Raw genomic sequence first — 72,089 nt, 5'->3', positions numbered from 1 at the left:
GGGGACTAGCAGGAGAGAGCATATCTCACCCATATTGGCCTCTCTTCATTGGCTTCCTGTTAATTCTAGAATAGAATTTAAAATTCTTCTTCTTACTTATAAGGTTTTGAATAATCATGTCCCATCTTATCTTAGGGACCTCATAGTACCATATCACCCCAATAGAGCGCTTCGCTCTCAGACTGCAGGCTTACTTGTAGTTCCTAGGGTTTGTAAGAGTAGAATGGGAGGCAGAGCCTTCAGCTTTCAGGCTCCTCTCCTGTGGAACCAGCTCCCAATTCAGATCAGGGAGACAGGCACCCTCTCTACTTTTAAGATTAGGCTTAATACTTTCCTTTTTGCTAAAGCTTATAGTTAGGACTGGATCAGGTGACCCTGAACCATCCCTTAGTTATGCTGCTATAGACTTAGACTGCTGGGGGGTTCCCATGATGCACTGAGTGTTTCTTTATCTTTTTGCTCTGTATGCACCACTCTGCATTTAATCATTAGTGATTGATCTCTGCTCCCCTCCACAGCATGTCTTTTCCTGGTTCTCTCCCTCAGCCCCAACCAGTCCCAGCAGAAGACTGCCCCTCCCTGAGCCTGGTTCTGCTGGAGGTTTCTTCCTGTTAAAAGGGAGTTTTTCCTTCCCACTGTCGCCAAGTGCTTGCTCACAGGGGGTCGTTTTGACCATTGGGGTTTTTACGTAATTATTGTATGGCCTTGCCTTACAATATAAAGCACCTTGGAGCAACTGTTTGTTGTGATTTGGCGCTATATAAATAAAATTGATTGATTGATTGATTGACATTCACGCCAAAGAGTTCAATCTTTGTCTCATCAGACCAGAGAATTTTGTTTCTCATGGTCTGAGAGTCCTTCAGGTGCCTTTTGGGAATCTCCAGGTGGGCTGCCATGTGCATTTTACTAAGAAGAGGCTTCCATCTGGCCTCTCTACCATACAGGACAGGCCTGATTGGTGGATTGCTGCAGAGATGGTTGTCCTTCTGGAAGGTTCTCCTCTCTCCACAGAGGAATGGTGGAGCTCTGACAGAGTGACCATCGGGCTCTTGGTCACCTCCTTGACTAAGACCCTTCTCCCTTGATCACTCAGTTTAGACAGGCATCCAGTTCTAGGAAGAGTCCTGGTGGATCCAAACTTCTTCCATTTATGGGTGATGGAGGCCACTGTGCTCATTGGGACCTTCAAAGTAGCAGAAACGTTTCTGTACTCTTCCTCAAATATGTGTCTCGAGACAATCCTGTCTGAAAGACAGACAATTTGACTTGATGCTTGGTTTGTGCTCTGACATGCACTGTCAACCGTGGGACCTTATATGTAGACAGGTGTGGGCCTTCCCAAATTATGTCCAATCAACTGAATTTACCCCAGGTGGACTCTTATTAAGCTATAGAAACATCTTAAGGATGATCAGTGGAAACAGGATACACCTGAGCTTCATTTTGCCCTTCATGGCAAAGGCTGTGAATATGTACATGTGATTTCTGAGTTTGTAATTTTTAATATATTTGCAAAAAATCTAAAAACAAAAAACAACAAAAAAAAAAACTTTTTTTTTACATTGTCATTATGGGGTCTTGTGTGTAGAATTTTGAGGAAAGAAAGTAATTAAATCCATTTTAGAATAACGCTGTAACTTAACAAAATGTGGAAAAAGGGAAGCGCTGTGAATACTTTGTGGATGCACTATATATTATTGGGGACCTACTCATGATGGAGCAGAGTGGAAGTTAATGGGTGCAGGGGATCTGGAAACATGCAATTGCACTGCCCATTGTTGCATCAACCACACTACAGAACCACCTTAGGCCCTGGATAGCAACCACTCAGACAGACAACCAATCCCTTCTCACTTCTCAAAAGTCACCATCTGTCTCCTGCAGCCTCATGAAACGTATGGATCCCCTTGGCCTTTTCCAGCTTCTGGGGTCCTCAGCACTGAGATCATGCTCAGAGAAATGCACCATATAGCCAAAATGTTACAGCTGACGCTTCCTTTCAAGGCAAGTGATACTCCTCATCTTAGTCTCCCTAAGTAACCGTTCATTTTACACAAAGTCATTCCAGTGGCACTCAAGGATTCTCTGAAGAGACATCTTGTCTAAGGTGTGATGATTGTAAGAAGTGGTGTCAAAGGGGAGACAGAAAATTACAGTTCAATATCAAACTGGGGAGGAATTTAGTGCCCTTTGCATAGTTTATCAAAGCTGTCAGAAAAACAGAGGATGCTTCCTTCTCTTGTCCAGACAGCAGGCCTCCATTAACACCAGGAGGATAACCAATACTGTGGGCTCTACTCCCGAGCTTCCATAAACGTAAGTATAACATCTGGATTGTTCTCTCAACATTTGGTTTTAATTTGGCGGAAGAGGTGGGATTTGACAAAGAAGTCCAGTGTCAGCACAACCCACTACAAAGACAAAGAGGGGACAAGGACTGGCTGAACCTTTAGATCTTAAATTACAGACTTGTTAGAACAGAAATAGCCTCAAAGGGATGTGACTGCTGGAAAAGAGGGTCTCATTGTGGTAACTGGTGTGTGCTGCTGTGGTGTTGATCCACATCCTCTGACTCCCCCCCTACCCACCCACCCACTGTCTGTCCATGACGGGACAGTGTGACCTGTGGATGGACCACCGCTTAGCTCTTCTGCCTTTTTTTTCTTATCTTCCGATTGATGCTTCCCAAACATGTCCACTGGGTAACTCCCTCAGTTTTCCATTCATCACTTTGGTTATGAATTTTAACTGGCAGCAGTGAATCAGTTAGTTATTTCAGTTGAGAGACAAAGAGAATGAGGGAAATATGTGCGGAAATAGAGAGAAAAAAACCCTCATCATTTGGCCATCAGTGTGTGTGGGGGTCAAAGGTGGTGCACTGCTGTCTGTGTGACATCCTAATGTGCTGGTGAATCACTGCTTCAGGAGCATCCTCAGTGACCGAGGTCAGTGCTGTGAATAATTCACTGGAACTTTCACTTTTACACAACACGGGTTTACTGGTACCAATAAGTGGTCAAAGTAATTTCTCCTGGAGAACAATTAGTTTACTGCAACATACAAACTGGAAAATCCCTAAAAATGACACACTCATGAAACAACAGGAGAGTTTTTTTTATTATTTACTTCTTCAGGTCAAAGACTCCTCAGAGTCTGACTCAGTAACATGGGTCAGGTCAGGTCAGGTCAGGTCTGCTTCATACCATGTGTCACTGCATCCACCACAAAATGGAACCACCTTGGATCCTGGATGACAACCACCCACGCTGACAACCAGTCTGTTTCCACTTCCAGTAATTCGCCATCTATCTGTCACAGTCGGGTGATAAGTTGGTGTCCCCTTGTCCTTTTCCAGTAGCTGGGGTCCTCAAGCCCATAATGTCTTATTTGAGATTTTACTAGTTGGTTCCACTTGGTACTAGGCTATTTTGGAGGATCCTTCAACACCAAAGACATCCAGTCATTGCTTTAGCTCAGGGGCTAGTGTCCAAGTCTCACCACCACACAAAAGGTATCAGGACTCTGAATATTTGGAACTTTGTTCTCTTACAAAGGTATCTGTTTCTCCAAACACCTCCATCCAGAGACCTCATGAGACCATGAGCTGTTCTCACATGTCTCTCCATCTCAAAGGCTCAGGACTCAGTGACATGAACGTCATTACTGAGATGATTAAAAAAATAATCAGTTTTGAAAGTTCAGCACATGTTATCCTAGAAAAAAACATAGATTATTTCTGCTGGATAACTGTTTGTCCTTCTGTGTTTCGTTTCCAGTCTGCCATCACCAATGAAGCAGTTTATGTTCTTCATGTGGGGAAAAACTGGATCCTAACGGTTGTCTTGTCTGCTGTCCTGTATTTTCTCACTGAAGAAACCTTCAGAAAAAGATGAGAAAAGTTTATTTTAATGTTGCACCAGAAGAAATATTGGAAAAGGTCTTTTAACTCCTACTTTTTTATTTTTGCTGTTAAAAAAATTGTTAAAAGTAATGCAAACCAGTGACCTGCCTCACTGAACAATAAGTTCTTTCGGCTTCTCCCTTTTCACTTGGGGTTACCACAGCAGATTCGATGTGCTTGTACAAGTTTTACGCTGGATGCCCTTCATGACCCAACTCCACATTACATGGAGAATGGTCACGGGTGACCTTGACCACCTGGGATCCTTCTGTTTTTGGAAGCAAGTACACTGACCACTTGTCCACCATGCTGCCCAACCTGCCTCAATGAATATACAGTGGAAAAGGCTGTTGTGTCGTCTTCTGTCACTAATAGGATTAGAGCGTGAAAATGGATTAGAGGATGGGCATAAACAACAAAATGGACAATACGGTCCTTTCATATAATTTACATGTGTGTTTGCCATCCTTGTCACCACATCTTTTGAAAGTTAGAAGCAAATATATATTTTTAAATTATTGTTTTGGGGACCTCAGAGAAAACTGCAGAGTAGGTGGCTCTGTGGATTAGGAGTTGGACTCCCAAAATATAGACCGGGGATTTGATTCCTGATCTGTGCTTCTGGCTACCTGTCTGTATCTTTGTACAAAACACATAATCTGCATTGTCCCAGTCCATCCAGCTGTCATGGGTACTGGCCTCGGTTGGGAATGTAACCTGCCATGAACTGGTGCTTCCCCCCCAACCTGACCCTGCCTAAGTAAAGGAGCAGCAGTACTACAGGGGTCCTAACAGATGTCAGAACTCCTTACTTTGTCCTTAAAAAAACCTGATTGCAATAAATATCAGAAGGAAAGTCATTCTGCAGTCTCATTGTCTGTGGTGATTTTCCAGAAGTTGTAAGCAAGGGTGAAGATAAGAACTCTCCTGGCAGACAGGTGGCACCAGGTTACATGAGGTACGTCAAGAAATGGGATATACGAGGTCTTTTAGAAAAGTATCCGACATGCCCACCTCTTCCACAATTTCTCGGATACTCACTCGACTGAAAAGCCACCGAAAACCGTCTGAATCTTCCGAATGGTGGAAGAGGTGGGCATGTCACAGCATGTCCTGTGAGACTTCAACACGGAGTTGCTTTTGGTCCACGCCATTAGCGGCTTCGTCCCGAAGGGAGAATTTCTCCGCACATCTTTTCATGGCAAAATCTCCTGTAACAGTGGAATGTGCCGAAAAAGTGCTGATGTCCACCTCTTCTGCAATTTCTCGGATAGTCACATGACGGTCCCACATCAACACAGCGTTCACTTTGGAAATGATCTGGTCATTTCAGCATGTCGATGGCTGCTCGGAGCGCGGCGCGCTCTCCGCCATTGTGCACCGTCTTTAAACCGGTTGTAACGTTCCTTAATCTGTGTGATGCCCATAGGATCATCACCGAAAGCCGTCTGAATCTTCCGAATGGTTTCCATCTGGCTGTCTCGCACAGTTTCTGGAAAAATTTGATGCAGCAAAGCTCCAGTCGTTCAGACATTTTCCTTGCAATGAAAATCCGCCGAGCGGACAGCACATGTCCTTACACAAAGGCTGCTTACCAGGAAATGACGCAACCGACAGGCGTGAAAAAACTGACGCATGCGCACGAAGGTTCAAGCTTGGCTCATGCATGGATTTGAATCACACGTGATTCAAATCATCAGGTTTTTGCAATAAAATAAAAAGGTCGGATACTTTTCTAACAGACCTCGTATATGGTAATCTCTCCTGTTTATTCTGGGTCTGCTACTCAGAGGACCGTGGAAAAGATATTGTTTGAATGCAACACGTTACACTAAAATCTCAATATACTTTTCAGCATTAATGCTGTAATCACAGAAGTGAAAATTACCTTTGCCAAGTAAAGGGCCCTAACACAACCCATGACCAAGACAGACCCTAACTTTTGAATCTGTTACTGATAACAGTCTGAATGGTCCTTGGTTTTTTGGTCATTCTGGAAAAAAAAGATATGGAACTGATTCATCTGGTCACAACGCATGTTTCTGCTGTGTGATGGTCCAACCGAGATGCATCAAACTAAGCTTTTAAGTGGCATTTATTGTAGTGCTTGACAAAGGTTTCTCAAAGTAATCCCTTGACTATGTGATTATATCAGCTTTTGACGAATGACAGTTATCGATGCAGTGCCGTCTGAGGGACTGGACATCACAGGGGTTCAGCAGGTGAATACGTTGTCCTTCCCCTTTATGTCCTGAAATTCCTCCAGATTCCTTGACTTGTTTAATAATATTCAACATTGTTGAGGGAGAAATACACAAATTCCTTACAATCTTCCTTTGAGGAACATTGTTTTTAAACATTTTAACAATTTTCTCATGCATACTGTTTTTGTACCAAATCATGAATGTTTTTTATTTTTTATTTTTCTTCATTACTAGCCCTAAATTCATATTTTTTTGGATTGTGTTGCAGGTCTTAAATGCAGAAATGGATGCATATTAACAAAATGACGAGATAAAATATTAAATATTTTTGGTTCATATGGTCTGCAATGAAATCAATGAAGTCAAAGTAAATCTTAGAATTGCTGTTTTGTGTTTTGTTGGGGTTTTGTTTTGTAATTTTTGCATTTTCTGTACCTTTTTTCTGATTTGGGGTCAGTTTAAATGATAGATTAAAGTTAATAATTCCTACGGTGAACAATGGCTTTCATTCAAAATGCTCTTGACTTGATATCATTTAATCACAATCAGAAAATAGTGATGAAGATATTTTTTTATTTTACTATCAACTCTCTATCAGTAAAGTACAGAGAGAGACAGCATGTCTTATTCTCTCAAACAACCCTTCTTAAAAGAATCAGAGGAATTTAAGAGAGGAAGGTCAAGAGGTTAAAAAAGTGATTTCAGGTCTTGTGCAAAACAAATGTGTCACAACCAGTTTGTGTGCGCAAAATTACACAATACTGAAAACACTGTAATATTGCTCATAGTAAGAAAAACATTCAGATTTCCTTACTGGTGAATGAATGATGGCGCACTGAGCGTGTGGCACGTCACTGGATAATATATCAGTGAATCATGAGTCTGGTCCGTGAATATGGACACGAGACCATCTTTAAATGCAGATGGTGATAACTTCTCATATCTTGTGTTTTTTGGCTCAGTCACATTGTGACAAAAAGCAGTGACACACTCTCTCTTTTTGCATGATGCAGGTTAATGGCCTGTTCAGGCCTGTAGGTCTGTATGCTGTCAGATCCAAAGAATAAATGCAGGAACACTGAAAGAATATGCAGCAGCTATGGAAGATTCCATGAAAGTAGTTTCTACCCTTAAGAGGACATATGTTCATCATACATCATATTTCATCCAAAAACTTTTAATAAAACAGACATGGTTAAATACAACAAAGCACAACAAGTCGTTTCAGTGCTGCTGTGGATTTTAAACATAAATGCCTTATATATTTTACGCAAAATGTTGGTCAGTAGGTTTTTTTGTTTTTGTTTTTTTAATTTAAATGAAATTTATATATATGTCATGGACATGAAGGAGCAAAGCTTTTCAGCATCTCACCATTTCATTTAGGTCCTTCAGACTTTTTTCAGTAAATGCTTCTGGAGGGCATTAGCATGGCTATAAACCTTCAGCGAAGCCCCCCAGACCCCCCCAACTACAGCCGTCTTAACCCCCTGCCAATTGAAGCATTGTTTTTTAAATGTAGATGTAAATGAATATTCTAACTTTTCAGCTAGTTGACAGTAGGGCCGTACAATATGGCCAAATTATCATATCTAAATATATATATATACGAGGTCTATTAGAAAAGTATCCGACCTTATTATTTTTTTCAAAAACCATATGGATTTGAATCACGTGTGATTACATCAGACATGCTTGAACCCTCGTGGGCATGCGAGAGTTTTTTCACGCCTGTCGGTGACGTCATTCACCTGTGGGCAGTCTTTGAGTGAGGAGTCGTCCACCCGCTCGTCGTTTTTTCATTGTTTAGGAATGGCTCAGAGACTGTTGCTTTGTTTGATAAAAATTTTTTCAAAACTGTAAGGCACAACTGAGTGGACACCATTCAATAAATTCAGCTGGTTTTCGGTAAAAATTTTAACGGCTGATGAGAGATTTTGGTCTGGTAGTGTCGCTTTAAGGACGGTCCACGGCGCCTGACGGCGATCTGCGCTTCGAGGCGGCAGCGTCTCGCCGTTTCAAGTTGAAAACTTCCACATTTCAGGCTCTGTTGACGCAGTAAGTCGTCAGAGAACAGAGAACTTTCAGAAGAAGTCGGCATGAGGAGTTTATTCGGACATTCCATTGTTAACGGTCATTTTGTAATGAAAGAACGTGCGGGCAGAGTCGCACGTCGGGCTGGACCCGACCGCGGGGGGTCGCGGCAGGAAAAACACCTCCGTTGGAAATCTTAACGGGCAAGTTGGAACATGCCCAAGCTGTTAAACAATTTCTCAGTTACTCACTTGTTGAAAGCCATTAAAAGCCGCCTGAATTCTACAAATGGTTTTCAACACGGAGGTGTTTTTCCTGTCGCGGCGCACACAGATTTGCCGAGTCGTCACGGAAACGACTCGGCGAATTTGCGCGTACGTCTTTCATTAAAAAAATGTCCTTAAACAGTGGAATGTCCGCATAAATTCCTCATGCCGGCCTCTTCTGAATCTTCTCTGTTCTCTCACGATGTCCTGGGTGAATTAAGCCTTAAATTAGGATGTTTTCAGCTCGAAACAGGCCGACGACAGCGCCTGGAAGCGCTGCAGGACGTCCCGCTCCGTGGGAAGTCCTTACACCGACAGAAACACCCCATAATCTCTCATCAGCCATTAAACTTTTCACAGAAAACCAGCTTAATTTCTCGAATAGTGTCCACTCGGATATTCCTCACAGGTCCAGAAAAAATTTTGATAAAGCAACGCGTGCCGTCTCGAGCAGCGTGTGAAACAAAGGAATTCAGCCGAGAGGGCGGGACCACATCTCACTCAAGGCCTGCCCACAGGGAAATGACGTCACCGACACGCGTGAAAAAACTCACGCATGCGCACGAGGGTTCAAGCATGATTGGTGTAATCGCATGTCATTCAAATCCATATAGTTAAAAAAAAAAAATAAAAGGGTCGGTTTATTATCTAAGAGACCTCGTATATATATATATATATATATATATATATATATATATATATATATATATATATATATATATATATATATATATATATATATATATATATATCCATCCATCCATCCATCCATCCATTTTCTACCGCTTTATTCGGAGGCGGGTCGCGGGGGCAGCAGCAGCTCAAGCAAAGCCGCCCAGACCTCCCGATCCACACACACCTCCCCCAGCTCCTCCGGGGGAACCCCAAGGCGTTCCCAAGCCAGCCGAGAGACATAGTCCCTCCAGCGTGTCCTGGGTCTTCCCCGGGGCCTCCTCCCGATGGGACGTGCCCGGAACACCTCTCCAGCGAGGTGTCCAGGGGGCATCCAGAAAAGATGCCCGAGCCACCTCAACTGGCTCCTTTTGATGTGGAGGAGCAGCGGCTCGACTCTGAGCTCCTCCCGAGTGACTGAGCTCCTCACCCTATCTCTAAGGGAGCGCCCAGCCACCCTGCTGAGGAAACTCATCTCTGCCGCTTGTACTCGCAATCTCGTGCTTTCGGTCATGAGCCAAATCTCATGACCATAGGTGAGGATTGGAACATAGATCAATTGGTAAATCGAGAGCTTTGCCCCCCTACTCAGCTCTCTCTTCACCATGACGGTCCGATACAGTGACCGCATCACTGCAGATGCTGCACCGATCCGTCTATCGATCTCACGCTCCATCCGTCCCTCACTCATGAACAAGACCCTGAGGTACTTAAACTCCTCCACTTGAGGCAAGGACACTCCACCGAACTGTAGAGGGCAAACACCTTTTTCCAGTTGAGAACCATGGCCTCGGATTTGGAGGTGCTGACTTTCATCCCGGACGCTTCACACTCGGCTGCAAACCGCCCCAGTGCTCGCTGAAGGTCCTGATTTGACGAAGCCAACAGAACCACATCATCGGCAAACAGCAGAGACGAGATTCTGTGGTTCTCAAACCAGACCCCCTCTACACCCTGGCTGCGCCTAGAAATTCTGTCCATAAAGATGATGAACAGAACCGGTGACAAAGGGCAGCCCTGGCGGAGGCCAACGTGCACTGGAAACAGGTTTGACTTACTACCGGCAACGCGAACCAAGCTCCTGCTGCAGTCGTACAGGGACCGGATAGCCCTTAGCAAAGGACCCCGGACCCCGTACTCCCATAGCACCCCCCACAGGGTGCCTTGAGGGACACGGTCGAACGCCTTCTCCAGATCCACAAAGCACGTGTGGACTGGTTGGGCGAACTCCCACGAACCCTCGAGCACCCGATGGAGCATGTAGAGCTGGTCCAGTGTGCCACGACCAGGACAAAAACCACACTGCTCCTCCTGAATCCGAGGTTTGACTGTCGGTCGAATTCTCCTCTCCAGTACTCTGGAATAGACCTTACCGGGGAGGCTGAGGAGTGTGATCCCCCTGTAGTTGGAACACATCCTCTGGTCCCCCTTCTTAACACTGGGAGGTCAAAGCTTTTCTCTTCTACCTGTAAAGCCCACGAAGAGTCAAATGACCCCAAGATCCTCCGTGGAGAGCTACTTCTGTTATGTACTGTTCTGTACTTCTGTTATGTAAACAAGGAAATCTCAGAACACCTCACTCAGACGCCCAGACTTGGCTAGCCACATTCTTGTGTTTGCATATTTGCTGTCTGTGTGCCTGCTTAGCAGAAAGTGCTGCTGATTTGTGCTTAGGTGGATAAATAACTTTACCCTGGGGGAGAGATGAAATTTTGTTTTCTGAATTGTATTGAAATGCAACAAGTATACTTGTGGCAAATGCAGAAAAGACCTTCCATGGCAGTGTGGGGACTGTTAGTCATTGTGAGTGACTGTAACCTGTACCTATTGTATATATTTTGGTTTTCTGGTGTGTTTTTTGGTACATTTTGGTACATTTCAATAAAATCCAGAAAACAAAGTTTTCTTTTGGTGTGTTTTTTGGTCCATTTCAGCCGCCCTTTCAGCTAAGCAGGCACACAGACAGCAAATATGCAAACACAAGAATGTGGCTAGCCAAGTCAGCCCCTCCCCTGAGGTGTTCTGAGACTTCCTTGTTTACATAACAGAAGTAGCTCTCCACAGGGGATCTTGGAGTCATTTGACTCTCCTGTGGGCCTTAGAGGTAGATTGGTCATTTGACCAGTCCTTGGCCTTGTGTGTGTTAAACAGAGGGACCACCACCCCGGTCTGCCAATCCAGAGGCACTGTCACCGACCGCCACGTGATGTTGCAGAGGCGTGTCAGCCAAGACAGTCCCACAACATCCAGAGACTTAAGGTACTCAGGACGGATTTCATCCACCCCAGGAGCCTTGCCACCAAGGAGCTTTCTAACCACCTCGGTGACTTCGGCCTAGGTAATGGATGAGCCTGCCTCTGAGTCCCCAGTCTCTGCTTCCTCTTTGGAAGACGTGACGATGGGATTGAGGAGATCCTCGAAGTAGTCCTTCCACCGCCCGACAACATCCCCAGTCAGGGTCAACAGCTCCCCACCCGCACCGTAGACAGTGCTGGTGGAGAGCTGCTTCCGCCTCCTGAGGCGTCGGACGGTTTGCCAGAATTTCTTCGAGGCCGATCAATAGTCCTCCTCCATGCTCTCTCCAAACTCCTCCCATACCCAAGTTTTTGCCTCTGTGACCGCACAGGCTGCAGCACACTTGGCCTGCCGGTACCTGTCAGCTGCCTCCGGGGTCCCACCTACAAGGACAAGTAGGACTCCTTCTTCAGCTTGACGGCATCCCTTACTTCCGGCGTCCACCACCGGGTTCGGGGATTGCTGCCGCGACAGGCACCAGAGACCTTGTGACCACAGCTATGAGCGGCCACATCGACAATGGAGGTGGAGAACATGGTCCACTCGGACTCCATGTCTCCAACCTCCCCCGGGATCTGCGAGAAGCTCTCCCGGAGGTGGGAGTTGAAGACCTCGCTGACAGAGGGTTCCGCCAGTCATTCCCAGCAGACCCTCACGATACGTTTGGGCCTGCCAGGTCTGACCGGCTTCCTCCCTTCCCAGCGGATCCAACTCACCACCAGGTGGTGATCGGTCGACAGCTCAGCCCCTCTCTTCACTCGAGTGTCCAAGACAAGTGGCCGAAGGTCAGATGATACAACTACAAAGACGTCATCGACCTCCGGCTCAGGGTGTCCTGGTGCCACGTGCACTTATGGACACCCTTGTGCTCGAACATGGTATTCGTGATGGACAAACTGTGACTAGCACAGAAGTCCAACAACTGAACACCACTCGGGTTCAAATCGGGGAGGCCATGCTTCCCGATCACCCCCCTCCAGGTCTCACTGTCGTTGCCCACGAGGGCATTGAAATCCCCCAGGAAAACTATATATATATATATATATATATATATATATATATATATATATATATATATATATATATAAAAACACATATAACCTGAACTCTATGGGCCAACACATAGAATGCAAATGAACTCACACCCACAGAGGCCTACAACTCCAGAGTTGTGTCTTGGTGGCTTCTCTCACTAGTGTCCTTCCAGTATGATCACTCAGTTTTTGAGAACTGCTGACTTGACACAGATTTACCAGACTGTTTGTATATCTTAACAACTGACTGAAAATGTTCATCTATCCATCCACTGGCATGTTTCAAGAAAACTGGCTGTAAAATTGACGATTTAATCCTTATATTTAGAATAAATTACAGAATTCCAACTTTGTTTTCTTTTTGGAGTGTGTTGCAGGCCTTAAATGCAGGAATGTATGTAAAATAAAATATAACACAATGTGAAAATTCCATCAGCCGTATGAACATTTTCTTCTTCTATTTCTTTGTTTGCAGTTGTTTAATTGATATCCCATGGCAATAAATAAATAAATATATATATATATAAATATATATATATATATATATATATATATATATATATATATATATATATATATATATATATATATATATATATATATATATATATATATATATATATATATATATATATATTAAGTGTGTGTGGTCCATCCAGCTTGAAAATGTAAGGAAGAAGATGAGGAAAAACCACACTGCCTGGAAGCCACAACTGACATGATCCTGACTTGCTCTTTGTCATCTTTATGACAAGGACCAGTAGCCCTGGTGGCTACCAAACCTTAGCTGTGAAAAGAAGGAAATTTTCATTCCATTTTTATTTCAAGTTACGTGTATCTTCACATGATCAGAATTCCATAATGTATGTGATGATGACATTATTCCCACGCACTGGAAAAGCCTCAGGTAAATGGATTGCATTATATAGCATTTTTTACATCTGCATCAGATGCTCAAAGTGCTTTACAATTATGCCTCACATTCACCCATTCACACACACACACACACACACACACACACACACACACACACACACACACACACACACACACACACACACACACACACACACACACACACACACACACACACACACACACACACCTATAGGGTGCTGCCATGCAAGGTCCTCACTACACACCAGAAGCAACTTGGGGATTAAGGACCTTGCCCAAGGGCCCTTAGTGAAGAATACAAGACATTTTTGATCGCTGGATTCTGCAAGAAGGCATGGTGGTTTAAGCCTGGTTCACACAACAGGATTTTAAAATTATCTTTAGGTTTCCAAAACCTGAGAGACCACACACGTGAAGATAAAAAATCATGGATCTGACAGGTTTGGTCGTACAGTGTGTGGTGTTCAGTCACACGGTAATAACAACACCACACACGAACAGATTTCACACACGAACATTTATTTACAGTTCAGACAGGAAATCTCGCAAAATCTCTCGATATTAAAAGTGACTTCAGAGTAAACAAACAGAGATACTTTGTGGACTATTTAAAACAGGGAAAAAACAATACAAAAAGAAAAAGAAAAGGCGTTCTTTAAAGGAGTGGAGACAGCACGACCACTGGACTCTCTGGTAAGTCAGAACAGCTGTTTTGATTTTATTTTCTGCTCCGTACGTCACCTCGCTTTCTGATTGGCTGCACCTCACATTCAGCAGGCTGTGTGCTCGTTTGTGGTCGGAGGACACAACACACGCTGCGATATCGGGCCAAAAACATCCAACATGATGAATATCCCCGATTTGCGATCGGAGTGCTCCTGACGCCCTTCTGAGCAGATCAGAGCACTTTTAACACACCACACATGGCAGGATAAGATTATCTTTAGCATCATCACGATTGTCGGTGCGTCCTTAAGATTGTCAGAAGGGGAAGATCGGGTCCGATATCGGCCTAATTATCCTGCCATGTGAACCTGGCCTTAGTGGTTAGCACTGCTGCCTTAGAGCAAAAAGGTTATGGGATCAGTTCCCTCCCTTTCTGTGTGGAGTTTGCATGCTCTCCCCGTGTTCGCGTAGGTTCCCTCTGGTTTCTTTACCACGTCCAAAGACCTGCAGCTTAGATGAATTAGAAAATTTAAGTTAACTGTAGGAGTGCGTGTGTCTATACAGTGAGGAAAATAATTATTTGATCCACTTGTGACCGCAGAACCTTTGTGGCCGGGACGGCAGTCGGATCAAACCCGGACGGCTCGCACTAAAGACCATTCCTCTACCAGGTCAGCCAAAGGGGACTTCCCCGTTAGCCAAGCTAGCGGGAACGTCTTTTCAATCAGGACCCGGGACCTTCATCCTGCTACACACTGTTGATTTTGCAAGTTATCCCACTTGCAAAGAATGGAGAGGTCTGTAATTTTTATCGTAGGGACACTTCAACTGTGTTCTAAAAAAAAAAAAAAAAAAAAAAAAATCTGAAAATCACATTGTAGGATTTTTAATTAATTAATTAATTAAGTATTTGCTCACCTACAAACCAACAAGAATTCTGGCTGGTGTTGTTAGGTAATATCCATAGTCCTACTTTCCCTTTTGGCAGCATCCATCCTTGCCCAAAAATACATAAGCATACCAAACGGTAAATGTCCGCTCCCCACAGTTTCTCTGTGATCGAAGCGACAAACACACACACATACACACACACACAGCATTTTGTCTTTCCCACATTGTGCCACAAGCAAATGCTTCTAATCTTATACAGGCAGAAACAGACACTGTTGCCAACTCCTCAGCAAGAAAAGTAGCAGTAGTAGAAAATTTAACCCTCTAGGGTCAGAGGGCATTTTTTTGGACAGTTCACTCGCCTAGCATCAATGGTTTATTATTACTGTTAACAGCTCTCCCTGCATCCCACAATCAAGTTTTATGTCTCTTTTTTCAGGACAACCTGTGCTTTCAAAATATATATGGTTTTGTTGTGTTTTATAAGTGTAATAAAGGTTTACAATCAGAAATAAGAAAGGAAAAAGTAAAGCGGAAATAATTTTCCACACATATTTATTCAAAACACACAGCAAACTATAATAAACAACTGTTTTGACACTTTATAAAGGTAATTTGAGGTCTTGTGTGAAAGACTGTACAACAAAAAGGTTCAGACAATAAACACAAATGCACATTTTGAACAATATATACAAAATGGTCTATGCATTTTGTTTGTCTTCATCTCAAAGCAATTTCTGTCTGCTATTACACAAAGGTTACATCACAAACTTCTACTGTTCTGTGCTGCTCTTAAAGCAGCTTTCATTCACACTTTGGCCCACTTTGACTCCTTACAGTCTGAGGAGTGGCCCTCCCCCTCACTCCATTGATATGGTAAACAGTGCTTTATGCCGAGAAAGCAACAGAGTTATCCAGTAACATTCACATGCAAACTAGTGGAGCAATCCTGATAGTTACACACTCTTTGTTTGAGCATGTGAGATTGTCATTAGAGGCTCTCCATCTGCTCTGTCTTAGTATCTTTGGCTTTTCACGTGAGGTAAATCTACCCTACGATTGGATTTTGGAAAACCATGTGAGGGTGAACCAATTCCGATTGGACATTCACATTGCACACATCATCACACAGCTTCTATGAGGAGTACAAAGATGGCCAATGGCTGGCTCGAAAGTCTGCGGAGTTAACTTTTCAGCAAAAAAAAAAGTTTCTATCTCATATCATTAAAGAGTTATTTATAATTTAGTAAAGCTTGGTCTTAGCCTTCGTATATGATGGCGTCGGCCCCAAAGGGTTAACTCACTCATGGTAACGGCAACATGAGACGTACCTAAACTGACTAATCCGATTCAACTACAAAAACACAATGAGTTTTTCTCCCCTCGCCTATGCTCTGCTGCACCTGTTTGTGTCCTTTGTTTTGGATGCGTCCTTGTCTGTATGTATGTTTCTTGTTGCCACGCCCCCATGCAGTTTTCTGTGTGTTTCATTCTCCTATCATTCATGTGTTGTCTGTGCACCCCGAGGCTGTGCCTGTCTGGTGTGTGTGTGTGTGTATGTGAGATCATGTGTCTGCCGTCCTGTTTGTGTGAGTCCCGTGTGTGTGCATGCACCCCCCTGGGCCATATCTGGTGTTTGTGCTTCTTTCTTGTGTGGGTCCAGTATGTGTATGTGTGTCACTCGTGTGGGTATGGTCTCTCCAGCGTCTTTCACTCATGTGTATCCCTTTTCTGTGTGTGTGTGTATCTGGACGTGTCTCCCGTGGTCAGTCTCCTTCGTGTTCCGTCTGCTGTCTGTGCTCCCTTACCCTCCTCGGTTCCTGGTCCTTACGTCTCTGTGTTCTTGCTCCTGTCATTAATCTGTTCCCTCCGTCCTTGGTTCTCCTTCTCTTTGTGGTTGTGTTCATCAGTGTCTGTTTTTTGGTTTCCATGATTTTGTCACCTTCTCACAGTTATTTTGTGACTTGCATTTTGTCTCTTGGTTTGTCTGTTGATTTGTGTTTGAGAGTTTATCATTTATTATGCTCTTTTTTGATGCATCAGATTTAAGTAAAACAGCCTGAAGTTGTGGCTCTTAACACTAGACTAGAACTACCAGAGTGGTGCCAAATGGCCCTTCTTCCTTTAAATCCCAAGGTGGTGCCAAATGGCGGCTGTGAACAGCCCAGCTTGTCACCAGTGTTATGTAAATGAGGCCGTTACACTCTACTCAGTGGGGGTTAGGGAGAAGGACAGGAAAGAATGCCAAAGTGCTTTACAGTGAAAAAGACCCACTCCTCAAAAGGACCAGATAGTCTGAGCCATGTTGAGAATAAATGTTTTTACATTTTTGGTAATTGTTTGGTCAAGATCATTTTTTTTTTTTTACATAAAAAAGTTAACAAATAGTTTCAGTTACATTTGTAAGAAGTAACTCTAAAGACAAAACCCAAGTATACAAAAAACAGATGTGCATTCAGTGCTGCAATGTCAATCAGGTTGTAAAACACAGCGACTGGCCAACGTCGTGTTCCTGAACGTACAGTGTACTTTCGGACGACCCACGACCCTTATTTGGAGTAAGCGGTTGAAGATGAGTGAGTGATGAGTGAAATAATAAACAGGAAAACTTGACTAATTAACATGGATGAGGAATACCAGATAATATACAACCCCTGGCAAAAATTATGGAATCACCAGCCTCACAGGATGTTCATTCAGTTGTTTAATTCTGTAGAAAAAAAGCAGATCACAGACATGACACAAAACTAAAGTCATTTCAAATGGCAACTATCTGGCTTTAAGAAACACTATAAGAAATCAGGAAAAAAAATTGTGGCAGTCAGTAATGGTTACTTTTTTAGACCAAGCAGAGGGAAAAAAAATATGGACTCACTCAATTCTGAGAAATAAATTATGGAATCACCCTGTAAATGTTGTGTGGGCCGCTGAAGAGGAGGTACTGCTGGCCCACCACCACCAGATGGCGCCCTGCTTGAAGTGCGGGCTTCAAGCACGAGAGGGCGTCATAGCAACCGGGAGTGACAGCTGTCACTCGTCATCAGCACCAGCTGTCACTCATCCACATCACCACCACCATAAAGGCCGGACTGCAACTCCACCTCCCCGCCAAGAAATCAGCTACCTTGGAGGTAACTTCTCTGCTGACTCAAAACTGAATAATAGTCTGAACTCTTTTGCAGCCGTTTTCCTGTGGTGTTTGCCTTATCTGTGGGATTGGAGTTTGGTGTGATTAGCGACGGCTTCGCCTCACACCCCAACCAGATAAGTGGTTAAACAGGAGCTGCACGAGTGTGTGATTGGAGGTGGAGGTGCTCCCTCCCAAAAGAACACAGACTGTGGGATTACTGAGTGTGCGTACTCACACTCACCTGTGCTGTTTTTATTCTCTGCCAGCAGTGCCAGGTCTGACAGCTGGAGACGGTGGCCACCTGGGGACTCAGGACTTGGCGGCTCCAGTGTTCTTCAGATCCGTTGGCGGTGAGGGCCGTGTGGGATCCGGCTCGGTTCTGGACGGACGTCTCCTATCCTCAAGCCTGCCCACACGTCACCCAACGTGTATTTGACTGTAGTTCCAAACTTGTTGTTGTCTGTATTCCGTTGTGCACAATTTACAACATTAAATTGTTACTGTTTTGGCTTATCCATTGCCCGTTCATTTACGCCCCCTGTTGTGGGTCCGTATTCCTACACTTTCACAACAATAAATTTTCATCCCCAAAACTAACATCTGCATCAAATCAGATCTGCTCGTTAGTCTGCATCTAAAAAGGAGTGATCACACCTTGGAGAGCTGTTGCACCAAGTGGACTGACATGAATCATGGCTCCAACACGAGAGATGTCAATTGAAACAAAGGAGAGGATTATCAAACTCTTAAAAGAGGGTAAATCATCACGCAATGTTGCAAAAGATGTTGGTTGTTCACAGTCAGCTATGTCTAAACTCTGGACCAAATACAAACAACATGGGAAGGTTGTTAAAGGCAAACATACTGGTAGACCAAGGAAGAGATCAAAGCGTCAAGACAGAAAACTTAAAGCAATATGTCTCAAAAATCAAAAATGCGGTGGGACTTCCGGTCTGATGGTGTGATGGAGTAGACGTGTTTTGCCAGCGCTCCGGCTAAACTTTAACTTTTAGTACTACCAAGTCCTCCATACCTATTTTTGTGCCGCGTATCGCACAGTCAACCTCCGTTAGACTTTTTTTTTTCTTTTAGTAATCGTAATTTTTGAATATGTCTCAAAAGTCGGCCAAATCGAGCAAGAAGGATGAGGCTAATGTTAGCATAACCCTCGAGGCAATAACATCGTTACTTGAGGAGCACCGTGTGGCGCTGTCTGCGGACTTTAAAGCCACCTTCAGCCAACTTGATGCCAAATTGGACCAGACCCGGCTCGCGGTGGAGGAACACGGCCAGCGTGTTTCATCATTGGAACTTGTTACTGACGACCTGAGCCAGCGCCTGACAGATGTGGAAAACCTCTGCTCAAATCTACAAGAAGATAACGCCAAGCTAAAAGCTAAGATATCGGACTTAGAGAGCAGAAGCAGATGACAGAACATCCGCATCTTGGGCTTACTGGAGTTTATCGAGAGCGGACGCCCCACGGATTTCTTCTCCAGCCTGTTATGTGACATATATGGCCGCGACACCCTTCCATCCCCGCCTGAGCTGGATCGGGCTCACCGATCACTCGCCCCGAAACCCGCACCAGATCAGCGGCTGCGCCCGGTTATTCTCCGCCTACACCAGGTTCAGGTGAAGGAGCTTCTCATCCGAGAGGCTAGACGCAGGGGAAAACTTGAGTACCAGGGGAAGCCGGTGCGAGTCGTGGAAGATTACAGCCCTGAGGTCGTCACCCAGCGTGCGGGATATAAGGACGTGATGGCTTCGCTCTACTCATTGGGTCTCAAGCCTGCTTTACTTTTCCCTGCCTGGCTCCGTGTGACCCTACCCGGTGGAAACAGAAAGTGGCTCGGCTCTGTGGACGAGGCACAGAACTATATCGACACTTTACCTCAATCTTCACAGCGCAAGTAATCACCAGGATTTAACCGCCTTTTTTCTTTTTCTGACTGAGGAGTGACGCTTTGTTTTCACGCTGGCCGTGTTTATGTTTATGTTAATTGTTTGTTTACTCGGAGGCGGCGCTCACGTGAGTACAGGACCCTGGACCTCGATCATATCATTATAACTGTTTAAAAAAAAAAAAAAAAAAAAACTCCCACAGCAGTGTGATTTTTGAGTTCTGCATTTTTTCCTACACAGAGAGCTGGTGGTTTCTTCTGTATATTTAATGTGTGGAATAATATACACGTTCCCATTTATGTACCACAATTTTAATACAGCACTCCTTTTTCTTTATCTGTGGGCTCTGACCATTTCAGTCTTGACTTATGACTATTTTCGTATGTAGGCGCGCGTTTGTACACAGTTATAGTTATACTTTTAGATTTAACAATTTCACTATTATTTAATCCTGTTTCATGAGGAACTCATACGTGGTCTGTCCATAAAGTATAGGTCCTTTTTATTTTTTTCCAAAACTATATGGATTTCATTCATATGTTTTTACGTCAGACATGCTTGAACCCTCGTGCGCATGCATGAGTTTTTCCACGCCTGTCGGTGACGTCATTCACCTGTGAGCACTCCTTGTGGGAGGAGTCGTCCAGCCCCTCATCGGAATTCCTTTGTCTGAGAAGTTGCTGAGAGACTGGCGCTTTGTTTGATCAAATTTTTTTCTAAACCTGTGAGACACATCGAAGTGGACACGGTTTGAAAAATTAAGCTGGTTTTCGGTAAAAATTTTAACAGCTGATGAGAGATTTTGAGGTGATACTGTCGCTTTAAGGACTTCCCACGGTGCGAGACGTCGCTCAGCGCTCTCAGGCGCCGTCGTCAGCCTGTTTCAAGCTTAAAACCTCCACATTTCAGGCTCTATTGATCCAGGACGTCGTGAGAGAACAGAGAAGTTTCAGAAGAAGTCGGTTTCAGCATTTTATCCGGATATTCCACTGTTAAAGGAGATTTTTTTTTCGTCACTCACTATCTGGGCCTTCTTATCCAATTATGGTATATGTGATGTGTGGCGTTTTTTTGCACCCAGCTGAGAGAATATTCATTCTTCTCCCATGTTCACCACACATATCTGCAGAGGAATGGTCTATTTGAAGAGTTTCAGTCAGGTTTTAGAATTCATCATAGTACAGAAACAGCATTAGTGAAGGTTACAAATGATCTTCTTATGGCCTCGGACAGTGGACTCATCTCTGTGCTTGTTCTGTTAGACCTCAGTGCTGCTTTTGATACTGTTGACCATAAAATTTTATTACAGAGATTAGAGCATGCCATAGGTATTAAAGGCACTGCGCTGCGGTGGTTTGAATCATATTTGTCTAATAGATTACAATTTGTTCATGTAAATGAGGAATCTTCTTCACAGACTAAAGTTAATTATGGAGTTCCACAAGGTTCTGTGCTAGGACCAATTTATTCACTTTATACATGCTTCCCTTAGGCAGTATTATGAGACGGTATTGCTTAAATTTTCATTGTTACGCAGATGATACCCAGCTTTATCTATCCATGAAGCCAGAGGACACACACCAATTAGCTAAACTGCAGGATTGTCTTACAGACATAAAGACATGGATGACCTCTAATTTCCTGCTTTTAAACTCAGATAAAACTGAAGTTATTGTACTTGGCCCCACAAATCTTAGAAACATGGTGTCTAACCAGATCCTTACTCTGGATGGCATTACCCTGACCTCTAGTAATACTGTGAGAAATCTTGGAGTCATTTTTGATCAGGATATGTCATTCAATGCGCATATTAAACAAATATGTAGGACTGCTTTTTTGCATTTGCGCAATATCTCTAAAATCAGAAAGGTCTTGTCTCAGAGTGATGCTGAAAAACTAATTCATGCATTTATTTCCTCTAGGCTGGACTATTGTAATTCATTATTATCAGGTTGTCCTAAAAGTTCCCTAAAAAGCCTTCAGTTAATTCAAAATGCTGCAGCTAGAGTACTAACGGGGACTAGAAGGAGAGAGCATATCTCACCCATATTGGCCTCTCTTCATTGGCTTCCTGTTAATTCTAGAATAGAATTTAAAATTCTTCTTCTTACTTATAAGGTTTTGAATAATCAGGTCCCATCTTATCTTAGGGACCTCGTAGTACCATATCACCCCAATAGAGCGCTTCGCTCTCAGACTGCAGGCTTACTTGTAGTTCCTAGGGTTTGTAAGAGTAGAATGGGAGGCAGAGCCTTCAGCTTTCAGGCTCCTCTCCTGTGGAACCAGCTCCCAATTCAGATCAGGGAGACGGACACCCTCTCTACTTTTAAGATTAGGCTTAAAACTTTCCTTTTTGCTAAAGCTTATAGTTAGGGCTGGATCAGGTGACCCTGAACCATCCCTTAGTTATGCTGCTATAGACGTAGACTGCTGGGGGGTTCCCATGATGCACTGTTTCTTTCTCTTTTTGCTCTGTATGCACCACTCTGCATTTAATCATTAGTGATCGATCTCTGCTCCCCTCCACAGCATGTCTTTTTCCTGGTTCTCTCCCTCAGCCCCAACCAGTCCCAGCAGAAGACTGCCCCTCCCTGAGCCTGGTTCTGCTGGAGGTTTCTTCCTGTTAAAAGGGAGTTTTTCCTTCCCACTGTCGCCAAGTGCTTGCTCACAGGGGGTCGTTTTGACCGTTGGGGTTTTACATAATTATTGTATGGCCTTGCCTTACAATATAAAGCGCCTTGGGGCAACTGTTTGTTGTGATTTGGCGCTATATAAAAAATTGATTGATTGATTGATTGACATATTCTAGAACTGACTATTTTTTTTATTGATAATAAGCTCCTCCCTTTTATTTGTGACTGTGATTACCACAGTATTGCTATCTCAGACCATGCTCCTGTAACTTTGGCCCTGTCTCTCCCTGATATCCCTCAAAGGAGTAGACAGTGGAGATTTAATTCAACTTTGCTGTCAGACAATGACTTTATCTCATTTATAGAGAAAGAAATAAGGTTCTTTCTGTCTATCAACAGAACTCCTGAGGTCTCACTCTCTACTGTTTGGGACACTCTCAAGGCCTATATCAGAGGTCAAATTATCTCATATACCGCCCGCTTGAAGCTAAATTCTCTAAAAGAAAGAACTAGTCTGGCCCAACAGCTGAAAGAAATTGACAAACACTATGCTCAAAATAAATGCCCCAATCTGTATAAAAAACGACTGGAACCCCAAACCAAGTTTGATTTATTGACCACATACTCAACAGAACAATCACTCCTGAAAAGTAAGTCCACATTCTACATACATGGGGAAAAGTCTGGAAAGTCTCAAATCAGATAAAGGGTGCTATAGCGAAACAAAATATCCCAAAGATTCAATTAAAAAATGGCAGTATAACTTTAGATTACTTACAAATAAATGAAGCTTTCAGGGATTTCTATATCAATTTGTATACTTCTGAATCAGAAACCAATTTGTCTTTTGACTTTCTCGATCATATTAACATGCCCAAAGTTACACCTAACCTGAGGGAGGCATTAGAGATCCCAATATCCCAGGCAGAAATCGTGTCAGCCGTTTCAGCAATGCAGTCCGGTAAATGTCCAGGCCCTGATGGGTTCCCTGCAGAATTTTACAAGAAATTCTCCCCATTACTTTCCCCATTCCTACATTCAGTTATTCTAGAATCTCTTAACCAAGGATCCCTCCCAAAATCTTTCTCAGAAGCCTGTATTACCCTCATTGCAAAGAAAGGAAAGGATCCTATTCAATGTTCCTCTTATAGACCAATCTCCCTCATAAATACAGATACCAAAATCTTAGCCAAGGTTCTCACCCAGAGGTTGGAAAACATCCTTCCTTCTGTTATATCTAAAGACCAGACTGGGTTTGTTAAAGGTAGACAGTCCTTTTTTAATATCAGACGTCTTTTTGATATTATCTACTCCCCTTCGACTGAGGTTCCTGAATGTCTTATCTCCCGTGATGCTGAGAAAGCATTTGACCGTGTCGAATGGGACTACCTATTTAATACCCTTAGCAAGTTTGGCTTTGGCCCCAATTTTACTTCATGGATACAGCTTCTCTACGCACACCCTACTGCAACCATTCGTACCAACTCCCAGATATCTAAACCATTCAGTTTGCATCGGGGAACCCGTCAGGGCTGTCCACTAAGCCCCTTGGTTTTTGACTTGGCAATTGAACCTCTTGCTATTGCACTACGGACTCTTGACACAATATCAGGAATCTGGAGAGGTGATGTGGAGCACAGGGTCTCGCTTTACGCTGACGACCTCCTGCTCTTCCTCTCTCATCCAACTGATACATTGCCCTCTGTTTTATCACTGCTTGAGGAATTTGGAAAACACTCTGGTTATAAATTAAATTTAAGTAAGAGTGAAATTTTCCCCATTAATATCCTGGCGCAGGATCTGGACTATAGTAATTGGCCTTTTCAAATTAAGAACTCTAAATTTTCTTACTTGGGAGTTACAGTTACAAGAAGATATAAAGATTTATATCAAGAAAATTTTATCTCTCTGCTGAACCAAACCAACCAGGATTTATCTCGATGGTCACCGCTCTCCATATCACTCATAGGCCGCATCAATCTAGTTAAGATGATAACTTTGCCTAAATTTTTGTACCTTTTTCAAACCATTCCCGTTTTCATTCCAGGGTCATTCTCTGTGAAGCTGGACTCCATCATCTCATCTTATTTGTGGCAGGGAAAGTGGCCACGCTTAAGTAAGACACACCTTCAAAAAACTAAGGCTGCTGGTGGCCTCGCTCTGCCAAATTTCCACTTCTATTATTGGACAGCAAATTTGCGTTGTCTTGCATTCTGGTCATTCTGCTACAATAAACCTGACTGCCCTGACTGGGTGGCGATGGAGTCACGCTGTGGGGAGTCGTCCACCCTGGCCTTTTTGGGATCCCTGCTCCCGCTTCCACCACTCAAATCCACTACAAACCCGGTTGTGAAACATTCATTAAAAATTTGGGCACAATTTCGGAAATGTAATGACCTTTCTAATCTTTCTCTTTATAGTCCTATCATGTCTAACCACCTTTTCAAACCCTCATCTCAGGACTCTGTCTTTAAAGAATGGCAGGAAAAGGGCATAGCACGCTTCAAGGACATGTTTTTTAATAACACATTAGCATCATTTCAACAACTAAATGAAACATTTGGCCTTTCCCAGTCCAGTTTCTTTAGATATCTTCAAATACGGCATTTTATCACTACTCATTTTTCTAGTCTACATATCCCTATAGACACAAATATGGTTGATACTGTTCTCTTCTTAAACCCTAATAAAAAACATCTTATTTCGCATATCTACAGCAAACTATTGGACTTGAAGCGTGCCTCCTCAGACAAACTCAAAGCTGCCTGGGAGGAGGATCTGGGCTCCTCTATTTCAGAGAACTCCTGGACCTCCATACTCAGATTGGTGAGCTCCAGCTCTCTGTGTGCGAGACATAGTTTGATCCAGTTCAAAGTGGTGCACCGAGCTCATATCTCCAAACTGAAATTTTCCTCCATGTAGCCTGATGTCAGTCCATACTGTATGAGATCCAAACATGTTGAAGCTTCCCTCATTCATATGTTCTGGTCCTGTTCATGTCTGAACAAATTCTGGAGGGAGATTTTCCAGACTCTGTCTCGTGTGCTGGATATGCATTTGAGCCCTGACCCCCTGATTGCACTCTTTGGTGTTGCACAAGGACGAGCCAATTTAAATAAGAACAAACAACACATCCTATCTTTCACCTCTCTTCTAGCCAGACGAGCCGTTCTGCTCAGGTGGAGAGATGCCTCCCCACCCACTCACACTCAGTGGGTGGCTGACATCATGTCCTGTTTAAAACTGGAGAAAATCAGATTCTCGCTTCAACAGAAAGAGGGTAAATTTGAAAAGGTCTGGAGACCGTTCCTGAAACTATTCCAGTCTCTTTGACAACACAATCAACTTTGAGTAATGCAGCTTCTTGGCTATTGTTATTTACTATTTTCTTTTTTTGGCAGTGATTGGGGGGGAGTAATATTCTTCTTCTTCTTCTTCTTATTATTATTATTATTATTATTTTTAATCTATTTACTTATTTATATTTGTTGTTCCAATGTTTGTATTGTGGTTACTTTGACATTCATTCATTCATGTCTACACTGTTTCTCAGTGTCAAATTTTTTTTCTTTCTTCCTGTTCTTGGTTTTTCTTTCTTAAAAAATATGAAAATTAATAAAGAGATTTTTCAATTTAAAAATCGAAAATGCACAACAAAACAAATGAGGAACAAATGGGAGGAAACTGGAGTCAACGTCTGTGACCAAACTGTAAGAAACCGCCTAAGGAAATGGGATTTACATACAGAAAAGCTAAACGAAAGCCATCATTAACACCTAAACAGAAAAAAACAAGGTTACAATGGGCTAAGGAAAAGCAATCGTGGACTGTGGATGACTGGATGAAAGTCATATTCAGTGATGAATCTCGAATCTGCATTGGACAAGGTGATGATGCTGGAACTTTTGTTTGGTGCCGTTCCAATGAGATTTATAAAGATGACTGCCTGAAGAGAACATGTAAATTTCCACAGTCATTGATGATATGGGGCTGCATGTCAGGTAAAGGCACTGGGGAGATGACTGTCATTACATCATCAATAAATGCACAAGTTTACGTTGATATTTTGGACACTTTTCTTATCCCATCAATTGAAAGGATGTTTGGGGATGATGAAATCATTTTTCAAGATGATAATGCATCTTGCCATAGAGCAAAAACTGTGAAAACATTCCTTGCAAAAAGACACATAGGGTCAATGTCATGGCCTGCAAATAGTCCGGATCTTAATCCAATTGAAAATCTTTGGTGGAAGTTGAAGAAAATGGTCCATGACAAGGCTCCAACATGCAAAGCTGATCTGGCAACAGCAATCAGAGAAAGTTGGAGCCAGTTTGATGAAGAGTACTGTTTGTCACTCATTAAGTCCATGCCTCAGAGACTGCAAGCTGTTATAAAAGCCAGAGGTGGTGCAACAAAATACTAGTGATGTGTTGGAGCGTTCTTTTGTTTTTCATGATTCCATAATTTTTTCCTCAGAATTGAGTGAGTCCATATTTTTTTCCCTCTGCTTGGTCTAAAAAAGTAACCGTTACTGACTGCCACAATTTTTTTTCCTGATTTCTTATAGTGTTTCTTAAAGCCAGAAAGTTGCCATTTGAAATGACGTTAGTTTTGTGTCATGTCTGTGATTTGCTTTTTTTCTACAAAATTACACAACTGAATGAACATCCTCCGAGGCCGGTGATTCCATAATTTTTGCCAGGGGTTGTGCACAAGAATACAATACACAGGAGATGACACGAGAAATATAAACCCAGATATCATAAATTCAGCACCAGAAGCGTGAACCATGACAGGAGCAGTGGTAATGTGAAGTCATGGTGTTTAAGTTGACTTTTTTAAATTACTTTGACGACATACTACATAAATTTTGTTGTGAATCACAGCTGGAGAAGGTAAAAGGAACAGATCACCCTGCCCCATTATGCCGTGTCCCTGCACATCCCCACAGTTCATTTAAAAAAATGAGTATGGGACTTATGTTTTACATTTGTTTCACAAGTCACACTGATGCTTTAATTTTTGTGTTGTCACATATCAGGCAGCTCATTGATTTTTTGCAACTTGACAAGTTTGATTTTCTATGCATTCCTGCCCCCTGGTGGTCAATAAATACAAATAGAATGCACCTGTTCCGTAGACATTTCCAGTTTGCACAGATTTGACTCCGGGGAACTGCAGCTGTCGACACACCACCTGGGCATCAGCCAGGTCCCAGCCATCATCACAAACTGTTCCCCACGTCCCGTTGTGGTAGATCTCCACACGGCCCTCTGCAACACTCTCAGAGCCGGACAACCTTACCGATCCTTCACGGAGCTGCACCTCTGTTTGTATACCAACAGCAGACACAGGCAGAGGTCAGCCAAGGTCATGACAACACAAAGGTCATGCAAGCGATCTGTATCCAAACTTACTGATGACCTCCAGAGGAGGACTTACCGAACAGGTTAAATTTTGTGGACTGTCCTCCAGAGACGCAGAAGAGCAACAACACCCACAAAGTCTTTGTGTTCTCAAGTGTCTGCATTTCAAACTGCTGATTTAACAGTCTGACAAGCAAAAAAAACACATTACAAAGCTTGATGTCGCCGCACTTAGTGCATGGAGAAGAGAAGTCCTGATGGCAAAGCCAATGCCATGAATGCATCTGGCATCAGCAAGGAGCCCTCTCCAGAAGAAGGTATAACCTTCGCTATCCTCAGTCAGAGAGCCTTCATCGTTCAATCTGCTTTTGCTGAGTGCGGCGACATTGATGTTGTGGCGCTGAAGCTCAGTGGCAATAAGAGCGGTCCACCTACGGGGATGGCTACTGTTGTCCCTATCTTGAAGAGTACGGATGTTCCAGGTTGCAACCTTGAGGGGCTGATAAGAAGATTTCTTATGATTTTGACCGCAAAGTTGGATGCCCTGGTGGATGCGGTTTTCCACCCAGAGGGGAAGGGAGCAAGGAATTTTTGGACCACCTTTTCTAGATCCCTCCCCATGTGACATGAGCAGTGCGGATCCTAAAGAGTGCTGCTCAGTCAGTGTGGGCGCTGCCGGGGAAGGTTGCTGCTCCAATCCCAGCCTTCGACCATTTACCCACGGCCACCTACATGCAGAGAGATAACTACAACCCCAATTCCAATGAAGTTGGGACGATGTGTGAAATGTAAATAAAAACAGAATACAATGATTTGCAAATCCTCTTCAACCTGTATTCAACTGAATACACCACAAAGACAAGATATTTAATGTTCAAACTGATAGACTTTTTTGTTTTTGTGCAAATATTTGCTAATTTTGAAATGGATGCCTGCAACATGTTTCAAAAAAGCTGGGAAAAAGACTGGGAAAGTTGATGAATGCTTAAAGAACACCTGTTTTGGAACATTCCACAGGTGAACAGGTTAATTGGAAACAGGTGAGTGTCATGATTGGGTACAAAAGGAGCATCCCCAAAAGGCTCAGCCATTCACAAGCAAAGATGGGGCGAGGATCACCACTTTGTGAACAACTGCATGAAAAAATAGTCCAGCAGTTTAAGAACAATGTTCCTCAACATTCAATTGCAAGGAATTTAGGGATTCCATCATCTACAGTCCATAATATAATCAGAAGATTCAGAGAATCTGGAGAACTTTCTAAACATAAGCGGCAAGGCCGAAAACCAACATTGAATGCCTGTGACCTTTGATCCCTCAGGCGGCACTGCACTAAAAACTGACATCATTGTGTAAAGGATCTTACCACGTGGGCTCAGGAACACATCAGAAAATCATTGTCAGTTAACACAGTTCGTCGCTACATCTACAAGTGCAAGTTAAAACTCTACCATGTAAATTGAAAGTCATACATCAACAACATCCAGAAACGCTGCTGCCTTCCCTGGGCCCAAGCTCATTTGAAATGGATAGACGCAAAGTGGAAAAGTGTGCTGTGGTCTGATGAGTCCACATTTTAAATTGTTTTTGGAAATCATGGACGTCGTGTCCTCCGGACAAAAGAGGAAAAAGATCATCCAGATTGTTATCAGTGCAAAGTTCAAAAGTCAGCATCTGTGATGTTATGGGGGTGTGTTAGTGCCCATGACATGGGCAACTTACACATCTGTGATGGCACCATCAATGTTGAAAGGTACATCCAGGTTTTGGAGCAACACATGCTGCCATCCAAGCATCGTCTTTTTCAGGGACGTCCCTGCTTATTTCAGCAAGACAATGCCAAGCCACATTCTGCACGTGTTACAACAGCGTGGCTTCATAGTAAAAGAGTGCAGGTACGAGACTGACCTGCCTGCAGTCCAGACCTGTCGCCCATTGAAAATGTGTGGCGCATTATGAAGCGCAAAATATGACAACGGAGATCCCGGACTGTTGAACAACTGAAGTTGTACATCAAGCAAGAATGGGAAAGAATTCCACCTACAAAGCTTCAACATTTAGTGTCCTTAATTCCCAAATGCTTCCTGAGTGTTGTTAGAAGGAAAGGTGATGTAACACAGTGGTAAACATACCACTGTCCCAGCTTTTTTGAAACATGTTGCAGGCTTTCATATATACTATTTACAAGCAAGAAAAAGAATGCTTTGTAATATTCCACATGAGTGTACAAGTTATTATTGCACAAGAATGTGTAGTATTATTGAACATGAGAGACAGAAAAATTGTTACTATTGCTATCTTTATGATTTGAGATCTGAGTGGTCCACTGGGAACAGTGATGGTTGTGGAGTCTGACAACAGCAGGAAGGAGGGATCTGTGGTATCACGCCGTCACTCACTTTGGGCGGAGCAGCCTGTCACTGAAGGAGTTTTCTATTGCAGTCAGGGTGTCACTCATGGGTTGGAAGGTGTTCTCCAGCAGGAATGACAGCTTTGCCATCCCCCTCCTTTCTCCCACCTCCTGCAGTGAGTCCAGGGAACTTCTCAGGACAGAGCTGAGCTTCCTAATCACTTTGTCAAGTCTCCTCTCAGCACTCTTTAGAAAATGGCTGACGCCACTACAGAGACAAAGAAGGACCTCAGGAGCGCCCCCTGCACTCCAAAGGACCTGAGTCGCCTCAGCAGGTAGAGTCTGCTCTGGGCTTTCTTGTAAAGTGCAGTAGTGTTTTTTGACCAGTCCAGATTATTGTTTTGGTGAACACCCAGGTACTTGTAAGAGTCCAGTCCACAATCTCAATATACATTCCCTGGATCTTCACTGTTGTCAGTGGAGAGTGCCTGTACCTGCGGACGTCCACCACCAGCTCTTTGGTTTTCCCCGCACTGATCCACAAAGGGACACCTGACTAATAGCTGGGGAAGGTATAAGGTGCATGGGTGCAATTTGGTGGGGGATGGGGGGGCATGTCCCCCACACCTTTTGACATATATGTGTGTGCTTGAAACATGCTATGCCAGTCTTATGTGCAAAACCATGTCAGAATAGTATCTTTACTATCTGTGCTCGCAAGTCATAACTTGTGAACACCTGTACTGGCTTGCAGGATATTAAGTCGCATAACTACAGCATGAAGCGTGGACATCGGCATGCTGTCCTCACGTGGAAACAAATTAAAACACATATTGCTTCAGCTGACCGCTACACCACCGCAGCGGTATTCACGCTGGTGAATATCCTGCCATGCAGGAAATCACTCCATGGGACGCCCCATGTTTTGACAGTTATTACGGCGCTTTTTCACCGTAATCAAAGACTTCCTCTTCATCTACATCATTTAATTTCTCTCTTTTTAAAAAATATGTTCATCTCCTTGTTGATTTTAGGCATTTTATGCTACTGCTATAGGACAGCAATGGTAGTGCAGTGGTAAAGTTTCTATCTGTTAATCAGAGCTTTTGTAAATTGCAGGTTTGAATCCCACAGGTGACCTGTATTTTTTATTTTTTGTTTCACCATAGCAGTGTGCGATGTGGTTCCACACGCGCCAGCTGCTCGCACTATATTCATGCATGCGCACGAGCATGCACAAAACTATCACCGGTGTGTCATGCACGCCTGTGCGACCGTGCGTCCCTCATGACAACAGGTGGAATGTTTCATGGTTCCCAATTTTGTGTTTGCTTCACAGATTTTCTTTCAGTTTCTGTGTCTTTCGTATTATGTGTGAAGGGGCCCTTATTTTTTCCTCCACTGCTGTGTGTGCGACTTTCCACGTGCTCGCACTGTGTTCGTGCGAGCGAACACAAGCATGCATGACAGTTGCCGCAGTATCATGCATGCCTGTCTGAACGTGCGTTCCTCACGACAGCAGGTGGACCATTTCGTGGTTCTACATTTCATTTTAGTTTCGTGGATTGTCTTCCAGTTTCTGCGTCTTTCGTGTTATATGTGCCCTTACATTTGTTTAAACTGACATTGTGTTTTATTACTTTTTAAAATTATATAAATTATATCAAATATATATATATATATATATATATATATATATATATATATATATATATATATATATATATATATATATATATATATATGTATACTCAACAAAAATATAAACGCAACACTTTTGGTTTTGCTCCCATTTTGTATGAGATGAACTCAAAGATCTAAAACTTTTTCCACATACACAATATCACCATTTCCCTCAAATATTGTTCACAAACCAGTCTGAATCTGTGATAGTGAGCACTTCTCCTTTTCTGAGATAATCCATCCCACCTCACAGGTGTGCCATACCAAGATGCTGATTAGACACCATGATTAGTGCACAGGTGTGCCTTAGACTGCCCACAATAAAAGGCCACTCTGAAAGGTGCAGTTTTGTTTTATTGGGGGGGATACCAGTCAGTATCTGGTGTGACCACCATTTGCCTCATGCAGTGCAACACATCTCCTTCGCATCATCTGTGAAGAGAACACCTCTCCAACGTGCCAAACGGCAGCGAATGTGAGCATTTGCCCACTCTAATCGGTTACGACGACGAACTGGAGTCAGGTCGAGACCCCGATGAGGACGACGAGCATGCAGATGAGCTTCCCTGAGACGGTTTCTGACAGTTTGTGCAGAAATTCTTTGGTTATGCAAACTGATTGTTCCAGCAGCTGTCTGAGTGGCTGGTCTCAGACGATCTTGGAGGTGAACATGCTGGATGTGGAGGTCCTGGGCTGGTGTGGTTACACGTGGTCTGCGGTTGTGAGGCTGGTTGGATGTACTGCCAAATTCTCTGAAACACCTTTGGAGACGGCTTATGGTAGAGAAATGAACATTCAATACACGAGCAACAGCTCTGGTTGACATTCCTGCTGTCAGCATGCCAATTGCACGCTCCCTTAAATCTTGCGACATCTGTGGCATCGTGCTGTGTGATAAAACTGCACCTTTCAGAGTGGCCTTTTATTGTGGGCAGTCTAAGGCACACCTGTGCACTAATCATGGTGTCTAATCAGCATCTTGATATGGCACACCTGTGAGGTGGGATGGATTATCTCAGCAAAGGAGAAGTGCTCACTATCACAGATTTAGACCGGTTTGTGAACAATATTTGAGGGAAATGGTGATATTGTGTATGTGGAAAAAGTTTTAGATCTTTGAGTTCATCTCATACAAAATGGGAGCAAAACCAAAAGTGTTGCGTTTATATTTTTGTTGAGTGGTGGTTGGCTCTCACTGCGGTATTGTATCACTTCCTGTTCTGGAGCACAGCGTTGTTTTTCTGTATCTGTTAGCTGTTTAATCTGCGCAGTTAGATTGATCTAGTTATCTAGATTACGATTTGTTTCCCAGTGTAATCTTTACGTGCCTTAACTAAAGCACTCCTTCTGCTGAATCACCTCTAAATTATTTACACATTATTCACTTTGCGTGTTTTTAGGAATCCGCTAGCTTAGCGTAGCTACTAGCTCTTAGCCGATTTAGCATGGCGGCTTCTCCTGTCTCTCCCGCACTTTTCTGCTCTGGGTGTGAAATGTTTAGTTATTCCTCGGCCTCCTTTAGCAGTAACGGTACTTGTAATAAGTGTAGCTTATTCGTAGCTTTGGAGGCCAGGCTGGGCGAATTGGAGACTCGGCTCCGCACCGTGGAAAATTCTACAGCTAGCCAGGCCCCTGTAGTCGGTGCGGACCAAGGTAGCTTAGCCGCCGTTAGTTACCCCCTGGCAGATCCCGAGCAGCCAGGAAAGCAGGCTGACTGGGTGACTGTGAGGAGGAAGCGTAGCCCTAAACAGAAGCCCCGTGTACACCGCCAACCCGTTCACATCTCTAACCATTTTTCCCCACTCGACGACACACCCGCCGAGGATCAAACTCTGGTTATTGGCGACTCTGTTTTGCGAAATGTGAAGTTAGCGACACCAGCAACCATAGTCAATTGTCTTCCGGGGGCCAGAGCAGGCGACATTGAAGGAAATTTGAAACTGCTGGCTAAGGCTAAGCGTAAATTTGTAAGATTGTAATTCACGTCGGCAGTAATGACACCCGGTTACGCCAATCGGAGGTCACTAAAATTAACATTAAATCGGTGTGTAACTTTGCAAAAACAGTGTCGGACTCTGTAGTTTTCTCTGGGCCCCTCCCCAATCAGACCGGGAGTGACATGTTTAGCCGCATGTTCTCCTTGAATTGCTGGCTGTCTGAGTGGTGTCCAAAAAATGAGGTGGGCTTCATAGATAATTGGCAAAGCTTCTGGGGAAAACCTGGTCTTGTTAGGAGAGACGGCATCCATCCCACTTTGGATGGAGCAGCTCTCATTTCTAGAAATCTGGCCAATTTTCTTAAATCCTCCAAACCGTGACTATCCAGGGTTGGGACCAGGAAGCAGAGTTGTAGTCTTACACACCTCTCTGCAGCTTCTCTCCCCCTGCCATCCCCCCATTACCCCATCCCCGTAGAGACGGTGCCTGCTCCCAGACTACCAATAACCAGCAAAAATCTATTTAAGCATAAAAATTCAAAAAGAAAAAATAATATAGCACCTTCAACTGCACCACAGACTAAAACAGTTAAATGTGGTCTATTAAACATTAGGTCTCTCTCTTCTAAGTCCCTGTTGGTAAATGATATAATAATTGATCAACATATTGATTTATTCTGCCTTACAGAAACCTGGTTACAGCAGGATGAATATGTTAGTTTAAATGAGTCAACACCCCCGAGTCACACTAACTGTCAGAATGCTCGTAGCACGGGCCGGGGCGGAGGATTAGCAGCAATCTTCCATTCCAGCTTATTAATTAATCAAAAACCCAGACAGAGCTTTAATTCATTTGAAAGCTTGACTCTTAGTCTTGTCCATCCAAATTGGAAGTCCCAAAAACCAGTTTTATTTGTTATTATCTATCGTCCACCTGGTCGTTACTGTGAGTTTCTCTGTGAATTTTCAGACCTTTTGTCTGACTTAGTGCTTAGCTCAGATAAGATAATTATAGTGGGCGATGTTAACATCCACACAGATGCTGAGAATGACAGCCTCAACACTGCATTTAATCTATTATTAGACTCTATTGGCTTTGCTCAAAAAGTAAATGAGTCCACCCACCACTTTAATCATATCTTAGATCTTGTTCTGACTTATGGTATGGAAATAGAAGACTTAACAGTATTCCCTGAAAACTCCCTTCTGTCTGATCATTTCTTAATAACATTTACATTTACTCTGATGGACTACCCAGCAGTGGGGAATAAGTTTCATTACACTAGAAGTCTTTCAGAAAGCGCTGTAACTAGGTTTAAGGATATGATTCCTTCTTTATGTTCTCTATGCCATATACCAACACAGTGCAGAGTAGCTACCTAAACTCTGTAAGTGAGATAGAGTATCTCGTCAATAGTTTTACATCCTCATTGAAGACAACTTTGGATGCTGTAGCTCCTCTAAAAAAGAGAGCTTTAAATCAGAAGTGCCTGACTCCGTGGTATAACTCACAAACTCGTAGCTTAAAGCAGATAACCCGTAAGTTGGAGAGGAAATGGCGTCTCACTAATTTAGAAGATCTTCACTTAGCCTGGAAAAAGAGTCTGTTGCTCTATAAAAAAAGCCATCCGTAAAGCTAGGACATCTTACTACTCATCACTAATTGAAGAAAATAAGAACAACCCCAGGTTTCTTTTCAGCACTGTAGCCAGGCTGACAAAGAGTCAGAGCTCTATTGAGCTGAGTATTCCATTAACTTTAACTAGTAATGACTTCATGACTTTCTTTGCTAACAAAATTTTAACTATTAGAGAAAAAATTACTCATAACCATCCCAAAGACATATCGTTATCTTTGGCTGCTTTCAGTGATGCCGGTATTTGGTTAGACTCTTTCTCTCCGATTGTTCTGTCTGAGTTATTTTCATTAGTTACTTCATCCAAACCATCAACATGTTTATTAGACCCCATTCCTACCAGGCTGCTCAAGGAAGCCCTACCATTATTTAATTCTTCGATCTTAAATATGACCAATCTATCTTTGTTAGTTGGCTATGTACCACAGGCTTTTAAGGTGGCAGTAATTAAACCATTACTTAAAAAGCCATCACTTGACCCAGCTATCTTAGCTAATTATAGGCCAGTCTCCAACCTTCCTTTTCTCTCAAAAATTCTTGAAAGGGTAGTTGTAAAACAGCTAACTGATCATCTGCAGAGGAATGGTCTATTTGAAGAGTTTCAGTCAGGTTTTAGAATTCATCATAGTACAGAAACAGCATTAGTGAAGGTTACAAATGATCTTCTTATGGCCTCGGACAGTGGAGGAGCAGCGGCTCGACTCTGAGCTCCTCCCGAGTGACTGAGCTCCTCACCCTATCTCTAAGGGAGCGCCCAGCCACCCTGCAGAGGAAACTCATCTCTGCCGCTTGTACTCGCGATCTCGTTCTTTCGGTCATGAGCCAAATCTCATGACCATAGGTGAGGATTGGAACATAGATCAATTGGTAAATCGAGAGCTTTGCCCCCCTACTCAGCTCTCTCTTCACCATGACGGTCCGATACAGTGACCGCATCACTGCAGATGCTGCACCGATCCGTCTATCGATCTCACGCTCCATCCGTCCCTCACTCATGAACAAGACCCTGAGGTACTTAAACTCCTCCACTTGAGGCAAGGACACTCCACCGAACTGTAGAGGGCAAACACCTTTTTCCAGTTGAGAACCATGGCCTCGGATTTGGAGGTGCTGACTTTCATCCTGGACGCTTCACACTCGGCTGCAAACCGCCCCAGTGCTCGCTGAAGGTCCTGATTTGACGAAGCCAACAGAACCACATCATCGGCAAACAGCAGAGACAAGATTCTGTGGTTCTCAAACCAGACCCCCTCTACACCCTGGCTGCGCCTAGAAATTCTGTCCATAAAGATGATGAACAGAACCGGTGACAAAGGGCAGCCCTGGCGGAGGCCAACGTGCACTGGAAACAGGTTTGACTTACTACCGGCAACGCGAACCAAGCTCCTGCTGCAGTCGTACAGGGACCGGATAGCCCTTAGCAAAGGACCCCGGACCCCGTACTCCCATAGCACCCCCCACAGGGTGCCTTGAGGGACACGGTCGAACGCCTTCTCCAGATCCACAAGGCACGTGTGGACTGGTTGGGCGAACTCCCACGAACCCACGAGCACCCGATGGAGCATGTAGAGCTGGTCCACTGTGCCACGACCAGGACAAAAACCACACTGCTCCTCCTGAATCCGAGGTTTGACTGTCGGTCGAATTCTCCTCTACTCTGGAATAGACCTTACCGGGGAGGCTGAGGAGTGTGATCCCCCTGTAGTTGGAACACATCCTCTGGTCCCCCTTCTTAACACTGGGAGGTCAAAGCTTTTCTCTTCTACCTGTAAAGCCCACGAAGAGTCAAATGACCCCAAGATCCTCCGTGGAGAGCTACTTCTGTTATGTACTGTTCTGTACTTCTGTTATGTAAACAAGGAAATCTCAGAACACCTCACTCAGACGCCCAGACTTGGCTAGCCACATTCTTGTGTTTGCATATTTGCTGTCTGTGTGCCTGCTTAGCAGAAAGTGCTGCTGATTTGTGCTTAGGTGGATAAATAACTTTACCCTGGGGGAGAGATGAAATTTTGTTTTCTGAATTGTATTGAAATGCAACAAGTATACTTGTGGCAAATGCAGAAAAGACCTTCCATGGCAGTGTGGGGACTGTTAGTCATTGTGAGTGACTGTAACCTGTACCTATTGTATATATTTTGGTTTTCTGGTGTGTTTTTTGGTACATTTTGGTACATTTCAATAAATCCAGAAAACAAAGTTTTCTTTTGGTGTGTTTTTTGGTCCATTTCAGCCGCCCTTTCAGCTAAGCAGGCACACAGACAGCAAATATGCAAACACAAGAATGTGGCTAGCCAAGTCAGCCCCTCCCCTGAGGTGTTCTGAGACTTCCTTGTTTACATAACAGAAGTAGCTCTCCACAGGGGATCTTGGAGTCATTTGACTCTCCTGTGGGCCTTAGAGGTAGATTGGTCATTTGACCAGTCCTTGGCCTTGTGTGTGTTAAAGAGAGGGACCACCACCCCGGTCTGCCAATCCAGAGGCACTGTCACCGACCGCCACGTGATGTTGCAGAGGCGTGTCAGCCAAGACAGTCCCACAACATCCAGAGACTTAAGGTACTCAGGACGGATTTCATCCACCCCAGGAGCCTTGCCACCAAGGAGCTTTCTAACCACCTCGGTGACTTCGGCCTAGGTAATGGATGAGTCTGCCTCTGAGTCCCCAGTCTCTGCTTCCTCTTTGGAAGACGTGACGATGGGATTGAGGAGATCCTCGAAGTAGTCCTTCCACCGCCCAACAACATCCCCAGTCAGGGTCAACAGCTCCCCACCCACACCGTAGACAGTGCTGGTGGAGAGCTGCTTCCGCCTCCTGAGGCGTCGGACGGTTTGCCAGAATTTCGTCGAGGCCGATCAATAGTCCTCCTCCATGCTCTCTCCAAACTCCTCCCATACCCGAGTTTTTGCCTCTGTGACCGCACAGGCTGCAGCACGCTTGGCCTGCCGGTACCTGTCAGCTGTCTCCGGGGTCCCACCTACAAGGACAAGTAGGACTCCTTCTTCAGCTTGACGGCATCCCTTACTTCCGGCGTCCACCACCGGGTTCGGGGATTGCTGCCGCGACAGGCACCAGAGACCTTGTGACCACAGCTACGAGCGGCCACATCGACAATGGAGGTGGAGAACATGGTCCACTCGGACTCCATGTCTCCAACCTCCCCCAGGATCTGGGAGAAGCTCTCCCGGAGGTGGGAGTTGAAGACCTCACTGACAGAGGGTTCCGCCAGTCATTCCCAGCAGACCCTCACGATACGTTTGGGCCTGCCAGGTCTGACCGGCTTCCTCCCTTCCCAGCGGATCCAACTCACCACCAGGTGGTGATCGGTCGACAGCTCAGCCCCTCTCTTCACTCGAGTGTCCAAGACAAGTGGCCGAAGGTCAGATGATACAACTACAAAGACGTCATCGACCTCCGGCTCAGGGTGTCCTGGTGCCACGTGCACTTATGGACACCCTTGTGCTCGAACATGGTGTTCGTGATGGACAAACTGTGACTAGCACAGAAGTCCAACAACTGAACACCACTCGGGTTCAAATCGGGGAGGCCATGCTTCCCGATCACCCCCCTCCAGGTCTCACTGTCGTTGCCCACGAGGGCATTGAAATCCCCCAGGAAAACTATATATATATATATATATATATATATATATATATATATATATATATATATACATATATACATATATATTAAGTGTGTGTGGTCCATCCAGCTTGAAAATGTAAGGAAGAAGATGAGGAAAAACCACACTGCCTGGAAGCCACAACTGACATGATCCTGACTTGCTCTTTGTCATCTTTATGACAAGGACCAGTAGCCCTGGTGGCTACCAAACCTTAGCTGTGAAAAGAAGGAAATTTTCATTCCATTTTTATTTCAAGTTACGTGTATCTTCACATGATCAGAATTCCATAATGTATGTGATGATGACATTATTCCCACGCACTGGAAAAGCCTCAGGTAAATGGATTGCATTATATAGCATTTTTTACATCTGCATCAGATGCTCAAAGTGCTTTACAATTATGCCTCACATTCACCCATTCACACACACACACACACACACACACACACACACACACACACACACACACACACACACACACACACACACACACACACACACACACACACACACACACACACACACACACACACCAATAGGGTGCTGCCATGCAAGGTCCTCACTACACACCAGAAGCAACTTGGGGATTAAGGACCTTGCCCAAGGGCCCTTAGTGAAGAATACAAGACATTTCTGATCGCTGGATTCTGCAAGAAGGCATGGTGGTTTAAGCCTGGTTCACACAACAGGATTTTAAAATTATCTTTAGGTTTCCAAAACCTGAGAGACCACACACGTGAAGATAAAAAATCATGGATCTGACAGGTTTGGTCGTACAGTGTGTGGTGTTCAGTCACACGGTAATAACAACACCACACACGAACAGATTTCACACACGAACATTTATTTACAGTTCAGACAGGAAATCTCGCAAAATCTCTCGATATTAAACGTGACTTCAGAGTAAACAAACAGAGATACTTTGTGGACTATTTAAAACAGGGAAAAAACAATACAAAAAGAAAAAGAAAAGGCGTTCTTTAAAGGAGTGGAGACAGCACGACCACTGGACTCTCTGGTAAGTCAGAACAGCTGTTTTGATTTTATTTTCTGCTCCGTACGTCACCTCGCTTTCTGATTGGCTGCACCTCACATTCAGCAGGCTGTGTGCTCGTTTGTGGTCGGAGGACACAACACACGCTGCGATATCGGGCCAAAAACATCCAACATGATGAATATCCCCGATTTGCGATCGGAGTGCTCCTGACGCCCTTCCGAGCAGATCAGAGCACTTTTAACACACCACACATGGCAGGATAAGATTATCTGTAGCGTCATCACGATTGTCGGTGCGTCCTTAAGATTGTCAGAAGGGGAAGATCGGGTCCGATATCGGCCTAATTATCCTGCCATGTGAACCTGGCCTTAGTGGTTAGCACTGCTGCCTTAGAGCAAAAAGGTTATGGGATCAGTTCCCTCCCTTTCTGTGTGGAGTTTGCATGCTCTCCCCGTGTTCGCGTAGGTTCCCTCGGGTTTCTTTACCACGTCCAAAGACCTGCAGCTTAGATGAATTAGAAAATTTAAGTTAACTGTAGGAGTGCGTGTGTCTATACAGTGAGGAAAATAATTATTTGATCCACTTGTGACCGCAGAACCTTTGTGGCCGGGACGGCGGTGGGATCAAACCCGGACGGCTCGCACTAAAGACCATTCCTCTACCAGGTCAGCCAAAGGGGACTTCCCCGTTAGCCAAGCTAGCGGGAACGTCTTTTCAATCAGGACCCGGGACCTTCATCCTGCTACACACTGTTGATTTTGCAAGTTATCCCACTTGCAAAGAATGGAGAGGTCTGTAATTTTTATCGTAGGGACACTTCAACTGTGTTCTAAAAAAAAAAAAAAAAAAAAAAAAAAATCTGAAAATCACATTGTAGGATTTTTAATTAATTAATTAATTAAGTATTTGCTCACCTACAAACCAACAAGAATTCTGGCTGGTGTTGTTAGGTAATATCCATAGTCCTACTTTCCCTTTTGGCAGCATCCATCCTTGCCCAAAAATACATAAGCATACCAAACGGTAAATGTCCGCTCCCCACAGTTTCTCTGTGATCGAAGCGACAAACACACACACATACACACACACACACAGCATTTTGTCTTTCCCACATTGTGCCACAAGCAAATGCTTCTAATCTTATACAGGCAGAAACAGACACTGTTGCCAACTCCTCAGTAAGAAAAGTAGCTGTTTGCTGTCCTAAAAATCGCTAGAAGTTGGTAAATAATGTCATTGTCTAATTATCATATTATTTGCATAATCATGTCGTAACAGATGCTGTAGGAAAAAAGAATAATGTCGTAGGAGAGACAAAAAAGTGAGTAAAACACCTTAGTAATATTTAGAACTACAAATAATCTTGATTCTTGGTTTGTTTATTCATTTTGCCTTTAAAATTGGCCATCACTTCTCAAAATAAAATAACTTCTCAAGGTCAGGCTGTGCAGCAAACGAGGTAAGTAGGCTGACGGAGTCCAAGTTAGGTTTGCGATTCAGTGATCAGATCATTGCAGCTGTAATGATTTAGGTGAGAAACAAATTTTTTGTTTTATATCCTGCTCTAAAACTGGGCGGTATCAGCCGCAGCGGCACTGCGCATGCGTGATTCATTTGCACTTTGAATGTGGAGGAGTGTAGTTCTCCATCTGTGCTGCTCCCAGTGCTTTGCAGCTGCCGTGGAGCACAATGTTTACTGACCACTTGTGACTGCTTTGGGGTGGTAGGGACCTCATGGCAGTACTCACTGCTGCTCAGTGAGAACAGGGACTGTAGATCAATACGTGCTTTCACTTTTGAATCACCAAACACCAGAAAAGTGTCCAATGATACCAGTTAAAGTAGATAGATTTGTCACAAGTCACTTTTGAGAAAATAAGGGTTTGGAAAGTCAGCAGATTTAGCGAGAAAGTCGCCAAGTTGGCAACACTAGAAACAGAAACAGAAGCGGAAGACATAAAAGACACTACAATTTTCACTCATGGTACCAGCAACATGAAATTTAACCCTCTAGGGTCAGAGGGCATTTTTTTGGACAGTTCACTCGCCTAGCATCAATGGTTTATTATTACTGTTAACAGCTCTCCCTGCATCCCACAATCAAGTTTTATGTCTCTTTTTTCAGGACAACCTGTGCTTTCAAAATATATATGGTTTTGTTGTGTTTTATAAGTGTAATAAAGGTTTACAATCAGAAATAAGAAAGGAAAAAGTAAAGCGGAAATAATTTTCCACACATATTTATTCAAAACACACAGCAAACTATAATAAACAACTGTTTTGACACTTTATAAAGGTAATTTGAGGTCTTGTGTGAAAGACTGTACAACAAAAAGGTTCAGACAATAAACACAAATGCACATTTTGAACAATATATACAAAATGGTCTATGCATTTTGTTTGTCTTCATCTCAAAGCAATTTCTGTCTGCTATTACACAAAGGTTACATCACAAACTTCTACTGTTCTGTGGTGCTCTTAAAGCAGCTTTCATTCACACTTTGGCCCACTTTGACTCCTTACAGTCTGAGGAGTGGCCCTCCCCCTCACTCCATTGATATGGTAAACAGTGCTTTACGCCGAGAAAGCAACAGAGTTATCCAGTAACATTCACATGCAAACTAGTGGAGCAATCCTGATAGTTACACACTCTTTGTTTGAGCATGTGAGATTGTCATTAGAGGCTCTCCATCTGCTCCGTCTGCTTTCACTGATCGCTGTGCGTAATGACGCAGGGCGCACTGGAGCCCAATAGTATCTTTGGCTTTTCACGTGAGGTAAATCTACCCTACGATTGGATTTTGGAAAACCATGTGACGGTGAACCAATTCCGATTGGACATTCACATTGCACACATCATCACACAGCTTCTATGAGGAGTACAAAGATGGCCAATGGCTGGCTCGAAAGTCTGCGGAGTTAACTTTTCAGCAAAAATAAAAAAAGTATGTTTCTATCTCATATCATTAAAGAGTTATTTATAATTTAGTAAAGCTTGGTCTTAGCCTTCGTATATGATGGCGTCGGCCCCAAAGGGTTAACTCACTCATGGTAACGGCAACATGAGACGTACCTAAACTGACTAATCCGATTCAACTACAAAAACACAATGAATCAGTAACACTAACAACACTGTTAAACTAACATGAACCACAATTACATCATTTCAAACCCTCAAACCCCAAACTCCCATGGTGCATTGCTGCACAATGTCCACTGTTTGCTGGTTAGCTAAAATTGCCAATTTCTCCAAAATATTTGTCCTATCAACTTTCCATTTTCGTCGCATTCATCCTTGACCTAAAATACACAAGCATACCAAATGGGAAATTTCAGCTCTCCCCTTTTTTTGCGTGATTGTAGCCATACACACACACACACACACACACACACACACACACACACAAGCCAGTTGGCTATAATAATATAGAATGTCAGCATTAAAAGCAAGATGCTTTGAATAATTACAGGAAAAAGGTAACATGACAATTCTTTATGACTATAAAGTCATTTTGATTGTTAACATACCTCTTTGTCTGCAGCAAATACTGTATGTATTGTCTGTACTGTATGTAGTCGAGTATCAGTCTTGCAGCAAACAACTGAATCAAAATGATTTTCATTGTAATTTCAGTGCTTCCCTGACCAAGTAATTGTCAAGTCATGTTTTTCTTTACACAAATATGGGAATGATAGTCAAAAACATCATTTAAATGCATAGTAGTTTTATGTAAAACAGTATCAAAATGTTTTACCCGCTTAGCGGCCGCTTATGGAAAACACAATAAGGTTTCTTTTCATGGGCCCCAAAATCCCTAGCGGCACCTCTGCCGAGGGGTCACAAGTCCCGACCACTGATGGTGCCGGCAGAGCAGCAGGGCTGGATGTCAGACATCAACGTGGGCCCAGCCGCCTCCGCGACCGATGACATCATCAGGTGATGTCAATGCCAATGACAACGCAGCGGGGTGTTTCACCCCCACCTCTGAGGACACCGCAGCAGGGCTGGATGTCCCCGCACCTGAAGACATTAGCATGGCAGCGTTTTTCTCCCCTCGCCTATGCTCTGCTGCACCTGTTTGTGTCCTTTGTTTTGGATGCGTCCTTGTCTGTATGTATGTTTCTTGTTGCCACGCCCCCATGCAGTTTTCTGTGTGTTTCATTCTCCTATCATTCATGTGTTGTCTGTGCACCCCGAGCCTGTGCCTGTCTGGTGTGTGTGTGTGTGTATGTGAGATCATGTGTCTGCCGTCCTGTTTGTGTGAGTCCCGTGTGTGTGCATGCACCCCCCTGGGCCATATCTGGTGTTTGTGCTTCTTTCTTGTGTGGGTCCAGTATGTGTATGTGTGTCACTCGTGTGGGTATGGTCTCTCCAGCGTCTTTCACTCATGTGTATCCCTTTTCTGTGTGTGTGTGTATCTGGACGTGTCTCCCGTGGTCAGTCTCCTTCGTGTTCCGTCTGCTGTCTGTGCTCCCTTACCCTCCTCGGTTCCTGGTCCTTACGTCTCTGTGTTCTTGCTCCTGTCATTAATCTGTTCCCTCCGTCCTTGGTTCTCCTTCTCTTTGTGGTTGTGTTCATCAGTGTCTGTTTTTTGGTTTCCATGATTTTGTCACCTTCTCACAGTTATTTTGTGACTTGCATTTTGTCTCTTGGTTTGTCTGTTGATTTGTGTTTGAGAGTTTATCATTTATTATGCTCTTTTTTGATGCATCAGATTTAAGTAAAACAGCCTGAAGTTGTGGCTCTTAACACTAGACTAGAACTACCAGAGTGGTGCCAAATGGCCCTTCTTCCTTTAAATCCCAAGGTGGTGCCAAATGGCGGCTGTGAACAGCCCAGCTTGTCACCAGTGTTATGTAAATGAGGCCGTTACACTCTACTCAGTGGGGGTTAGGGAGAAGGACAGGAAAGAATGCCAAAGTGCTTTACAGTGAAAAAGACCCACTCCTCAAAAGGACCAGATAGTCTGAGCCATGTTGAGAATAAATGTTTTTACATTTTTGGTAATTGTTTGGTCAAGATCATTTATTTTTTTTTACATAAAAAAGTTAACAAATAGTTTCAGTTACATTTGTAAGAAGTAACTCTAAAGACAAAACCCAAGTATACAAAAAACAGATGTGCATTCAGTGCTGCAATGTCAATCAGGTTGTAAAACACAGCGACTGGCCAACGTCGTGTTCCTGAACGTACAGTGTACTTTCGCATGACCCACGACCCTTATTTGGAGTAAGCGGTTGAAGATGAGTGAGTGATGAGTGAAATAATAAACAGGAAAACTTGACTAATTAACATAGATGAGGAATACCAGATAATATACAACCCCTGGCAAAAATTATGGAATCACCAGCCTCACAGGATGTTCATTCAGTTGTTTAATTCTGTAGAAAAAAAGCAGATCACAGACATGACACAAAACTAAAGTCATTTCAAATGGCAACTATCTGGCTTTAAGAAACACTATAAGAAATCAGGAAAAAAAATTGTGGCAGTCAGTAATGGTTACTTTTTTAGACCAAGCAGAGGGAAAAAAAATATGGACTCACTCAATTCTGAGAAATAAATTATGGAATCACCCTGTAAATGTTGTGTGGGCCGCTGAAGAGGAGGTACTGCTGGCCCACCACCACCAGATGGCGCCCTGCTTGAAGTGCGGGCTTCAAGCACGAGAGGGCGTCATAGCAACCGGGAGTGACAGCTGTCACTCGTCATCAGCACCAGCTGTCACTCATCCACATCACCACCACCATAAAGGCCGGACTGCAACTCCACCTCCCCGCCAAGAAATCAGCTACCTTGGAGGTAACTTCTCTGCTGACTCAAAACTGAATAATAGTCTGAACTCTTTTGCAGCCGTTTTCCTGTGGTGTTTGCCTTATCTGTGGGATTGGAGTTTGGTGTGATTAGCGACGGCTTCGCCTCACACCCCAACCAGATAAGTGGTTAAACAGGAGCTGCACGAGTGTGTGATTGGAGGTGGAGGTGCTCCCTCCCAAAAGAACACAGACTGTGGGATTACTGAGTGTGCGTACTCACACTCACCTGTGCTGTTTTTATTCTCTGCCAGCAGTGCCAGGTCTGACAGCTGGAGACGGTGGCCACCTGGGGACTCAGGACTTGGCGGCTCCAGTGTTCTTCAGATCCGTTGGCGGTGAGGGCCGTGTGGGATCCGGCTCGGTTCTGGACGGACGTCTCCTATCCTCAAGCCTGCCCACACGTCACCCAACGTGTAATTGACTGTAGTTCCAAACTTGTTGTTGTCTGTATTCCGTTGTGCACAATTTACAACATTAAATTGTTACTGTTTTGGCTTATCCATTGCCCGTTCATTTACGCCCCCTGTTGTGGGTCCGTATTCCTACACTTTCACAACAGTAAATTTTCATCCCCAAAACTAACATCTGCATCAAATCAGATCTGCTCGTTAGTCTGCATCTAAAAAGGAGTGATCACACCTTGGAGAGCTGTTGCACCAAGTGGACTGACATGAATCATGGCTCCAACACGAGAGATGTCAATTGAAACAAAGGAGAGGATTATCAAACTCTTAAAAGAGGGTAAATCATCACGCAATGTTGCAAAAGATGTTGGTTGTTCACAGTCAGCTGTGTCTAAACTCTGGACCAAATACAAACAACATGGGAAGGTTGTTAAAGGCAAACATACTGGTAGACCAAGGAAGAGATCAAAGCGTCAAGACAGAAAACTTAAAGCAATATGTCTCAAAAATCAAAAATGCGGTGGGACTTCCGGTCTGATGGTGTGATGGAGTAGACGTGTTTTGCCAGCGCTCCGGCTAAACTTTAACTTTTAGTACTACCAAGTCCTCCATACCTATTTTTGTGCCACGTATCGCACAGTCAACCTCCGTTAGACTTTTTTTTTTCTTTTAGTAATCGTAATTTTTGAATATGTCTCAAAAGTTGGCCAAATCGAGCAAGAAGGATGAGGCTAATGTTAGCATAACCCTCGAGGCAATAACATCGTTACTTGAGGAGCACCCGTGTGGCGCTGTCTGCGGACTTTAAAGCCACCTTCAGCCAACTTGATGCCAAATTGGACCAGACCCGGCTCGCGGTGGAGGAACACGGCCAGCGTGTTTCATCATTGGAACTTGTTACTGACGACCTGAGCCAGCGCCTGACAGATGTGGAAAACCTCTGCTCAAATCTACAAGAAGATAACGCCAAGCTAAAAGCTAAGATATCGGACTTAGAGAGCAGAAGCAGATGACAGAACATCCGCATCTTGGGCTTACTGGAGTTTATCGAGAGCGGACGCCCCACGGATTTCTTCTCCAGCCTGTTATGTGACATATATGGCCGCGACACCCTTCCATCCCCGCCTGAGCTGGATCGGGCTCACCGATCACTCGCCCCGAAACCCGCACCAGATCAGCGGCTGCGCCCGGTTATTCTCCGCCTACACCAGGTTCAGGTGAAGGAGCTTCTCATCCGAGAGGCTAGACGCAGGGGAAAACTTGAGTACCAGGGGAAGCCGGTGCGAGTCGTGGAAGATTACAGCCCTGAGGTCGTCACCCAGCGTGCGGGATATAAGGACGTGATGGCTTCGCTCTACTCATTGGGTCTCAAGCCTGCTTTACTTTTCCCTGCCTGGCTCCGTGTGACCCTACCCGGTGGAAACAGAAAGTGGCTCGGCTCTGTGGACGAGGCGCAGAACTATATCGACACTTTACCTCAATCTTCACAGCGCAAGTAATCACCAGGATTTAACCGCCTTTTTTCTTTTTCTGACTGAGGAGTGACGCTTTGTTTTCACGCTGGCCGTGTTTATGTTTATGTTAATTGTTTGTTTACTCGGAGGCGGCGCTCACGTGAGTACAGGACCCTGGACCTCGATCATATCATTATAACTGTTTAAAAAAAAAAAAAAAAAAAACTCCCACAGCAGTGTGATTTTTGAGTTCTGCATTTTTTCCTACACAGAGAGCTGGTGGTTTCTTCTGTATATTTAAATGTGTGGAATAATATACACGTTCCCATTTATGTACCACAATTTTAATACAGCACTCCTTTTTCTTTATCTGTGGGCTCTGACCATTTCAGTCTTGACTTATGACTATTTTCGTATGTAGGCGCGCGTTTGTACACAGTTATAGTTATACTTTTAGATTTAACAATTTCACTATTATTTAATCCTGTTTCATGAGGAACTCATACGAGGTCTGTCCATAAAGTATAGGTCCTTTTTATTTTTTTCCAAAACTATATGGATTTCATTCATATGTTTTTACGTCAGACATGCTTGAACCCTCGTGCGCATGCATGAGTTTTTCCACGCCTGTCGGTGACGTCATTCACCTGTGAGCACTCCTTGTGGGAGGAGTCGTCCAGCCCCTCATCGGAATTCCTTTGTCTGAGAAGTTGCTGAGAGACTGGCGCTTTGTTTGATCAAATTTTTTTCTAAACCTGTGAGACACATCGAAGTGGACACGGTTTGAAAAATTAAGCTGGTTTTCGGTAAAAATTTTAACAGCTGATGAGAGATTTTGAGGTGATACTGTCGCTTTAAGGACTTCCCACGGTGCGAGACGTCGCTCAGCGCTCTCAGGCGCCGTCGTCAGCCTGTTTCAAGCTTAAAACCTCCACATTTCAGGCTCTATTGATCCAGGACGTCGTGAGAGAACAGAGAAGTTTCAGAAGAAGTCGGTTTCAGCATTTTATCCGGATATTCCACTGTTAAAGGAGATTTTTTTTTCGTCACTCACTATCTGGGCCTTCTTATCCAATTATGGTATATGTGATGTGTGGCGTTTTTTGCACCCAGCTGAGAGAATATTCATTCTTCTCCCATGTTCACCACACATATCTGCAGAGGAATGGTCTATTTGAAGAGTTTCAGTCAGGTTTTAGAATTCATCATAGTACAGAAACAGCATTAGTGAAGGTTACAAATGATCTTCTTATGGCCTCAGACAGTGGACTCATCTCTGTGCTTGTTCTGTTAGACCTCAGTGCTGCTTTTGATACTGTTGACCATAAAATTTTATTACAGAGATTAGAGCATGCCATAGGTATTAAAGGCACTGCGCTGCGGTGGTTTGAATCATATTTGTCTAATAGATTACAATTTGTTCATGTAAATGAGGAATCTTCTTCACAGACTAAAGTTAATTATGGAGTTCCACAAGGTTCTGTGCTAGGACCAATTTTATTCACTTTATACATGCTTCCCTTAGGCAGTATTATGAGACGGTATTGCTTAAATTTTCATTGTTACGCAGATGATACCCAGCTTTATCTATCCATGAAGCCAGAGGACACACACCAATTAGCTAAACTGCAGGATTGTCTTACAGACATAAAGACATGGATGACCTCTAATTTCCTGCTTTTAAACTCAGATAAAACTGAAGTTATTGTACTTGGCCCCACAAATCTTAGAAACATGGTGTCTAACCAGATCCTTACTCTGGATGGCATTACCCTGACCTCTAGTAATACTGTGAGAAATCTTGGAGTCATTTTTGATCAGGATATGTCATTCAATGCGCATATTAAACAAATATGTAGGACTGCTTTTTTGCATTTGCGCAATATCTCTAAAATCAGAAAGGTCTTGTCTCAGAGTGATGCTGAAAAACTAATTCATGCATTTATTTCCTCTAGGCTGGACTATTGTAATTCATTATTATCAGGTTGTCCTAAAAGTTCCCTAAAAAGCCTTCAGTTAATTCAAAATGCTGCAGCTAGAGTACTGACGGGGACTAGAAGGAGAGAGCATATCTCACCCATATTGGCCTCTCTTCATTGGCTTCCTGTTAATTCTAGAATAGAATTTAAAATTCTTCTTCTTACTTATAAGGTTTTGAATAATCAGGTCCCATCTTATCTTAGGGACCTCGTAGTACCATATCACCCCAATAGAGCGCTTCGCTCTCAGACTGCAGGCTTACTTGTAGTTCCTAGGGTTTGTAAGAGTAGAATGGGAGGCAGAGCCTTCAGCTTTCAGGCTCCTCTCCTGTGGAACCAGCTCCCAATTCAGATCAGGGAGACAGACACCCTCTCTACTTTTAAGATTAGGCTTAAAACTTTCCTTTTTGCTAAAGCTTATAGTTAGGGCTGGATCAGGTGACCCTGAACCATCCCTTAGTTATGCTGCTATAGACGTAGACTGCTGGGGGGTTCCCATGATGCACTGTTTCTTTCTCTTTTTGCTCTGTATGCACCACTCTGCATTTAATCATTAGTGATCGATCTCTGCTCCCCTCCACAGCATGTCTTTTTCCTGGTTCTCTCCCTCAGCCCCAACCAGTCCCAGCAGAAGACTGCCCCTCCCTGAGCCTGGTTCTGCTGGAGGTTTCTTCCTGTTAAAAGGGAGTTTTTCCTTCCCACTGTCGCCAAGTGCTTGCTCACAGGGGGTCGTTTTGACCGTTGGGGTTTTACATAATTATTGTATGGCCTTGCCTTACAATATAAAGCGCCTTGGGGCAACTGTTTGTTGTGATTTGGCGCTATATAAAAAATTGATTGATTGATTGATTGACATATTCTAGAACTGACTATTTTTTTTATTGATAATAAGCTCCTCCCTTTTATTTGTGACTGTGATTACCACAGTATTGCTATCTCAGACCATGCTCCTGTAACTTTGGCCCTGTCTCTCCCTGATATCCCTCAAAGGAGTAGACAGTGGAGATTTAATTCAACTTTGCTGTCAGACAATGACTTTATCTCATTTATAGAGAAAGAAATAAGGTTCTTTCTGTCTATCAACAGAACTCCTGAGGTCTCACTCTCTACTGTTTGGGACACTCTCAAGGCCTATATCAGAGGTCAAATTATCTCATATACCGCCCGCTTGAAGCTAAATTCTCTAAAAGAAAGAACTAGTCTGGCCCAACAGCTGAAAGAAATTGACAAACACTATGCTCAAAATAAATGCCCCAATCTGTATAAAAAACGACTGGAACCCCAAACCAAGTTTGATTTATTGACCACATACTCAACAGAACAATCACTCCTGAAAAGTAAGTCCACATTCTACATACATGGGGAAAAGTCTGGAAAGTCTCAAATCAGATAAAGGGTGCTATAGCTAAACAAAATATCCCAAAGATTCAATTAAAAAATGGCAGTATAACTTTAGATTACTTACAAATAAATGAAGCTTTCAGGGATTTCTATATCAATTTGTATACTTCTGAATCAGAAACCAATTTGTCTTTTGACTTTCTCGATCATATTAACATGCCCAAAGTTACACCTAACCTGAGGGAGGCATTAGAGATCCCAATATCCCAGGCAGAAATCGTGTCAGCCGTTTCAGCAATGCAGTCCGGTAAATGTCCAGGCCCTGATGGGTTCCCTGCAGAATTTTACAAGAAATTCTCCCCATTACTTTCCCCATTCCTACATTCAGTTATTCTAGAATCTCTTAACCAAGGATCCCTCCCAAAATCTTTCTCAGAAGCCTGTATTACCCTCATTGCAAAGAAAGGAAAGGATCCTATTCAATGTTCCTCTTATAGACCAATCTCCCTCATAAATACAGATACCAAAATCTTAGCCAAGGTTCTCACCCAGAGGTTGGAAAACATCCTTCCTTCTGTTATATCTAAAGACCAGACTGGGTTTGTTAAAGGTAGACAGTCCTTTTTTAATATCAGACGTCTTTTTGATATTATCTACTCCCCTTCGACTGAGGTTCCTGAATGTCTTATCTCCCGTGATGCTGAGAAAGCATTTGACCGTGTCGAATGGGACTACCTATTTAATACCCTTAGCAAGTTTGGCTTTGGCCCCAATTTTACTTCATGGATACAGCTTCTCTACGCACACCCTACTGCAACCATTCGTACCAACTCCCAGATATCTAAACCATTCAGTTTGCATCGGGGAACCCATCAGGGCTGTCCACTAAGCCCCTTGGTTTTTGATTTGGCAATTGAACCTCTTGCTATTGCACTACGGACTCTTGACACAATATCAGGAATCTGGAGAGGTGATGTGGAGCACAGGGTCTCGCTTTACGCCGACGACCTCCTGCTCTTCCTCTCTCATCCAACTGATACATTGCCCTCTGTTTTATCACTGCTTGAGGAATTTGGAAAACACTCTGGTTATAAATTAAATTTAAGTAAGAGTGAAATTTTCCCCATTAATATCCTGGCGCAGGATCTGGACTATAGTAATTGGCCTTTTCAAATTAAGAACTCTAAATTTTCTTACTTGGGAGTTACAGTTACAAGAAGATATAAAGATTTATATCAAGAAAATTTTATCTCTCTGCTGAACCAAACCAACCAGGATTTATCTCGATGGTCACCGCTCTCCATATCACTCATAGGCCGCATCAATCTAGTTAAGATGATAACTTTGCCTAAATTTTTGTACCTTTTTCAAACCATTCCCGTTTTCATTCCAGGGTCATTCTCTGTGAAGCTGGACTCCATCATCTCATCTTATTTGTGGCAGGGAAAGTGGCCACGCTTAAGTAAGACACACCTTCAAAAAACTAAGGCTGCTGGTGGCCTCGCTCTGCCAAATTTCCACTTCTATTATTGGGCAGCAAATTTGCGTTGTCTTGCATTCTGGTCATTCTGCTACAATAAACCTGACTGCCCTGACTGGGTGGCGATGGAGTCACGCTGTGGGGAGTCGTCCACCCTGGCCTTTTTGGGATCCCTGCTCCCGCTTCCACCACTCAAATCCACTACAAACCCGGTTGTGAAACATTCATTAAAAATTTGGGCACAATTTCGGAAATGTAATGACCTTTCTAATCTTTCTCTTTATAGTCCTATCATGTCTAACCACCTTTTCAAACCCTCATCTCAGGACTCTGTCTTTAAAGAATGGCAGGAAAAGGGCATAGCACGCTTCAAGGACATGTTTTTTAATAACACATTAGCATCATTTCAACAACTAAATGAAACATTTGGCCTTTCCCAGTCCAGTTTCTTTAGATATCTTCAAATACGGCATTTTATCACTACTCATTTTTCTAGTCTACATATCCCTATAGACACAAATATGGTTGATACTGTTCTCTTCTTAAACCCTAATAAAAAACATCTTATTTCGCATATCTACAGCAAACTATTGGACTTGAAGCGTGCCTCCTCAGACAAACTCAAAGCTGCCTGGGAGGAGGATCTGGGCTCCTCTATTTCAGAGAACTCCTGGACCTCCATACTCAGATTGGTGAGCTCCAGCTCTCTGTGTGCGAGACATAGTTTGATCCAGTTCAAAGTGGTGCACCGAGCTCATATCTCCAAACTGAAATTTTCCTCCATGTAGCCTGATGTCAGTCCATACTGTATGAGATGCAAACATGTTGAAGCTTCCCTCATTCATATGTTCTGGTCCTGTTCATGTCTGAACAAATTCTGGAGGGAGATTTTCCAGACTCTGTCTCGTGTGCTGGATATGCATTTGAGCCCTGACCCCCTGATTGCACTCTTTGGTGTTGCACAAGGACGAGCCAATTTAAATAAGAACAAACAACACATCCTATCTTTCACCTCTCTTCACCTCTCTCTGAGCCGTTCTGCTCAGGTGGAGAGATGCCTCCCCACCCACTCACACTCAGTGGGTGGCTGACATCATGTCCTGTTTAAAACTGGAGAAAATCAGATTCTCGCTTCAACAGAAAGAGGGTAAATTTGAAAAGGTCTGGAGACCGTTCCTGAAACTATTCCAGTCTCTTTGACAACACAATCAACTTTGAGTAATGCAGCTTCTTGGCTATTGTTATTTACTATTTTCTTTTTTTGGCAGTGATTGGGGGGGAGTAATATTCTTCTTCTTCTTCTTCTTCTTCTTCTTATTATTATTATTTTTAATCTATTTACTTATTTATATTTGTTGTTCCAATGTTTGTATTGTGGTTACTTTGACATTCATTCATTCATGTCTACACTGTTTCTCAGTGTCAAATTTTTTTTCTTTCTTCCTGTTCTTGGTTTTTCTTTCTTAAAAAATATGAAAATTAATAAAGAGATTTTTCAATTTAAAAATCGAAAATGCACAACAAAACAAATGAGGAACAAATGGGAGGAAACTGGAGTCAACGTCTGTGACCAAACTGTAAGAAACCGCCTAAAGGAAATGGGATTTACATACAGAAAAGCTAAACGAAAGCCATCATTAACACCTAAACAGAAAAAAACAAGGTTACAATGGGCTAAGGAAAAGTAATCGTGGACTGTGGATGACTGGATGAAAGTCATATTCAGTGATGAATCTCGAATCTGCATTGGACAAGGTGATGATGCTGGAACTTTTGTTTGGTGCCGTTCCAATGACATTTATAAAGATGACTGCCTGAAGAGAACATGTAAATTTCCACAGTCATTGATGATATGGGGCTGCATGTCAGGTAAAACACTGGGGAGATGACTGTCATTACATCATCAATAAATGCACAAGTTTACGTTGATATTTTGGACACTTTTCTTATCCCATCAATTGAAAGGATGTTTGGGGATGATGAAATCATTTTTCAAGATGATAATGCATCTTGCCATAGAGCAAAAACTGTGAAAACATTCCTTGCAAAAAGACACATAGGGTCAATGTCATGGCCTGCAAATAGTCCGGATCTTAATCCAATTGAAAATCTTTGGTGGAAGTTGAAGAAAATGGTCCATGACAAGGCTCCAACATGCAAAGCTGATCTGGCAACAGCAATCAGAGAAAGTTGGAGCCAGTTTGATGAAGAGTACTGTTTGTCACTCATTAAGTCCATGCCTCAGAGACTGCAAGCTGTTATAAAAGCCAGAGGTGGTGCAACAAAATACTAGTGATGTGTTGGAGCGTTCTTTTGTTTTTCATGATTCCATAATTTTTTCCTCAGAATTGAGTGAGTCCATATTTTTTTCCCTCTGCTTGGTCTAAAAAAGTAACCGTTACTGACTGCCACAATTTTTTTTCCTGATTTCTTATAGTGTTTCTTAAAGCCAGAAAGTTGCCATTTGAAATGACTTTAGTTTTGTGTCATGTCTGTGATTTGCTTTTTTTCTACAAAATTACACAACTGAATGAACATCCTCCGAGGCCGGTGATTCCATAATTTTTGCCAGGGGTTGTGCACAAGAATACAATACACAGGAGATGACACGAGAAATATAAACCCAGATATCATAAATTCAGCACCAGAAGCGTGAACCATGACAGGAGCAGTGGTAATGTGAAGTCATGGTGTTTAAGTTGACTTTTTTAAATTACTTTGACGACATACTACATAAATTTTGTTGTGAATCACAGCTGGAGAAGGTAAAAGGAACAGATCACCCTGCCCCATTATGCCGTGTCCCTGCACATCCCCACAGTTCATTTAAAAAAATGAGTATGGGACTTATGTTTTACATTTGTTTCACAAGTCACACTGATGCTTTAATTTTTGTGTTGTCACATATCAGGCAGCTCATTGATTTTTTGCAACTTGACAAGTTTGATTTTCTATGCATTCCTGCCCCCTGGTGGTCAATAAATACAAATAGAATGCACCTGTTCCGTAGACATTTCCAGTTTGCACAGATTTGACTCCGGGGAACTGCAGCTGTCGACACACCACCTGGGCCTCAGCCAGGTCCCAGCCATCATCACAAACTGTTCCCCACGTCCCGTTGTGGTAGATCTCCACACGGCCCTCTGCAACACTCTCAGAGCCGGACAACCTTACCGATCCTTCACGGAGCTGCACCTCTGTTTGTATACCAACAGCAGACACAGGCAGAGGTCAGCCAAGGTCATGACAACACAAAGGTCATGCAAGCGATCTGTATCCAAACTTACTGATGACCTCCAGAGGAGGACTTACCGAACAGGTTAAATTTTGTGGACTGTCCTCCAGAGACGCAGAAGAGCAACAACACCCACAAAGTCTTTGTGTTCTCAAGTGTCTGCATTTCAAACTGCTGATTTAACAGTCTGACAAGCAAAAAAAAACACATTACAAAGCTTGATGTCGCCGCACTTAGTGCATGGAGAAGAGAAGTCCTGATGGCAAAGCCAATGCCATGAATGCATCTGGCATCAGCAAGGAGCCCTCTCCAGAAGAAGGTATAACCTTCGCTATCCTCAGTCAGAGAGCCTTCATCGTTCAATCTGCTTTTGCTGAGTGCGGCGACATTGATGTTGTGGCGCTGAAGCTCAGTGGCAATAAGAGCGGTCCACCTACGGGGATGGCTACTGTTGTCCCTATCTTGAAGAGTACGGATGTTCCAGGTTGCAACCTTGAGGGGCTGATAAGAATTTTACCCACAGCCACCTACATGCAGAGAGATAACTACAACCCCAATTCCAATGAAGTTGGGACGATGTGTGAAATGTAAATAAAAACAGAATACAATGATTTGCAAATCCTCTTCAACCTGTATTCAACTGAATACACCACAAAGACAAGATATTTAATGTTCAAACTGATAGACTTTTTTGTTTTTGTGCAAATATTTGCTAATTTTGAAATGGATGCCTGCAACATGTTTCAAAAAAGCTGGGAAAAAGACTGGGAAAGTTGATGAATGCTTAAAGAACACCTGTTTTGGAACATTCCACAGGTGAACAGGTTAATTGGAAACAGGTGAGTGTCATGATTGGGTACAAAAGGAGCATCCCCAAAAGGCTCAGCCATTCACAAGCAAAGATGGGGCGAGGATCACCACTTTGTGAACAACTGCGTGAAAAAATAGTCCAGCAGTTTAAGAACAATGTTCCTCAACATTCAATTGCAAGGAATTTAGGGATTCCATCATCTACAGTCCATAATATAATCAGAAGATTCAGAGAATCTGGAGAACTTTCTAAACATAAGCGGCAAGGCCGAAAACCAACATTGAATGCCTGTGACCTTTGATCCCTCAGGCGGCACTGCACTAAAAACTGACATCATTGTGTAAAGGATCTTACCACGTGGGCTCAGGAACACATCAGAAAATCATTGTCAGTTAACACAGTTCGTCGCTACATCTACAAGTGCAAGTTAAAACTCTACCATGTAAATTGAAAGTCATACATCAACAACATCCAGAAACGCTGCTGCCTTCCCTGGGCCCAAGCTCATTTGAAATAGATAGACGCAAAGTGGAAAAGTGTGCTGTGGTCTGATGAGTCCACATTTCAAATTGTTTTTGGAAATCATGGACGTCGTGTCCTCCGGACAAAAGAGGAAAAAGATCATCCAGATTGTTATCAGTGCAAAGTTCAAAAGTCAGCATCTGTGATGTTATGGGGGTGTGTTAGTGCCCATGACATGGGCAACTTACACATCTGTGATGGCACCATCAATGTTGAAAGGTACATCCAGGTTTTGGAGCAACACATGCTGCCATCCAAGCATCGTCTTTTTCAGGGACGTCCCTGCTTATTTCAGCAAGACAATGCCAAGCCACATTCTGCACGTGTTACAACAGCGTGGCTTCATAGTAAAAGAGTGCAGGTACGAGACTGACCTGCCTGCAGTCCAGACCTGTCGCCCATTGAAAATGTGTGGCGCATTATGAAGCGCAAAATATGACAACGGAGATCCCGGACTGTCGAACAACTGAAGTTGTACATCAAGCAAGAATGGGAAAGAATTCCACCTACAAAGCTTCAACATTTAGTGTCCTTAATTCCCAAATGCTTCCTGAGTGTTGTTAGAAGGAAAGGTGATGTAACACAGTGGTAAACATACCACTGTCCCAGCTTTTTTGAAACATGTTGCAGGCTTTCATATATACTATTTACAAGCAAGAAAAAGAATGCTTTGTAATATTCCACATGAGTGTACAAGTTATTATTGCACAAGAATGTGTAGTATTATTGAACATGAGAGACAGAAAAATTGTTACTATTGCTATCTTTATGATTTGAGATCTGAGTGGTCCACTGGGAACAGTGATGGTTGTGGAGTCTGACAACAGCAGGAAGGAGGGATCTGTGGTATCACGCCGTCACTCACTTTGGGCGGAGCAGCCTGTCACTGAAGGAGTTTTCTATTGCAGTCAGGGTGTCACTCATGGGTTGGAAGGTGTTCTCCAGCAGGAATGACAGCTTTGCCATCCCCCTCCTTTCTCCCACCTCCTGCAGTGAGTCCAGGGAACTTCTCAGGACAGAGCTGAGCTTCCTAATCACTTTGTCAAGTCTCCTCTCAGCACTCTTTAGAAAATGGCTGACGCCACTACAGAGACAAAGAAGGACCTCAGGAGCGCCCCCTGCACTCCAAAGGACCTGAGTCGCCTCAGCAGGTAGAGTCTGCTCTGGGCTTTCTTGTAAAGTGCAGTAGTGTTTTTTGACCAGTCCAGATTATTGTTTTGGTGAACACCCAGGTACTTGTAAGAGTCCAGTCCACAATCTCAATATACATTCCCTGGATCTTCACTGTTGTCAGTGGAGAGTGCCTGTACCTGCGGACGTCCACCACCAGCTCTTTGGTTTTCCCCGCACTGATCCACAAAGGGACACCTGACTAATAGCTGGGGAAGGTATAAGGTGCATGGGTGCAATTTGGTGGGGGATGGGGGGGCATGTCCCCCACACCTTTTGACATATATGTGTGTGCTTGAAACATGCTATGCCAGTCTTATGTGCAAAAGCATGTCAGAATAGTATCTTTACTATCTGTGCTCGCAAGTCATAACTTGTGAACACCTGTACTGGCTTGCAGGATATTAAGTCGCATAACTACAGCATGAAGCGTGGACATCGGCATGCTGTCCTCACGTGGAAACAAATTAAAACACATATTGCTTCAGCTGACCGCTACACCACCGCAGCGGTATTCACGCTGGTGAATATCCTGCCATGCAGGAAATCACTCCATGGGACGCCCCATGTTTTGACAGTTATTACGGCGCTTTTTCACCGTAATCAAAGACTTCCTCTTCATCTACATCATTTAATTTCTCTCTTTTTAAAAAATATGTTCATCTCCTTGTTGATTTTAGGCATTTTATGCTACTGCTATAGGACAGCAATGGTAGTGCAGTGGTAAAGTTTCTATCTGTTAATCAGAGCTTTTGTAAATTGCAGGTTTGAATCCCACAGGTGACCTGTATTTTTTATTTTTTGTTTCACCATAGCAGTGTGCGATGTGGTTCCACACGCGCCAGCTGCTCGCACTATATTCATGCATGCGCACGAGCATGCACAAAACTATCACCGGTGTGTCATGCACGCCTGTGCGACCGTGCGTCCCTCATGACAACAGGTGGAATGTTTCATGGTTCCCAATTTTGTGTTTGCTTCACAGATTTTCTTTCAGTTTCTGTGTCTTTCGTATTATGTGTGAAGGGGCCCTTATTTTTTCCTCCACTGCTGTGTGTGCGACTTTCCACGTGCTCGCACTGTGTTCGTGCGAGCGAACACAAGCATGCATGACAGTTGCCGCAGTATCATGCACGCCTGTCTGAAGGTGCGTTCCTCACGACAGCAGGTGGACCATTTCGTGGTTCTACATTTCATTTTAGTTTCGTGGATTGTCTTCCAGTTTCTGCGTCTTTCGTGTTATATGTGCCCTTACATTTGTTTAAACTGACATTGTGTTTTATTACTTTTTAAAATTATATAAATTATATCAAATATATATATATATATATATATATATATATATATATATATATATATATATATATATATATATATATATATATATATATATACTCAACAAAAATATAAACGCAACACTTTTGGTTTTGCTCCCATTTTGTATGAGATGAACTCAAAGATCTAAAACTTTTTCCACATACACAATATCACCATTTCCCTCAAATATTGTTCACAAACCAGTCTGAATCTGTGATAGTGAGCACTTCTCCTTTTCTGAGATAATCCATCCCACCTCACAGGTGTGCCATACCAAGATGCTGATTAGACACCATGATTAGTGCACAGGTGTGCCTTAGACTGCCCACAATAAAAGGCCACTCTGAAAGGTGCAGTTTTGTTTTATTGGGGGGGATACCAGTCAGTATCTGGTGTGACCACCATTTGCCTCATGCAGTGCAACACATCTCCTTCGCATCATCTGTGAAGAGAACACCTCTCCAACGTGCCAAACGGCAGCGAATGTGAGCATTTGCCCACTCAAATCGGTTACGACGACGAACTGGAGTCAGGTCGAGACCCCGATGAGGACGACGAGCATGCAGATGAGCTTCCCTGAGACGGTTTCTGACAGTTTGTGCAGAAATTCTTTGGTTATGCAAACTGATTGTTCCAGCAGCTGTCTGAGTGGCTGGTCTCAGACGATCTTGGAGGTGAACATGCTGGATGTGGAGGTCCTGGGCTGGTGTGGTTACACGTGGTCTGCGGTTGTGAGGCTGGTTGGATGTACTGCCAAATTCTCTGAAACACCTTTGGAGACGGCTTATGGTAGAGAAATGAACATTCAATACACGAGCAACAGCTCTGGTTGACATTCCTGCTGTCAGCATGCCAATTGCACGCTCCCTTAAATCTTGCGACATCTGTGGCATCGTGCTGTGTGATAAAACTGCACCTTTCAGAGTGGCCTTTTATTGTGGGCAGTCTAAGGCACACCTGTGCACTAATCATGGTGTCTAATCAGCATCTTGATATGGCACACCTGTGAGGTGGGATGGATTATCTCAGCAAAGGAGAAGTGCTCACTATCACAGATTTAGACTGGTTTGTGAACAATATTTGAGGGAAATGGTGATATTGTGTATGTGGAAAAAGTTTTAGATCTTTGAGTTCATCTCATACAAAATGGGAGCAAAACCAAAAGTGTTGCGTTTATATTTTTGTTGAGTGGTGGTTGGCTCTCACTGCGGTATTGTATCACTTCCTGTTCTGGAGCACAGCGTTGTTTTTCTGTATCTGTTAGCTGTTTAATCTGCGCAGTTAGATTGATCTAGTTATCTAGATTACGATTTGTTTCCCAGTGTAATCTTTACGTGCCTTAACTAAAGCACTCCTTCTGCTGAATCACCTCTAAATTATTTACACATTATTCACTTTGCGTGTTTTTAGGAATCCGCTAGCTTAGCGTAGCTACTAGCTCTTAGCCGATTTAGCATGGCGGCTTCTCCTGTCTCTCCCGCACTTTTCTGCTCTGGGTGTGAAATGTTTAGTTATTCCTCGGCCTCCTTTAGCAGTAACGGTACTTGTAATAAGTGTAGCTTATTCGTAGCTTTGGAGGCCAGGCTGGGCGAATTGGAGACTCGGCTCCGCACCGTGGAAAATTCTACAGCTAGCCAGGCCCCTGTAGTCGGTGCGGACCAAGGTAGCTTAGCCGCCGTTAGTTACCCCCTGGCAGATCCCGAGCAGCCGGGAAAGCAGGCTGACTGGGTGACTGTGAGGAGGAAGCGTAGCCCTAAACAGAAGCCCCGTGTACACCGCCAACCCGTTCACATCTCTAACCATTTTTCCCCACTCGACGACACACCCGCCGAGGATCAAACTCTGGTTATTGGCGACTCTGTTTTGCGAAATGTGAAGTTAGCGACACCAGCAACCATAGTCAATTGTCTTCCGGGGGCCAGAGCAGGCGACATTGAAGGAAATTAGAAACTGCTGGCTAAGGCTAAGCGTAAATTTGGTAAGATTGTAATTCACGTCGGCAGTAATGACACCCGGTTACGCCAATCGGAGGTCACTAAAATTAACATTAAATCGGTGTGTAACTTTGCAAAAACAGTGTCGGACTCTGTAGTTTTCTCTGGGCCCCTCCCCAATCAGACCGGGAGTGACATGTTTAGCCGCATGTTCTCCTTGAATTGCTGGCTGTCTGAGTGGTGTCCAAAAAATGAGGTGGGCTTCATAGATAATTGGCAAAGCTTCTGGGGAAAACCTGGTCTTGTTAGGAGAGACGGCATCCATCCCACTTTGGATGGAGCAGCTCTCATTTCTAGAAATCTGGCCAATTTTCTTAAATCCTCCAAACCGTGACTATCCAGGGTTGGGACCAGGAAGCAGAGTTGTAGTCTTACACACCTCTCTGCAGCTTCTCTCCCCCTGCCATCCCCCCATTACCCCATCCCCGTAGAGACGGTGCCTGCTCCCAGACTACCAATAACCAGCAAAAATCTATTTAAGCATAAAAATTCAAAAAGAAAAAATAATATAGCACCTTCAACTGCACCACAGACTAAAACAGTTAAATGTGGTCTATTAAACATTAGGTCTCTCTCTTCTAAGTCCCTGTTGGTAAATGATATAATAATTGATCAACATATTGATTTATTCTGCCTTACAGAAACCTGGTTACAGCAGGATGAATATGTTAGTTTAAATGAGTCAACACCCCCGAGTCACACTAACTGTCAGAATGCTCGTAGCACGGGCCGGGGCGGAGGATTAGCAGCAATCTTCCATTCCAGCTTATTAATTAATCAAAACCCAGACAGAGCTTTAATTCATTTGAAAGCTTGACTCTTAGTCTTGTCCATCCAAATTGGAAGTCCCAAAAACCAGTTTTATTTGTTATTATCTATCGTCCACCTGGTCGTTACTGTGAGTTTCTCTGTGAATTTTCAGACCTTTTGTCTGACTTAGTGCTTAGCTCAGATAAGATAATTATAGTGGGCGATGTTAACATCCACACAGATGCTGAGAATGACAGCCTCAACACTGCATTTAATCTATTATTAGACTCTATTGGCTTTGCTCAAAAAGTAAATGAGTCCACCCACCACTTTAATCATATCTTAGATCTTGTTCTGACTTATGGTATGGAAATAGAAGACTTAACAGTATTCCCTGAAAACTCCCTTCTGTCTGATCATTTCTTAATAACATTTACATTTACTCTGATGGACTACCCAGCAGTGGGGAATAAGTTTCATTACACTAGAAGTCTTTCAGAAAGCGCTGTAACTAGGTTTAAGGATATGATTCCTTCTTTATGTTCTCTATGCCATATACCAACACAGTGCAGAGTAGCTACCTAAACTCTGTAAGTGAGATAGAGTATCTCGTCAATAGTTTTACATCCTCATTGAAGACAACTTTGGATGCTGTAGCTCCTCTAAAAAGAGAGCTTTAAATCAGAAGTGCCTGACTCCGTGGTATAACTCACAAACTCGTAGCTTAAAGCAGATAACCCGTAAGTTGGAGAGGAAATGGCGTCTCACTAATTTAGAAGATCTTCACTTAGCCTGGAAAAAGAGTCTGTTGCTCTATAAAAAAAGCCATCCGTAAAGCTAGGACATCTTACTACTCATCACTAATTGAAGAAAATAAGAACAACCCCAGGTTTCTTTTCAGCACTGTAGCCAGGCTGACAAAGAGTCAGAGCTCTATTGAGCTGCGTATTCCATTAACTTTAACTAGTAATGACTTCATGACTTTCTTTGCTAACAAAATTTTAACTATTAGAGAAAAAATTACTCATAACCATCCCAAAGACGTATCGTTATCTTTGGCTGCTTTCAGTGATGCCGGTATTTGGTTAGACTCTTTCTCTCCGATTGTTCTGTCTGAGTTATTTTCATTAGTTACTTCATCCAAACCATCAACATGTTTATTAGACCCCATTCCTACCAGGCTGCTCAAGGAAGCCCTACCATTATTTAATTCTTCGATCTTAAATATGACCAATCTATCTTTGTTAGTTGGCTATGTACCACAGGCTTTTAAGGTGGCAGTAATTAAACCATTACTTAAAAAGCCATCACTTGACCCAGCTATCTTAGCTAATTATAGGCCAGTCTCCAACCTTCCTTTTCTCTCAAAATTCTTGAAAGGGTAGTTGTAAAACAGCTAACTGATCATCTGCAGAGGAATGGTCTATTTGAAGAGTTTCAGTCAGGTTTTAGAATTCATCATAGTACAGAAACAGCATTAGTGAAGGTTACAAATGATCTTCTTATGGCCTCGGACAGTGGAGGAGCAGCGGCTCGACTCTGAGCTCCTCCCGAGTGACTGAGCTCCTCACCCTATCTCTAAGGGAGCGCCCAGCCACCCTGCAGAGGAAACTCATCTCTGCCGCTTGTACTCGCGATCTCGTTCTTTCGGTCATGAGCCAAATCTCATGACCATAGGTGAGGATTGGAACATAGATCAATTGGTAAATCGAGAGCTTTGCCCCCCTACTCAGCTCTCTCTTCACCATGACGGTCCGATACAGTGACCACATCACTGCAGATGCTGCACCGATCCGTCTATCGATCTCACGCTCCATCCGTCCCTCACTCATGAACAAGACCCTGAGGTACTTAAACTCCTCCACTTGAGGCAAGGACACTCCACCGAACTGTAGAGGGCAAACACCTTTTTCCAGTTGAGAACCATGGCCTCGGATTTGGAGGTGCTGACTTTCATCCTGGACGCTTCACACTCGGCTGCAAACCGCCCCAGTGCTCGCTGAAGGTCCTGATTTGACGAAGCCAACAGAACCACATCATCGGCAAACAGCAGAGACAAGATTCTGTGGTTCTCAAACCAGACCCCCTCTACACCCTGGCTGCGCCTAGAAATTCTGTCCATAAAGATGATGAACAGAACCGGTGACAAAGGGCAGCCCTGGCGGAGGCCAACGTGCACTGGAAACAGGTTTGACTTACTACCGGCAACGCGAACCAAGCTCCTGCTGCAGTCGTACAGGGACCGGATAGCCCTTAGCAAAGGACCCCGGACCCCGTACTCCCATAGCACCCCCCACAGGGTGCCTTGAGGGACACGGTCGAACGCCTTCTCCAGATCCACAAGGCACGTGTGGACTGGTTGGGCGAACTCCCACGAACCCACGAGCACCCGATGGAGCATGTAGAGCTGGTCCACTGTGCCACGACCAGGACAAAAACCACACTGCTCCTCCTGAATCCGAGGTTTGACTGTCGGTCGAATTCTCCTCTACTCTGGAATAGACCTTACCGGGGAGGCTGAGGAGTGTGATCCCCCTGTAGTTGGAACACATCCTCTGGTCCCCCTTCTTAACACTGGGAGGTCAAAGCTTTTCTCTTCTACCTGTAAAGCCCACGAAGAGTCAAATGACCCCAAGATCCTCCGTGGAGAGCTACTTCTGTTATGTACTGTTCTGTACTTCTGTTATGTAACAAGGAAATCTCAGAACACCTCACTCAGACGCCCAGACTTGGCTAGCCACATTCTTGTGTTTGCATATTTGCTGTCTGTGTGCCTGCTTAGCAGAAAGTGCTGCTGATTTGTGCTTAGGTGGATAAATAACTTTACCCTGGGGGAGAGATGAAATTTTGTTTTCTGAATTGTATTGAAATGCAACAAGTATACTTGTGGCAAATGCAGAAAAGACCTTCCATGGCAGTGTGGGGACTGTTAGTCATTGTGAGTGACTGTAACCTGTACCTATTGTATATATTTTGGTTTTCTGGTGTGTTTTTTGGTACATTTTGGTACATTTCAATAAAATCCAGAAAACAAAGTTTTCTTTTGGTGTGTTTTTTGGTCCATTTCAGCCGCCCTTTCAGCTAAGCAGGCACACAGACAGCAAATATGCAAACACAAGAATGTGGCTAGCCAAGTCAGCCCCTCCCCTGAGGTGTTCTGAGACTTCCTTGTTTACATAACAGAAGTAGCTCTCCACAGGGGATCTTGGAGTCATTTGACTCTCCTGTGGGCCTTAGAGGTAGATTGGTCATTTGACCAGTCCTTGGCCTTGTGTGTGTTAAACAGAGGGACCACCACCCCGGTCTGCCAATCCAGAGGCACTGTCACCGACCGCCACGTGATGTTGCAGAGGCGTGTCAGCCAAGACAGTCCCACAACATCCAGAGACTTAAGGTACTCAGGACGGATTTCATCCACCCCAGGAGCCTTGCCACCAAGGAGCTTTCTAACCACCTCGGTGACTTCGGCCTAGGTAATGGATGAGTCTGCCTCTGAGTCCCCAGTCTCTGCTTCCTCTTTGGAAGACGTGACGATGGGATTGAGGAGATCCTCGAAGTAGTCCTTCCACCGCCCAACAACATCCCCAGTCAGGGTCAACAGCTCCCCACCCACACCGTAGACAGTGCTGGTGGAGAGCTGCTTCCGCCTCCTGAGGCGTCGGACGGTTTGCCAGAATTTCTTCGAGGCCGATCAATAGTCCTCCTCCATGCTCTCTCCAAACTCCTCCCATACCCGAGTTTTTGCCTCTGTGACCGCACAGGCTGCAGCACGCTTGGCCTGCCGGTACCTGTCAGCTGTCTCCGGGGTCCCACCTACAAGGACAAGTAGGACTCCTTCTTCAGCTTGACGGCATCCCTTACTTCCGGCGTCCACCACCGGGTTCGGGGATTGCTGCCGCGACAGGCACCAGAGACCTTGTGACCACAGCTACGAGCGGCCACATCGACAATGGAGGTGGAGAACATGGTCCACTCGGACTCCATGTCTCCAACCTCCCCCAGGATCTGGGAGAAGCTCTCCCGGAGGTGGGAGTTGAAGACCTCGCTGACAGAGGGTTCCGCCAGTCATTCCCAGCAGACCCTCACGATACGTTTGGGCCTGCCAGGTCTGACCGGCTTCCTCCCTTCCCAGCGGATCCAACTCACCACCAGGTGGTGATCGGTCGACAGCTCAGCCCCTCTCTTCACTCGAGTGTCCAAGACAAGTGGCCGAAGGTCAGATGATACAACTACAAAGACGTCATCGACCTCCGGCTCAGGGTGTCCTGGTGCCACGTGCACTTATGGACACCCTTGTGCTCGAACATGGTGTTCGTGATGGACAAACTGTGACTAGCACAGAAGTCCAACAACTGAACACCACTCGGGTTCAAATCGGGGAGGCCATGCTTCCCGATCACCCCCCTCCAGGTCTCACTGTCGTTGCCCACGAGGGCATTGAAATCCCCCAGGAAAACTATATATATATATATATATATATATATATATATATATATATATATATATATATATACATATATATTAAGTGTGTGTGGTCCATCCAGCTTGAAAATGTAAGGAAGAAGATGAGGAAAAACCACACTGCCTGGAAGCCACAACTGACATGATCCTGACTTGCTCTTTGTCATCTTTATGACAAGGACCAGTAGCCCTGGTGGCTACCAAACCTTAGCTGTGAAAAGAAGGAAATTTTCATTCCATTTTTATTTCAAGTTACGTGTATCTTCACATGATCAGAATTCCATAATGTATGTGATGATGACATTATTCCCACGCACTGGAAAAGCCTCAGGTAAATGGATTGCATTATATAGCATTTTTACATCTGCATCAGATGCTCAAAGTGCTTTACAATTATGCCTCACATTCACCCATTCACACACACACACACACACACACACACACACACACACACACACACACACACACACACACACACACACACACACACACACACACACACACACACACACACACACCACACACACACACACACACACCAATAGGGTGCTGCCATGCAAGGTCCTCACTACACACCAGAAGCAACTTGGGGATTAAGGACCTTGCCCAAGGGCCCTTAGTGAAGAATACAAGACATTTCTGATCGCTGGATTCTGCAAGAAGGCATGGTGGTTTAAGCCTGGTTCACACAACAGGATTTTAAAATTATCTTTAGGTTTCCAAAACCTGAGAGACCACACACGTGAAGATAAAAAATCATGGATCTGACAGGTTTGGTCGTACAGTGTGTGGTGTTCAGTCACACGGTAATAACAACACCACACACGAACAGATTTCACACACGAACATTTATTTACAGTTCAGACAGGAAATCTCGCAAAATCTCTCGATATTAAACGTGACTTCAGAGTAAACAAACAGAGATACTTTGTGGACTATTTAAAACAGGGAAAAAACAATACAAAAAGAAAAAGAAAAAGGCGTTCTTTAAAGGAGTGGAGACAGCACGACCACTGACTCTCTGGTAAGTCAGAACAGCTGTTTTGATTTTATTTTCTGCTCCGTACGTCACCTCGCTTTCTGATTGGCTGCACCTCACATTCAGCAGGCTGTGTGCTCGTTTGTGGTCGGAGGACACAACACACGCTGCGATATCGGGCCAAAAACATCCAACATGATGAATATCCCCGATTTGCGATCGGAGTGCTCCTGACGCCCCTTCCGAGCAGATCAGAGCACTTTTAACACACCACACATGGCAGGATAAGATTATCTGTAGCGTCATCACGATTGTCGGTGCGTCCTTAAGATTGTCAGAAGGGGAAGATCGGGTCCGATATCGGCCTAATTATCCTGCCATGTGAACCTGGCCTTAGTGGTTAGCACTGCTGCCTTAGAGCAAAAAGGTTATGGGATCAGTTCCCTCCCTTTCTGTGTGGAGTTTGCATGCTCTCCCCGTGTTCGCGTAGGTTCCCTCGGGTTTCTTTACCACGTCCAAAGACCTGCAGCTAGATGAATTAGAAAATTTAAGTTAACTGTAGGAGTGGCGTGTGTCTATACAGTGAGGAAAATAATTATTTGATCCACTTGTGACCGCAGAACCTTTGTGGCCGGGACGGCGGTGGGATCAAACCCGGACGGCTCGCACTAAAGACCATTCCTCTACCAGGTCAGCCAAAGGGGACTTCCCCGTTAGCCAAGCTAGCGGGAACGTCTTTTCAATCAGGACCCGGGACCTTCATCCTGCTACACACTGTTGATTTTGCAAGTTATCCCACTTGCAAAGAATGGAGAGGTCTGTAATTTTTATCGTAGGGACACTTCAACTGTGTTCTAAAAAAAAAAAAAAAAAAAAAAAATCTGAAAATCACATTGTAGGATTTTTAATTAATTAATTAATTAAGTATTTGCTCACCTACAAACCAACAAGAATTCTGGCTGGTGTTGTTAGGTAATATCCATAGTCCTACTTTCCCTTTTGGCAGCATCCATCCTTGCCCAAAAATACATAAGCATACCAAACGGTAAATGTCCGCTCCCCACAGTTTCTCTGTGATCGAAGCGACAACACACACACATACACACACACACAGCATTTTGTCTTTCCCACATTGTGCCACAAGCAAATGCTTCTAATCTTATACAGGCAGAAACAGACACTGTTGCCAACTCCTCAGTAAGAAAAGTAGCTGTTTGCTGTCCTAAAAATCGCTAGAAGTTGGTAAATAATGTCATTGTCTAATTATCATATTATTTGCATAATCATGTCGTAACAGATGCTGTAGGAAAAAGAATAATGTCGTAGGAGAGACAAAAAGTGAGTAAAACACCTTAGTAATATTTAGAACTACAAATAATCTTGATTCTTGGTTTGTTTATTCATTTTGCCTTTAAAATTGGCCATCACTTCTCAAAATAAAATAACTTCTCAAGGTCAGGCTGTGCAGCAAACGAGGTAAGTAGGCTGACGGAGTCCAAGTTAGGTTTGCGATTCAGTGATCAGATCATTGCAGCTGTAATGATTTAGGTGAGAAACAAATTTTTTGTTTATATCCTGCTCTAAAACTGGGCGGTATCAGCCGCAGCGGCACTGCGCATGCGTGATTCATTTGCACTTTGAATGTGGAGGAGTGTAGTTCTCCATCTGTGCTGCTCCCAGTGCTTTGCAGCTGCCGTGGAGCACAATGTTTACTGACCACTTGTGACTGCTTTGGGGTGGTAGGGACCTCATGGCAGTACTCACTGCTGCTCAGTGAGAACAGGGACTGTAGATCAATACGTGCTTTCACTTTTGAATCACCAAACACCAGAAAAGTGTCCAATGATACCAGTTAAAGTAGATAGATTTGTCACAAGTCACTTTTGAGAAAATAAGGGTTTGGAAAGTCAGCAGATTTAGCGAGAAAGTCGCCAAGTTGGCAACACTAGAAACAGAAACAGAAGCGGAAGACATAAAAGACACTACAATTTTCACTCATGGTACCAGCAACATGAAATTTAACCCTCTAGGGTCAGAGGGCATTTTTTTGGACAGTTCACTCGCCTAGCATCAATGGTTTATTATTACTGTTAACAGCTCTCCCTGCATCCCACAATCAAGTTTTATGTCTCTTTTTTCAGGACAACCTGTGCTTTCAAAATATATATGGTTTTGTTGTGTTTTATAAGTGTAATAAAGGTTTACAATCAGAAATAAGAAAGGAAAAAGTAAAGCGGAAATAATTTTCCACACACATTTATTCAAAACACACAGCAAACTATAAGAAACAAGTGTTTTGACACTTTATAAAGGTAATTTGTGGTCTTGTGTGAAAGATTGTACAACAAAAAGGTTCAGACAATAACTCAAATGCACAATTTGAACAATATATACAAAATGGTCTATGCATTTTGTTTGTCTTCATCTCAAAGCAATTTCTGTCTGCTATTACACAAAGGTTACATCACAAACTTCTACTGTTCTGTGGTGCTCTTAAAGCAGCTTTCATTCACACTTTGGCCCACTTTGACTCCTTACAGTCTGAGGAGTGGCCCTCCCCCTCACTCCATTGATATGGTAAACAGTGCTTTACGCCGAGAAAGCAACAGAGTTATCCAGTAACATTCACATGCAAACTAGTGGAGCAATCCTGATAGTTACACACTCTTTGTTTGAGCATGTGAGATTGTCATTAGAGGCTCTCCATCTGCTCCGTCTGCTTTCACTGATCGCTGTGCGTAATGACGCAGGGCGCACTGGAGCCCAATAGTATCTTTGGCTTTTCACGTGAGGTAAATCTACCCTACGATTGGATTTTGGAAAACCATGTGACGGTGAACCAATTCCGATTGGACATTCACATTGCACACATCACACAGCTTCTATGAGGAGTACAAAGATGGCCAATGGCTGGCTCGAAAGTCTGCGGAGTTAACTTTTCAGCAAAAAAAAAAAGTATGTTTCTATCTCATATCATTAAAGAGTTATTTATAATTTAGTAAAGCTTGGTCTTAGCCTTCGTATATGATGGCGTCGGCCCCAAAGGGTTAACTCACTCATGGTAACGGCAACATGAGACGTACCTAAACTGACTAATCCGATTCAACTACAAAACACAATGAATCAGTAACACTAACAACACTGTTAAACTAACATGAACCACAATTACATCATTTCAAACCCTCAAACCCCAAACTCCCATGGTGCATTGCTGCACAATGTCCACTGTTTGCTGGTTAGCTAAAATTGCCAATTTCTCCAAAATATTTGTCCTATCAACTTTCCATTTTCGTCGCATTCATCCTTGACCTAAAATACACAAGCATACCAAATGGGAAATTTCAGCTCTCCCCTTTTTTTGCGTGATTGTAGCCATACACACACACACACACACACACACACACACACACACAAGCCAGTTGGCTATAATATATAGAATGTCAGCATTAAAAGCAAGATGCTTTGAATAATTACAGGAAAAAGGTACATGACAATTCTTTATGACTATAAAGTCATTTTGATTGTTAACATACCTCTTTGTCTGCAGCAAATACTGTATGTATTGTCTGTACTGTATGTAGTCGAGTATCAGTCTTGCAGCAAACAACTGAATCAAAATGATTTCATTGTAATTTCAGTGCTTCCCTGACAAGTAATTGTCAAGTCATGTTTTTCTTTACACAAATATGGGAATGATAGTCAAAAACATCATTTAAATGCATAGTAGTTTTATGTAAAACAGTATCAAAATGTTTTACCCGCTTAGCGGCCGCTTATGGAAAACACAATAAGGTTTCTTTTCATGGGCCCCAAAATCCCTAGCGGCACCTCTGCCGAGGGGTCACAAGTCCCGACCACTGATGGTGCCGGCTCTGCAGAGGAATGGTCTATTTGAAGAGTTTCAGTCAGGTTTTAGAATTCATCATAGTACAGAAACAGCATTAGTGAAGGTTACAAATGATCTTCTTATGGCCTCGGACAGTGGACTCATCTCTGTGCTTGTTCTGTTAGACCTCAGTGCTGCTTTTGATACTGTTGACCATAAAATTTTATTACAGAGATTAGAGCATGCCATAGGTATTAAAGGCACTGCGCTGCGGTGGTTTGAATCATATTTGTCTAATAGATTACAATTTGTTCATGTAAATGGGGAATCTTCTTCACAGACTAAAGTTAATTATGGAGTTCCACAAGGTTCTGTGCTAGGACCAATTTTATTCACTTTATACATGCTTCCCTTAGGCAGTA

The 72,089-nt window shown here is 43.6% G+C and overlaps 2 protein-coding genes across 2 annotated transcripts; both read right to left on the bottom strand.

The window, feature by feature from the left end:
- Positions 1–27,580: 27,580 nt before the first annotated feature.
- On the bottom strand, positions 27,581–43,669 carry LOC117528732 (galectin-3-binding protein A-like). The gene is made up of 3 exons (XM_034191369.1): positions 43,656–43,669; positions 27,977–28,086; positions 27,581–27,861 (listed from the first exon to the last, which is right to left on the bottom strand). Exons 2-3 carry the CDS (start codon positions 28,062–28,064, stop codon positions 27,581–27,583), a joined length of 369 nt encoding a protein of 122 aa, XP_034047260.1. The 5' UTR covers positions 28,065–28,086; positions 43,656–43,669.
- An 11,849-nt stretch (positions 43,670–55,518) lies between these two features.
- LOC117528731 (galectin-3-binding protein A-like) lies at positions 55,519–71,394 on the bottom strand. The gene is made up of 3 exons (XM_034191368.1): positions 71,375–71,394; positions 55,915–56,024; positions 55,519–55,799 (listed from the first exon to the last, which is right to left on the bottom strand). The coding sequence occupies exons 2-3, from the start codon at positions 56,000–56,002 to the stop codon at positions 55,519–55,521; spliced, it is 369 nt and encodes a 122-aa protein (XP_034047259.1). The 5' UTR covers positions 56,003–56,024; positions 71,375–71,394.
- Between the last annotated feature and the right edge of the window lie 695 nt (positions 71,395–72,089).

This window comes from Thalassophryne amazonica, chromosome 16 (assembly GCF_902500255.1).
Source record: "Thalassophryne amazonica chromosome 16, fThaAma1.1, whole genome shotgun sequence".
Taxonomy (NCBI): domain Eukaryota; kingdom Metazoa; phylum Chordata; class Actinopteri; order Batrachoidiformes; family Batrachoididae; genus Thalassophryne; species Thalassophryne amazonica.
The sequence above is the reverse complement of the archived record's forward strand: the minus strand, read 5'-3'. Positions and strand labels throughout refer to the sequence as shown.

Bases quoted from the DNA above. Each gene is read 5' to 3' on its own strand.
- LOC117528732 (XM_034191369.1), bottom strand. From the start codon at position 28,064: ATGCAGACACTTGAGAACACAAAGACTTTGTGGGTGTTGTTGCTCTTC. The intron at 27,862-27,976 runs GTAAGTCCTCCT...GTATACAAACAG, and splicing joins CACAAAATTTAACCTGTTCG to AGGTGCAGCTCCGTGAAGGA.
- LOC117528731 (XM_034191368.1), bottom strand. From the start codon at position 56,002: ATGCAGACACTTGAGAACACAAAGACTTTGTGGGTGTTGTTGCTCTTC. The intron at 55,800-55,914 runs GTAAGTCCTCCT...GTATACAAACAG, and splicing joins CACAAAATTTAACCTGTTCG to AGGTGCAGCTCCGTGAAGGA.